This window comes from Leucoraja erinacea, chromosome 15 (genome assembly GCF_028641065.1).
Source record: "Leucoraja erinacea ecotype New England chromosome 15, Leri_hhj_1, whole genome shotgun sequence".
Lineage (NCBI taxonomy): Eukaryota > Metazoa > Chordata > Chondrichthyes > Rajiformes > Rajidae > Leucoraja > Leucoraja erinaceus.
Window position 1 is genome coordinate 32,625,884 of NC_073391.1, and position 71,817 is coordinate 32,697,700.

The window sequence follows — 71,817 nt, forward strand, 5'->3', positions numbered from 1 at the left end:
CTCGACGAGACTTTGCACCTTCCGGGCAGGCACCAGGGTGACACTGTGTGGAGGAGTGTTCACTATGGGACAGACACAGGCTGGAAACAACACACCTTTCCTGCACAAACCTTTGAAATCACATCTTTATTTTCCCCCCTGAAACAAATCCGCAAGATATAAATATTGTACTGTCTCCAGCAAACAATAACAAAATGCCCAACTATTGCCATTATTAGTGCAAATTATGATGGAAAACTAACCTATTGAGACAGAAATTTCAAGCTGTAAATCCACATAAATCTGCACTCTGCAATTGAACCGTAATTCCACATGTATAATACTATCATAAAATAACGTGAACTGGTAACACATGTATTAATATATTAATTTATGTATTAATATGTATTAACATGTGATGCACATGTATAATGCGTTCATAAACTAATGAGTAAACTGGTACTTCATGTATCATACATGTATTCATATATTAATGTATATTAATAAGTATTAGCATGTATTAACGCCACATGTATAATGCACTCATAAAATAACTAGTAAATTGGTTTTAATGTATTTATGTATTAACATGTATTAACATATATTAACATGTATTAATGTGTATTAATTCCACATGTATAATCTATATTACTAAAAGTCTAAGCTTGACCACTTCCTGGACCACTTCTGAATATTGATTTTAGAAAAAAACACTACCTCTTATGACTGTGATTTTTGGCCATCTTACTCAGAGTCCCTCTCCGCTGGGCAGGACAAGAGGATTTTTCCCATCGATGAAAAAATAAAAAAGCTATTAGTGTTTAAAAAATGTTGAGATTCTCTCTCCTGAAGGCCACGCCCCTTCCGGAGGGACTATAAAACCCGGAAATGTTGAGTGCCTCAGTCAGTCTCTGCAAGATGGGGGAGGGAGAGGTCACGACTCTCTGTCTTTAGTGGCCTTGCACCCTGCTTGAAGTGGCATGACACGGCACTTGAATTTGGTGGCCTTGCACCTGCTTGAAGTGGGATGAAACTGCACTTGAATTTGGTGGCATTGCACCCTGCTTGAAATGTAATTTCAAGGAATAGCCGTGAGTCAACAACCAGCCCATCAGCTGTGAGTGAGTGAGCTGCCAGCACAATATGCTTGAGTGACTGAGTCGCCAGCCCAAGAATCCATTCGGCCACAATGTCCATACTAGCCCTCTGGAAACCATTCCCTTCAGCCCGCAATGCCCATGCTAGCGCTCCAGAAAGACCCCCCCCCCTCCACTGGTAACCAATAGTGGAATTGGTAGAGAGGTGGAATATTGCTTTGGGGGACCAGCGCTCCTGTGTGAACATGGGACCCAACGGGTCCCACTTAGTCTAGCATGCTCATAAAATAACTAGTAAACTGGTACCATATACCATGCTTAATACTAATCTATTAAACTCTTTGACTTTGTTATGGTGAAATGGGCTGGATCCTTTGCACAGAACAAAGGGATAACACAAATGAATAACTCAACTTAAGAAGACAAGAAAACAGGAGCCGGCCATTTGACCTCTCAAGCCCAGCCCACCATTATATATGACTGATCTGCCGCAGTTCTCAACTCCAAATTGCCCCTCAGGTTTAGTTTAGAGATGCAGCATCGAAACAGGCCCTTCGGCCCACCGAGTCCATGTCGACAATTGATCACTCATTCACGCTGGTTCCATGTTTTCCCACTTCCACTCCCTACATACTCGGGGCAATTTTACAAAGGGCCAATAACCCCACGTCTTTGGGTTGTGGAAGAAAGCTGGAGTGCCCGGAGGAAACCCACGCTGTCACAGGGAGAACATACAAACTCCACACAGGCAGCATCCAAGGTCAGGGTTGAACCAGCGTATCTGGCAATGTGAGGCAGTGGCCCTACCAGCTGCGCCACCGTGTTGCCTGTATATGGATTTTTTTTAAATTTTATCCCTCTCACCTTAAACCTGTGCCCTCCTTTACCCCCTCTAGGTAAAAGATCATGTGCATTCACCATATCTATCCTCCTCATTGTTTTATACACCTCTGTAGATCACCCCTCATCATCTTGGGAGGACATAGGTTTAAGATTCATAAGGATGTTGCAAGGACCCAAGGACCTGAGCAGGGAGAGGTTGGGCAGGCTAGGACTTAATTCCTGGTAGCGCAGGAGGGTGAGGAGTGATATTATAGAGGTGTACAAGATCGTGAGAGGAATACATAGGGTGATGGCAGTCTTTTTTTCCCCAGAATAGGGGAATCAGGAACTAGAGAACCAGTTGGTCTGGGCATCATGTTCAGTACCAACATTGTGGGCCGAAGGGCCTGTTCCTGTACTGTTCCATATTCACAAGGTTCATGATCTGGAGGGCACAGGTTGTTCAAAATATCATGTTCAGCATGGGTATTGTGGGCCGAAGGGCCTGTTCTTGTGCTGTTCTATGTTCCGTGAGCTACCACTCTCAGTGTGCGTTTGGCCCCGTGAGGAGCTGCTTCCGCCTGCAACGTCCGGACGACAGTCCCGCCTTCCTCCGCACGGCGCGCAGCTCCTCCCGGTGATCCTTGTGGTGCATCTGGACGTATCCCCGAGGCTCACAGAGTATCTGCGTGACAGAGAAACAAGGGTAAAGCCTGTGGATGCATCCAGGCACTATGAAGCAACGCATCAGGCAACTAAACCGTCCTCTTTGCCAGCTGGAGAGCGTTCCTGACCTCCCATCTGCCTCATTAGAGACCCTCGGTCTATCTTTACTTGGACTTAACTGTAATGTTGCACAAAACGTTATTCCCTTCATCCTCTATCTGTACAATGTGAATAACCTGATTGTAATGTTGTATCATCTTTTTGCTGACTGGATAGCATGAAACAAAAAAAACATTCACTGTACATTAGCTTAGTTTAGTTTGTTGTCACGCGTACCGAGGTACAGTGGAAAGTTTATTGTTGCGTGTGAATGACCAGTGATCTTTCGCAAAAATTAATCCTTGGACCACAGATTCAGGAACAGCTTCTTACCCTCTTGAATCAGGCATCTGAGCAGTCCTTCCATAAGCTAGGGTACTGTCCGATTCACCTCTACCCCATTGCGGACATTGGACTTTGGCTGTTGAACTGATGCTACAATGCTGAGAACTATATTCTCTCCTTTGCTCTACCTATTGTACTTGAATTTGACTTGATTGTATGCTGTGCTGCGCTGTTTTATGATTCATATTCCAAGACATGAAGATTAGTGGAATTTAATTTTGGAGATACTGTACAGAGAAATGGACCCTTCGGCCCACCGAGTCTGTACTGACCAGCAATCATCCCCATTCACCAGTTCTATCCTACACACTAGGGACAATTTACAGAAGCCAGCTCACCTAAAACACGCACATCTTTTTGAATGTGGGGGAGGGGGAACCGGAGCACCCGGAGGAAGCTCATGCGGTCATATGGAGAACGTGGAAACTCCATACAGACAGCATCTGAGGTCAGGATCGAACCTGGATCTCTGGTGCTGTATGGAAGCTGCCATACAGGTTACCGAAGGATAGACCAGGGCGGCACTGTGGCTCAGCGGTAGAGTTGCTGTCTTACAGCACCAGAGACCCGGGTTTGATCCTGACTACGGGTGCTGTCTGTACAGAGTTTGCACGTTCTCCCTATGACCGCATAATTTTTCTCCAAGAATTCCGGTTTCCTCCCACATTCCAAAGACATACAGGTTTGTAGGTTAATTGGCTTTAATAGAATTGTAAGTGGTTCCCAGTGTGTAGGATAGTGTAGTGTATGAGGGAATCACTGGTCGGTGTGAACCCGGTGGGTCAAAGGACCTGTCTCTGCACTGTATCTCTGAAGTCTAAGGATATCTGACCTCTCCCTTTTTAAATACCCCATAGGGCCCTAGGTTGACCCTGTTAGTGGGGCATCCAACTGGGTTACCTCAAATTGCTGGAAGAAATGCTTGTAGCCGTCCTTCAGAAGGTAAAGCTCTGGAAAGCAGAGCCTGGGATACACGTTTATATTCCGATCCAGTCGTCTTAGGCTCCGACAGCTGTGGATGTCAAATATTTGGAATATTAAGGGAGGAACAAGTCAATTAAGATATAGATGCATCTTTGTCCAACCCTCCACCAATAAAACACTCCCTCACCTGCGTCTGAACAAGGGACTCAACCCAAAACATCACCTATCCATGTTCTCCACAGATGCTGCCTGACCCGCTGCGTTACTCCCCCACTCTGTGTCTTTTCTTTGTTCTCCTTCACCTGAATCCACCTATCACTTGTCAGGCTCTATGTCGCACCCATTTCGCTTCCATGTTTCTCCCCCTCACTACATTCATACAATCAGTTTAAAGAAGGGTCCCAACCCGTGTGTGTGCTTGTGTGTGTATGTGTGTACGCGTGTGTGTATGTTTGTTTCTATGTGTCTATGTGTGTGTGTGTGTATGTTTGTATGTGTGTGTGTGTGTGTGTGTGTGTGTGTATGTACACTTATGTGTGTGTGTGTGTGTGTGTGTGTGTGTGTGTGTGTGTGTGTGTGTGTGTGTGTGTGTGTGTGTGTGTGTGTGTGTGTGTGTGTGTGTGTGTGTGTGTGTGTGTGTGTGTGTGTGTGTGTGTGTGTGTGTGTGTGTGTGTGTGTGTGTGTGTTGTGTATGTACACTTGTTTTGTGTGTGCGTGTTACGCTTGTGTGTGTATATAGGTGTGTTTGTCTGTGTGTCTAAGTGTGTGTGCATATGTTTGCGTATATCTATGCTTGTCTGTGTGTGCATGCATGAGTTTGTGCAAGTGTGCGTGCGGTGCATGTACATGTGTGCGTGTACATGTACGTGCGTGTTCGCATGTACGTGCGTATGTATGTGTGTATACAGTTTCAGGGGGGATAACTGAGATAAGACTCAGCAAGTCGTGGGGGACAGAGGCCGAGGGGGGAGGGTGTTGAGGGGGATAGAGTGGGGAGAGGGGGGAGAGAGCAGGACGCCTGTGTCACTCACATCCTGGGGGCTCGCTGGGAGGAGAACTCGCAGTGGAAGATGATGACAGAACGCCCCCTCGCCGGCCCGGGCCACAGCGGAGTCGGGAAGAAAGTGTTGACCAGTTGCTCGTCCGTGTACAGGTTCAGCGCTCCCTGCAAACCAGGCACTTCCCGTGAGTAATTACTCAGGGTAGGCAGTTAATCAGCATTAATAAAAATCTTAAACCGCGCATGCGCAGATTGTTCTCCTCTCCGTTAAAATAAAAAATTAAAATAAAGAAAGTAACAATTCAATTTGCTCAAGGCTTCCAAATCGACTTCATTCTAAATTACTGAATATGTGGGGGGTGGAGGGTGACGGCAGGTGGAGAGATGGTGGGAAAAATGGGAGTACACAGGGACAAGTTGAATCAGTTGTGATCTTATTGAATGACAATACTAGTTCAAGGGACCAATTGGGGGGAGAGTTCCATTCACAGCGTGTGGGGAGTCTGGCCAGGGGTAAAATTGCAGGGAGGGCAGGAGCGTTGAGAAGGAGGGGGTCGGGGATCATGCTAGTAACCCACTCACTCACCGCTGCCGCGGCGCTCCGGGCGCAGAGCCACCGCATTGTGGCCGGGGAGGAATGGAGCTCGGGTGGCTGCGAGTGACTGCCGGGACCTCAGCGCCTTCTGCCGGCCCACTCTCCTCTGGCAGTGCTCTCCATCTGAACAGTGAGGGGACCAGCTCAAGAGCAAAGATCATAACGCAGAGCGGGTCAGCGGGCGATGGATAACAGGACAGCGGGTAGTGTCAGCGCGAACAAGGGAATAATTTAGGTTACATGGAGTAAGCTCCACTGCCCGCTGTCCTGTTATCCATCGCCCGCTGACCTGCTATTGAGCCGGTTGCTGGCATGATCCCCGACCCCCTCTTTCTCAACGCTCCTGCCCTCCCCGCAACCTTACCCCTGAACAGACTACCCACACTCTGTCAAAGGAACTCTTCCCCGCCCCCTCCCAGAGGCGCTATCCTTTTACAGCCACTTCCCATCAGCTGCCAGCAATGAGGGATAGACTTGGCTCAATACAGCAACATCGTTCTTGAAGCTGCTGTACTGAGGGATAGCCAGGTCTATCTTTCTTGGCTACCAACCCTCGGCCTCCAAGATGCAGCTACATTTCGTGCCTTATTTTTGGGTAAAAAATAACATCTTCATTGCCGGGATATACGGTATTTAAAAACATTTAGCTCAAAGAAATCTACTTAGCACATTATTGGTACACAAACTCCGTTCTTCTCTCTTTGTTTCTTAACATACTCTTAAGATAATGGCAATCCATGTTTGAATAACCGGCAAGATACGTGCGCTGTGTATGCGCAGTAGGCTGCATGCGCAGTACGCAGTCCAAGCTGCAAAGGCAGAATTTCAGCTGCCTTCAGCTCCCCTTGAAATTGACGTCTTGAAGCAGCGTCGATGGCACGTGGGCTGCACAGACTTTCGCGTATTACATGTACTGTGCATGAAAGGCACGGATAATTATGCCTACTTATGAGATCGATCTCTTAGATAGGCATAATTCTCCCCTGCCTTTACTATTTATATTTAATAATTATCATTTTATATTTTTAGTCAGGGCTGGCAGTGCCTACCTTGCCTACCTACCCTGACAGCAAGTGCCTGCTACAAACAGACAGAGCGGAGACATCCTCCTCTCAGCATGCTGCAAGGAAGTGTCATCTTACCTTATTGCATTGCATTTATATTTGTAAGCTTTATAATAATATATATTATTGCTTTAGTCATTTTTATAAGTTGTCATCAGGCAACTGAACCATCCTTAAACAACTAGAGAGCGGCCCTGACCTCCCATCTACCTAATTGGAGACCTTTGAACTATCTTTAATCGGACATTACTGGACTTGCTCTAAATGTTATTCCCTTCATCCTGTATCTGTACACTGTGGACAGCTCGGTTGTAATCAGGTATAGTCTTTGTGCTGACCAGATAGGTCACAACAAAAAGCTTTTCACTTTACCTCAGTACTAAACTAAACTAAAACATTCATTAGACATAGGTGCATAATTGGGCCTTTCGGCCCATCAAGTCTGTTCCACCATTCTATTATGGCTTATCTATCTTGCCCTCTCAACCCCGTTCTCTTGCCTTTTCCCCCTCAACATTTGACACCCGTACTAATCAAAAACCTGTCAATCACTGCTTTAACAATACCCAAAGACTCGGCCTCTACTGCTGTCTGTAGCAATGTGAATTCCACAGATTCACCACACTCTGACTAAAGGAATTCCTCCTCATCTCCTTTCTAAAGATAGGTTGTTTTATTCTGAGACTGTGCCCTCTGGCCCTAGACTCTCCCACTAGTGGAAACATTTTCTCCACATCCACTCTCTCCGGGCCTTTCACAATTTGGTAAGTTGCAATCTTTAAAAAAAAAAACCCTAATCTTTCTAAACTCCAGCGATTACAGGCCCAGAGCCATCAAATGTTCAAGCATCATACACCTGATAAAATTAATTGCAATGCAATAAACTAAAATTGCAGTAGGATATACCTGCATTCTATAGTTCACACACAAATGCATGAATGCCCACACACACTCAAGCACACATTCACATAGATTATTTTTGTTTACATACACATAGATTAGTTTAGTTTGGAGATACAGCGCAGAAACGGGCCCTTCAGCCCTCCGAGTCCGTGCTGACCAGCCACTCCTACACCCCAGGGACAATTTACAATTTTACCAAAGCCAATTAACCTACAAACCTGGATATCTTTCGAGCGTGGGAGGAAACCGGAGCACCAGGAGAAATCGCACGTGATACCTGTAGTCAGGATTGAGCCCTGACTAGGTTAAACCCCAGGATTGTCAAGAAACAAGGAACTGCAGATGCTGTTTTTTTTTTTAAAGACACAAAGTGCTGGAGTAACTCAGCGGGTTGGGAAGCATCTCTGGGCAACATGGATAGGTGATGTTTTGGAGTCTGAAGAAATGTCCAGACTCAAAACGTCACCTTCCCATGTGGTCTGGAGATTTAGATTATTCTTGGGGGGACAAGTTCCAATGAAACACCCCTCACCTGAGTCTAAATCACCCATTCATGTTCTCCAGAGATGCTGCTTGACCCGTTGAGTTATCCCAGCACTTTCTGTCTTCATTGGTAAACCAGCATCAGCAGTTCCTTGTTTCTACATTCAAAGAGCAGCAATAGGCAGCTCATGTATTGAAAGGGTAGCAAGTGCAGAATAAAACATGTTCTACGCAAGATTCCATCACCTGCACTTCCCTGTGTCTACAGGAACATACCTTAATGTGTCCTCCCTTATATTCATAAGGGTAACGGCAATCCACGATAACGTACTCATCGATAAGGTGATCAAAGTTCTTCATCAGCAATTCAGCTACCTATAAACATATCCTCAGGCAAAAGTTATCGAAAGGAACTGCAGATGCTGCTATATACCAAAGATACACACAAAGTGCAGAGTGCTGGAGTAACCCAGCAGGTCAGGCAGCATCTCCAGAGAAAAAGGATGTGTGATATTTGTGGTCGGGAACCCTTCTTCAGACTGAAAGTAGAGGGGGAGAGGGAACTAGAGATAGGAAAAGGCCAGAACAAAGCAGGGCCAGCAACAAATGACCAGGGAAGGGTGGAGCCCATAATGGCCCATTGTTGGCTGTGGAAGGGGTGGTAACAAAGGGAGACAAAGATGCAAACAGTGGAACGAGGAGCATGACTAGGGTGGGGGAGGAGGGTAGGGGGTGGAGAGAGGGAATGCAAGAGTTATTTGAAATGAGAGATATCAACGTTCAATCTCTGGGTTGTAAGGCTGCTCTTCCTCCAATTTGCATGTGGCCTCACTCTGACAGCGGAGAAGTCCCAGGACAGGAGTTTGGTGTTTAGTTTATTGCCACGTGTACTGAGGAACAGTGAGAAGCTTTTGTTGCGTGCTAACTGTGCTGAGGGTCAGTATGGGAATGGGAAGAGAAGTTAAAATGTTTGGCAACCGTGAGATTGTGTTGGACCGGGCGGACTGAGCTTAAGTGTTCAGTGGAACAATCTGCCAGTCTGCGCTTGGTCTTGCCGATAGGAGTCTACACCTAGAACAGCGGATATAATACAGCTTTTGTGAGCCAATTGTTACAGCAAACAGGAAGGAATTTGTGTTCCCACTGTTCCTTTTCCCACCTTAATGTACAGCCACTCAAATACCCTAAAATAATGTACAGCCACTCAAAGAGATAATCCTGTGGGTATTTTTTATTTTATTTTAGAGATACAGCATGGAAACAGTCCCTTCGGCCCACCGAGTCTGCGCCGACCAGCGATCACCCGTATACTAGTTCCAACCTACACACTAGGGACAATTAACAGAAGCCAATTAACCTACAAACTTGCATGTGGAAGAAACCAGAGCACCCAGGGGAAACAAGGGGAACGTACAAACTCCGCACGGACAGCACTCGAGGTCAGGATCGAACGTGGGTCTTCGGCACTGTGAGGCAGCAACTCTACCCCGTCGCCACTGTGCCGCCTTGAGTCATAGAGTCATACAGCGTGGAAACAGGCTCCTGGGTCCAACTTGCCGACACCGACCAACATGCCTCATTTACACATCCCAACTGCCTGTGTTTGGCCCACTTCCCTCGAGACCTGTCCTATCCATGTACCTGACTAAATGTTATTTAAATGTTGTGGTAGTACCTGCCTCGACTACCTCTTCCGGCTGCTCACCCACCACCCTTTGTGTGAAAAAGGTGGTTCTCTGGCTCCTATGAAATCTTTATCCCCTCACGGGACGGAGACAAGGAAACACTTTTTCTCACAGAGAGTGGAGAGTCTGTGGAATTCTCTGCCTCAGATTCTCTGGATGCTTTCAAGAGAGAGCTAGATAGGGCTCTTAAAAATAGGGGAGTCAGGGGATATGGGGAGAAGGCAGGAACGGGGTACTGACTGGGGATGATCAGCCATGACCACATTGAATGGCGGTGCTGGCTCGAAGGGCCGAATGGCCTACTCCTGCAGCTATTGTCTATTGTCTATTGTCACCATAAACCTATATCCTCTGGTTCTTGATTCCCCCATTCTGGGTAAAATGCTTTTACACTATCAAACCCTCTCATTACTTTATACACTTACTAAGATCACCCCTCATCCTCCTGTGCTCCAAGGAATAGTCCTAGCCTGCCAACCTCTCCCTGTAGCTCAGGCCCACGAGTCTTGGCAATATCCTCGTTAATCTTCTCTGCACCTTTTGCATGGAACACTCACCGTTTGGGCAGCAATGTACTTTAGATCCTGATGCTTGCCCTCCTCCACTGGCAGAAGACAGGCCTAGATCAAGTGGCAAGGAGACACTAGTTAGCCCCCTGTCAGTACTCCCCTCCCCGGCAAATGGTCCTCCCACAAGGACCAGCAACATCACAGTTACAATGTGGCACTTTCCTGTTTCACAGGCACACAATCACACCACACACGCTCCTAGGGCAGGGACAGCATGGGTTAGATACAGAGTGAAGCTCCCTCTACACTGTCCCATCACACACTCCCATGGCAAGGACAGCATGGGTTACATAGAGAACAAACCTTAATTTCCACTTGGAACAGAAGGGAGACGAGAAGGTGAGTAGGGGGGAACAGGAGAGGTAGTGAGAGGGATTGGGAGAAGATGGCTGATGGGTGGGTGTGAGAGGGAAGGGTTTAGTTTAGTTTAGTTTATTGTCACGTGCACCGAGGTACAGTGAAAAGCTTTTTCCCTGCGTGCTACCCAAGTCAGTGGAAAAACTATACACGATTACAATCAAGCCATCCACAGTATACAGATAATGGGGTAATGGGAATAGCATTTAGTGCAAGATAAAGTCCAGTAAAGTATGTAGAAAGGAACTGCATATGTTGGTTTATATCAAAGACAGACACAAAGTGCTGGAGTAACTCAGCAGGTCAGGCTGCATCTCTGGAGAAAAAGGATGGGTGACGTTCTTCAGACTCCGGTAAATCCGATCACAGATAGTCTGAGGGTCGCCAATGAGGTAAATGGGAGGTCAGGACTCGTACCTGAGGGGGATCACAGATGATTTGTTTTTCAGCCGCGTCTGCAATGTCTTCAACTTCAATCTTCTGGGAGGAGAAGAGACGCCGGAAATTGTAAACCTGGAAACGGGATTAGAAATGGGAATGAGAGTAAGAATTTGCTTTTGGGCCAGATCAGCAGATATACCCTCCCCAGATGCTGACTTGCCGCTGGGGAAGAAGTTACACAAGCAACGGGCACTTCCCCGTTACCTCCCTGGCAGAAACTCTTGGCTGGTTACCCGACTACCAGACCAGAAGACATCATAAGATCATAGGAGATAGGAATAGAATTAGGCCATTTGGTCCATCGTCTACTCCGCCATTCAATCGTTGCCATTCTATCTCTCCCTCCTAACCCCATTCTCCTGCTTTCTCTCCTTATGCTCTGACACCTGTACTAATCAAGAATCTATCTATCTTTGCCTTAAATATATCCTCTGACTGCCTCCACAGCCTTCTGTGGCAAAGAATTCCACAGATTCACCGCCCTTTGACTAAAGAAATTCCTCACTATTTCATTCCTAAAAGAATGTCCTTTAATTCTGAGTATAACCTCGAGTCCTAGACTCTCCCACTCGTGGAACCATCTTCTCCACATCCACTCTATCCAAGCCTTTCACAGTTCTGTATGTTTCAATGAGGGTCCCTCTCATTCTTCTGAACTCCAGCGAATATAGGCTTAGTGCCGTCAAAAGCTCAAGAGATAGGAGCAGAATTAGGATATTCAGCCCATCGAGTCTATTCCGCCATTCAATTACGGCTGATCCAATTTTTCATCTCATTCTCCTCAACCCCACTCTCCTCAATGGACTCGATGGGCTGAAGGGCATAATTCTACTCCAAAGTCTTATGGTATTATCATAAACCTTGACTCAGCAGGACAAACAGTATTGTATTTCCTTGTACTATTCAATGATTCACCGATACTTTCTTGTCAAATGTACCTGGGTACAGTGAGGTTCTTTGTTTTGCATACAATCTAGTGAAATCATACTGCAGACCTCACCTAGACAGTACACAAGAGTCGCCACATTTCTGACACTGACAAAGTTACAAAATGTTCATCAAACAATTTTATCATCTGCTTTAACTTTAATCATTGGCCTGGATTCATCGGCCTTCCTAATCAGATTTTTCTACTTTAAAATAAATCCAATTTGGCTTTGCCCACCGCCCTCATAATTAGTCACCTTATCATGCATATTGTGTATGCTGTCATTGCTTTACTGTCGTTATCCGTTAGTGTCTGCAGCCCATTCCCTGTTTGTAGGTAAATTGCTCGTCTGTAAACACTCCCAATTGTGCAGGGAGTGGATGAGAAAATGGGATAACAGAGAACAAGTGTGAATGGGTGATCGATGGCCAGCATGGACTTGGTGGGCTGAAGAGCCCATTTCCATGCTGTATCTATAAACTGAACTAAATCCCAAAAATTTGTGGGTTAGTAGATAAATTGGCCCTTGTGTGTAAGGAGTGGATGAGAAAATGGGATAACATCAAACTAATGTGAACGGGTGATCAATGGTTGGTGTGAACTCGGTGGGCCGATGGCCCTGTTTCCATGCTGTATCTTACAATCAAGTTTATTCAATCAATCTGTCCAGCCTCTCCCTATAAGTCAAGACCGCAAGCCCAGGTAACGTCCTGGTGAATCTCTTCCCGCCCCCTTTCCAACTGAATGACAAGAGGGTGACAGTCACAACGTTTACCCGTCCCGACTCCGGCTCCGGGTTTGTGAGGACTCTGCTTTTCCGTTTTTTCTGTGCTGGGGTTTGAAGTCCATCTTCCAGTTCGCCTCGTTTACTGCCGATGTGAGTTATAGACGACGAGAGAGGAGGCCTTGATTGCTCACAGTCATGATCCTGTTGGGATGAACATAGAAATGTGCTCAGCTCAGTATCAACCCCCCCCCCCCACACAAAGTTTGGTTTGGTTCCGAGATACAGCATGGAAACAGCCCTTTGGCTAACCGAGGCCACACCGACCATCGCTCTCCCGTTCTCACAAGTGATGGGGTGGCACGGTGGCGCAGCGGTAGAGTTGCTGCCTTACAGCGCCAGAGACTTGGGTTCGATCCTGACTACAGGTGCTGTCTGTATGGAGTTTGTACGTTCTTCTTGTGAGCGCGTGGGTTTTCTCCGTGTACTCCAGTTTCCTCCCACACTGTAGAGACGTATAGATTTGTAGGTTAATTGTCTTCAGTAAAATTACAAATGTGTGTGTAGGATGGTGCTTGTGTACGGAGTAATCGCTGGTCAGCATGGTGGGCCGATGAGTTTGTTTCCGTACTGTATCTCTAAAAGTCTAAAGTAAAGTTCTATGTTATCCCACGTTATCCACAACCTACACACAAGGGGGCAATTTACCGGGGGCCAATCAACCAACAAACATTTGGGATGTGGGAGGAAACCAGAGTACCCGGAGGAAACCCATGCGGTGATAGGGAGAGCCTGCAAACTCCACACACAGACAGCATCCAACGTCAGGATCGAACCCTAGGTTTCTGGTGCTGTGAGGCAGTGGGTCCACCAACTGTGCCACTGTGCAGACCTAAGGACTCAACACGGACAGGGACTATTACTTAAAATTTGTGGTGAATAGCATTGTGTAAGGAGACCTTGAAGATTAATGAACAGAAAATTCTGTCATCGAGCATAACCCCAGGTGCTGGATAGGATAGAGTTGATATGGGACAAAGCTCCCTCTACACTGTCCCATCACACACTTCCAGGGCAGGGACAGCATGGGTTAGATATAGAGTGAAGCTCCCTCTATACTGTCCCGTCGCACACTCAACCCACACCCATCACCCAGGGCTGGGAGGGGAAATTCACCCAATGCACTCTGCTGGGGGGGACAGTGCAGGAATCGAGAACGAATAAGAAATGAACCTACGAGAGGGTGAGGGGGGGGGGGGGGGAGGCGAGAATAATGATGAAAGGGGGGGAGGCGAGAGGGGTGAAAGATGGGGGGGGGGGGGGGGGGGGTAGGTAGCTACTTCCATGTGCGGCCCGCAGGCAGTAGATAGGAATGTTCTGTGAACATTTGTGACTTTAACGGCGCCAGACAAGTGGCGACACTTGTGTACTGCCTAGGTGAGTTCTGCTGTATGGTTTTGTCGGGTTGTCTGTATGCAAAACAAAGCATTTCACTGTACCGAGGTACACGTGGCAATAAAGTATCATGGACTCATTGAGACCCGAGGAGGAAATCTAACCACGAGGAAAATTAAAATGAAAAGGTAGAGCGTTCAGACTCACATTTTCCTTTCCCAGTCGACATAAATTTCCTCCTGCGTTCATCTGTATTTTATCCAGAAGCCTCATCTATAGAAAGAAAGCAGAGGATGTTGGATATGAAGTTGAGTTGATTGTCATCTGCACAGGTTCGGTGAGGTACCGTGCAATAGAAATCTTGCTTACAGCAACATCACAGGCACAGGGACTCAGACAACACGGGGCATCGTTTAAAGGGGATGATTGTTTTGTTTTAAATCTTAGTGGGTGGTGGGTGCATGCAACACACTGCCTGAGGTGGTGGCGGAGGCAGATGCGATAGTGGCATTTAATAGACTTTTGGATAGATAGCTGGATATGCAGGAATTGGAGGGATATGGATCACCTGCAGAGTAGTTTAACTTGGCATCGTATTCAGCACAGATATTATGGGCCGAAGGGCCTGTATAGTTCTGTATTGTTGCCTGTGCTGTATTGTACAGTACTCACGTCGCAGCGGCCTCTGCAGTCTGTCTGTCTTTTTATTATTTTCTGTCTCGTTTTAATGTAGTTTTTATTTATTTTTTGACGGGGTATGTGTGTGGGGGTGCGGGGGGTGGGGAAACTTTAAAATCTTTCCCCTGCACGGGAGACCCGACCTTTTCTTTGTCGGGTCTCCGTTGTCGTTGGGGCTGCAACGTGGAGTGGCCTCCGGCAGGAACGACCTGGGGCTCCAGTTGCGGAGCTGCGGACCTACTCACCATCACAGAGCTGGCCGAGACCGGAGCGGTGGTGGCGCACTGCTGTGACCCGACCCCCGGAGATTCGGAGGCTCCAACCGCAGGTCTGGCAGACAGTGACACCGGGAGCCCGCGGGTCCCTGCTGGGAGACCGCTTTTAGGGGCTTCTGCAACAGCGACTTCTCCCGCCCGAGTTGCGGGGTTGAAGATTACCTGGAGCGGGGCCTTACATCATCGCCCCGCGCGGCTTGGAATGGCCGCGGGACTTTGCTAGTGCCGGCCGGGGGCTCCAACAACAAGATCCGGAGCGCGGCCTTGCATCACCCGGCGCGGCATTAATGGCCACGGGACAATTACCATCGCCCGCCGGGGGCTTTGACTCTGACATGAGGGGGAGAGGGGAGTGCAGGGGAGAGATACGTTTTTGCCTTCCATCACAGCGAGGAGGAGATGCGCTGTGATGGATGTCTGTGTAAATTGTGTTGTGTCTTGGGTCTTTTTCTTTTTGTATGTATGACTGCAGAAACAACATTTCATTTGGACCTCAACGAGGTTCAAATGACAAATAAATTTGTATTACATTGTATTGTATTGCATTGTTCTTTAACTGTCAGAAGAAGGGTCTCGACCTGAAGCGTCAACTATCTATTTTTTTCAGAGATGAGGTCTGACCCACTAGTTACTCCAGAACGTTGTGACTATGTTTTTTTTTATTGTACCGCTGCTGGCAAGTTCATTTCACTGCACTTTATGTGCACGTGACGAATAAATCTGACTTGACTTGACTTGACTTGGTATAAACTAGCATCTGCAGGTCCTTTTTATTACTGTGCTCTTCTTTGTTCAATGTGGAAATTATTTGGATCAGAAACTATAGATTAAAGGATTGTGCTTTGCATAGCTTCTGTTCCAAAACTTACTTGCCCTGCTAAGAATGTGATAAATGTGATATATTAATTTGATGCATCAAGTTTTCTAGATTACTGTAGCTGCAGCCTTCTGCCACTAGAGGCTCTGTGGAGCCAATTTCTAAAGGCATCCAGGTACCTTAAACAACAATCAGTGATCAGCAATCTACAGAATTGTTATTGTATCTTACCGGTTTATAAGCTTTTGGTCTTGTGGGAGTCCGGCTACAAGCAAAGAACAATATTAAAAATCAACCTGCTCTCACTATTCGTGTTCATAATTCAGAAGTTATAGGAGCAGAGTTAGGCCATTCAGGCTACTCAGCTATTCAATCATGGCTGATCTATCTTTCCCTCTCAACCACTTTCTCCTGCCTGCTCCCCATAACCCCTGACACCCTGAATAATCCCTGCCTGAAATATCACAAATACTTCCCTGTTCTACCCATCCTTCCCACCACCTTCTTTGAAATGTTAAACCATTTTGTGCACAGTGGCACACTGGTAAGCTGCTGCCTCACAGCACCAGTGACCTGGGTTTGATCCTGAGCCTGGGTGCTGTCTGTGTGGAGTTTGCACGTTCTCCCAGTGACCATGTGGGTTTCCTCCGGGTGCAAAGTTCATAAGTTATGGGAGCATAATTAGGCCTTTTCCTCTCCCACCCCAAAGACATGAGGTTAATTGGCCTCTGTAAATTGCTGCCTAGTGCGTAGGGAGTGGACGCAAAAGTGGGATAACGTTGAACTAGTGTGAACGGGTGATCGATGGTCATCATGGATTCGATGGGCCAAAGGGCCTTTGTCATATTGTATCTTTCAATCCTTCAATCAATTTCTCTTTCCCTATCCTGATACGTGGTATTTGCACCATTCTGCTGTATGGCATCAGTCATAGTGTTTACTGTTGTATCTATCATTACTGTATACGCTATTTACTCTTGGAGCTTCATGTGAACAAGGAATTTCATTGCATCCTTATGTATATATGTATCAACTGATTTGATCTGATCTGACTAATGCCAGCTTCTGTAGGCAGTTAATATCAGCCTTACCAAAGATGCATACATTTAAGATGAATTAACAAAACTAACCATCCCTCCCTTCAGACTCTCGCAAGCATGTAATAAACAGGATGAACTTTTTGGAAACAGGCTCTTCGGCTTACTGAGTCCATGCTGACCAGCGATCACACATTCACACTAGCTCAATCCTAAATTCCAAGGGCAATTTGCAGAGGCCAATTATCCTGCACGTCTGTACGTCTTTGGCATGTGGGAGAAAACTGGAGCACCCAGAGAAAACCCACACGGTCACAGGGAGAACGTTCAAACCCCACACAGATAGAATCTGAGGTCAGGATCAAACCCAGGTGTCTGGCACTGTAAAGCAGCAACTCTACTGCTGTGCCACTGTGCCCGCCCCTATGTATGGATGAAATGCCCCATATCACATAAAACTTAGAACAGGACAGACAAGAACAGGCCCTTCGGCCCTCAATGTCTGTGCTGAACATGATGCCAAGACCAACTCTTACGTGCTTGCACATAATCCATATTCCTCCATTCCCTGCATATCCATGTCCCTATCTAAAAGCCTCTTAAACATCACTATCGTATCTTCCTCCGCCACCATCCCCGGCAGCTGGTTTCAGGCACCCATCACCCTCTATGTAAAAAAAACTTGCCCCGCACATTTAAACTTTACCCCACTCACCTTAAAGCCATGCCCTCCAGAATTTTATATTTCCACCTTGGAAAAACGGCTCTGACTGTCTACCCTATCTATGCCTCTCATAATATTATATACTTCTGTCAAGCTGTACCTGTTGTGTCTTCTCTTTGGCTCCAATCCACATGGTGAGATGGGAGATCGACCTATAAAAGTCACACAATTCATACGAGTAACTAACCTGCTTACAGTCCAGGTTCCTGATTTAGCATTTACTCAGAAGGTCCCTGCCACCTTTAAGACGTCAGAAAGAAATTGCAGAGTTATTTTCTTTGGGACAGTGGGCAATGTTCCTACTTCTCTCAGAAAACTGTGGGTTTGTCAGAATTTTGTGTGAAACTTAAGTTCCACACAAGGGACTTGCATGTATTGTCTACATTCTTCCTTCCAATCCAGTGATGAGTGTGCGTTACTGTGTTTAGGTTTATTATTGTCACGTGTACTGAGGTACAGTCAAAAACAGATCAGATAATACTATGCTTAATACAATACAATCACACCAAACTCCAGTGCAATGGAAAAAATGCCTTGCCAATTTCAATGCCTTGCCAACTTCTTGCCTGGTCAACTTCAATGCCTTGTCAATTTCAATGCCTTGTCAATTTCAATGCCTTACCAATGATAATGTCTTACAAATGTCAATGCCTTGCCAATTTCAATAGTCTCTGCAGTATAACAAGCAGCCTGTGTTCTTAGAGGGACAATCCGCTGTAACAGAAATCTGTAATAAAAAGATCTAAAGAGGTGATAATGAGAGTTTACAGTATTGTGTTTGCCCTCTTTGCCTCCACCCTGGGCAGAATAAGGCCCCATAGCAACAGACTATAGTGGCCAGTTGAGGCAACTTGTACAGACCTGTAGGAGTTTTGTTCTCTGTAGCAACGAGCAAGTCCTCGGGGCTTGGGTTTCCATCGTCAGGAGAGAGCTTCAGTCTGCGTTTGGGGGTGTCGCTGTGGTCAGGAAACAACACAGATTAGCAAGAACTGCAGATGCTGGTTCACAAATAAAAGACACAAAGTGCTAGAACAACTCAACGGTCAGACAGCATCTCTGGTGAACATGGATAGATGATGTTTTGGGTCAGGACTATTCTAAAGGTTGATGGGGTGGGGGTGAGGGGAGGCTGGAAGAGAGGAGGGTAAGAACAATTCTCCCCATATCGCCTGTCTTCAAGAGCCCTATCTAGCTCTCTCTTGAAGCTTCATGAGGACCGAACTCCAGGGCAGAGAATTTCACACTCACAACTCTCTGTGTGAAAAAGTGTTTCCTCATCTCCGTTCTAAATGGCTTACCCCTTATTTTTAACAGTGGCCTCTGGTTCTGGACCCCACCAACATCTGGAACATGTTTCCTGCCTCTAGCATGCCCAAACCCTTAATAAATACATAGATAAGTATCACAAACAAAGGTCATTGCCCAGTCTCTCCCAGACACATTTGTTATCAAGACTCTGTGCATTCACTCTATCTATTCCTCTCATAAGTTTATACACCTGTATTAGATCACCTCTCACCCACCTGCACTCCAAGGAATAAAATCTTGCCCCTCTCACCTTAAATTTATGTATTCCCTCATCCTTACCCTCACTACACCCTGTGGCTACCAAAGCAGGGAGTGGGCTACTTGGCCCGTGATTCCATTGATCTGAAACAGGAACTTGCTCCCCTCTCTCCACAGACGCTGCCCGGCCAGCTGAATCCCTACAACACCAGTTCTTTAATTTTTCAGGCTTCCAGCATCAGCAGTCGCGCTTGCCCTCAGGCATACGGTACCTCTCTCGACACGTCAGTCCGTTGAGGCAGAAGGAGAGGCTGGAAACGGGGGAGAAAGGCAGGTCTGGCGAGAAAGACATCGTCCTGCACCCGCCGCCGCTCTGATGCACCTTAGAAACCCATGCGAGTTTGCAGTCTTTAATATAAAGGACAGGGCATGGAATAATGCAATAAAAAATGCTCGGAGCTGCAGTGTAAACCTCAAGGCTTTGCGGCATAAGAGGATGTGGCGATCCACCCGGTTGCTATTAATCTGTGGTTGGAACAGGCGGTTGCTAGGGACGCCGCTTTGATCAGCTGGGACGCTTCATGCTGCGCCCCGGGCTTGTTGTCACTGGACGTGCGAAAGGGCTCAGCTTTCACGCTAATCCCTGCAAAATCCCTCAAAGCGATGCATTCCCCGCGGGGACGCTGGGACAGAATTTAGACTTTAGTTTGGACTTTAGAGGCACAGAGCGGAAACAGGCCCTTCGGCCCATCGAGTCTGCGGTGAAACCGCGTACACGATCAGTATCCTACTCGTTAGGGACAACTTATAACTTTCACTGAAGCCAATTAACCTACAGGTCCAGACCCCAAATGTCACCCATCTTTTTTTTTCTCCAGAGATGCTGCCTGATCCCCTGAGTTACTCCAGCACTTTGTGGCTATCTTCAGTATCTGCGGTTCCTTTCTGGATTTATCCTCCAAACATTTACATCTTTGGGATGTGGGAGGAAACTGGAGCACACAGAGAAAACCCACACGGTCACAGGGAGAAACATAGAAACATAGAAAATAGATGTAGGAGTAGGCCATTCGGCCCTTCGAGCCTGCACCGCCATTCAATATGATCATGGCTGATCATCCAACTCAGTATCCTGTACCTGCCTTCTCTCCATACCCCCTGATCCCTTTAGCCACAAGGGCCACATCAAACTCCCTCTTAAATATAGCCAATGAACTGGCCTCAACTACCTTCTGTGGCAGAGAATTCCAGAGATTCACCACTCTGTCTTGAAAACATCTAGTGAATTGGCCTCCACTGCCTTCTGTGGCAGATAATACCACAGATTCACAACTTTCTGGGTGAAAAAGGTTTTCCTCACCTCAGTCCTAAATGGCCTATCCCTTATTCTTAAACTGTGACCCCTGGTTCTGGACTCCCCCAACATGGGGAACATTTTTCCAGTATCTAACCTGTCCAATCCCTTAAGAATTTTATATTTCTACAATAATTTCACTTCTCATCCTCCTAAATTCCGGTGAATACAAGCCCAGAATGGGCAAACTCTATATAGGCAGCACCCGTAGTCAGGATTGAAACCGGAACTTTAGCACTGTGAGGCAGCAACTCTACCGCTGCGCCATCCTGCTACCCCTGGTACACAAAACACAATTTACATTATGTTTTCAACACAGTCAAGTCAAGTCGTCAACTTTATTTGTCACATACACATACAAGACGTGCAGTGAAATGAAAGTGTCAATGCCTGCAGAAAGAGGCAATTCTGCCAGTGGAATTACTGTGAAGCAGCAATTTTTGACAAATTCACCATTCGTTCTCGTTAAAACTACCTTTCCGTGAAAATTGTACGAATGAACAGACTTCAGGAAGAAACTGGGCATAAGCAGGATTACTGCAAAGGAATGAGTTTGCATCAGTGGACAGACACAAGGGGGATTAGGAGTTGGGTCGGTGCGGGGGGAGATGGGGTGTGTCTGAGCCCCGCGAGTGTGTGTCCTTTGAGTGCAACGGGAACCAATTTTGCAGGGCCAAAGCGCGGTAACGCAAATGATCCCGGTAAAGCCGGCGGGAGCCCTGGGAAGAGTTCCCACTTCTTTGTAAAGGGAAGAATGCCCTGGAATGTCACAGTTCCGGCGGTGTCTGGTGAAAGGTGGCGGCACAGTGGCACAACGGTAGAGTTGCCGCCTGACAACCTGACTACGGGGTACTGGCTGTACGGAGTTTGTATGTTCTCCCTGTGACCGCGTGGGTTTAATCCGGGTCCACTGTTTCTAAAGACGATTCTAAAGGTGTAGGTTAATTGGCTTTGGTAAAAATTGTAAATTGGATGGACGGCTAGCTCCCAATGATGGGAAAGGTCCTATTGTAATGAAGACCTCCTTTATCTGAAGATCCCATTGAGCAAAGGTCCCATTGATCCCAAGACTTCCTTGATCTGAAGGATGAACAACGTGATTGCCCTGGCCGTCACGTGGGGGTCAGGGGGGCGGGGCTATGCCTGGACAGCATGACATCATCACTGGAAGCTGTCATGACCCCCTGCCGGAAGCAGGAAAGCGGACCGGAAGTTGCTAATAGAACCGGAAGCTGCGCCATCGGTGCGGGCAGTGGAGGGAGGGAGGGAGGGAGACAGTCGGTCGGACCGCTGCTGCTGCTGCCGCCGCTTCGCTGCTCCATGGACGAGACCAGCCCGCTGCGCTCGCCGCTCCAGCCGCCGCCCGACACCTACCTGGCCACGGCGGTCACTGCCAGCCGGGGGGCGGCGGGAGCCGGCGGCGCGGTGCGTGTACCCGCCGCCGCCGCCTCCTCCTCTCCGCCCGGTTCCCCCGGCGGCCGCGGGCACGAGCGCCAGCCGCTGCTGGGCGGGCACTCGCACTGGCACGGGCACGGGCACGGGCACGCGACCGCCGTCCTCAACGAGTTCCCGGACGAGCCCGAGATGGCGGAGGCGCTGCGGCGCGCGGAGCAGGCGCAGGGGTTGGGCGTCCACCCGCAGCGCATCAGCCAGGGCTCCAGCGGCAGCTACTTCATCAGAGACCCACAGGGGGTGAGTACAGGCGGGAGAGAGGGGCTGGGGGCGAGGACAGGGGGGGGAGAGGGGCTGGGGCGAGGGGGGGGGAGAGGGAAGAGGGGGGAGAGAGGGGCCCAGGGGTGTGAAGACGGGGGAGAGAGAGGGGCTGGGGGCGAGGACAGGGGGGGAGAGGGGCCCCAGGGGAGAGAGAGGGGCCCAGGGGGTGAGTAGTGAGGGGGGGGGGGGGGGGGGGGGGGGAAAGGGGGCTGGGGTGAAGACAGGGGGAGAGAGGGGCCCAGGGGGTGAGTACAGGGGGAGAGAGGGGCCCAGGGGGTGAGTACAGGGGGGAGAGAGAGGGGGGGTGAGGACAGGGGGGGGGAGAGGGGCCCAGGGGTGAGTATAAGGGGGGGGGAGGGGGGCTGGGGGTGAAGACAGGGGGGAGAGAGGGGCCCAGGGGGTGAGTATCGGGGGGGGGGAGAGGCTGGGGGTGAAGACAGGGGGAGAGAGGGGGCCCATGGGGGTGAAGACAGGGGGGGGGAGAGAGAGGGGCTGGGGGTGAGGACAGGGGGGGGAGAGGGGCCAGGGGGTGAGTATCGGGGGAGAGAGGGGCCCAGGGGGTGAGTACCGGGGGAGAGAGGGGGGGAGGGGGGTGAGGACCTTGGGGATGAATACAGGGGGGGAAAGGACCCGGGAAAAGTGGGGGTGAGTGGATCCTGGAGGTGAGGACGGGGATAGAGGGGCGCAGTGGGTGAGGACAGGGGGAGAGAGGGGCCCAGGGGGTGAAGACAGGGGGAGAGAGGGGGGCCAGGGGGTGAAGACAGGGGGGGAGAGGGGGCCCAGGGGGTGAAGACAGGGGGGAGAGGGGCCCAGGAGGTGAGGACCCTGGGGATGAATACAGGGGGGGGGGAGGACCCGGGGAAAGTGGGGGTGAGTGGATCCTGGAGGTGAGGACGGGGATAGAGGGGCGCAGTGGGTGAGGACAGGGGGAGAGAGGGGCCCAGGGGGTGAGGGCCCTGGGGGGAGTATAGGGGGGAGAGAGGACCCTGGGGGGTGAGGACCCAGGAGGTGAAGACAGGTGGAGAGAGGACCCAGGGATAGTGTGGGTGAGTGGACCCTGGCGGTGAGTACAGGGGGAGAGAGGACACACAGGGTGAGTACAGGGGGACAGAGAACCTAGGTGTGAGTACAGGGGAGAGGGATGATAACAGAGAGAGAGAGAGGGCAGAGAGGAAATGGGCAGCTACTTCACTAGGGTGTGGGAGAGGAGACGGGGACGGGGGGCAATTTCATAAGTGACACTCGCTGTGAGTACCAGGGAAGAGAGGGAGGAGTGAGAGACGGAAGTGAGGGGGAGAGGTTCAGTTACTTCATCAGAGACCCCCCGGGGGATGTTGGGAGAGTGGGGGAGCGATAGTGGGAACTATTTCATCAGAGACTCCCATGGGATGAGTGGGGACGGGGGAAGAGATGAATAGGAGAGTGGGGGGAGTGTGGCAGCTACTTCCATAGATACCCCCAGAGAAAGGGGAGAGGTTGGGGGCAGGGAGGGAGGACAGTGGCTCCTGAGTTACAAGTAGCTCTGTGTTGCCCCATAAATCAGGGGGTCCTCGTGGTTAATTGTAGTTGCCAGTTTCCAAAGCTGCTCTCTCAAGCAGCCTCCTGCAGTGAATTTGCCTTGGTTCTTAAGAAACAATGGTGTCTGATTACAGTGGGAGGCTTTGTTGCTAAAAGGTTTTGTTTTCAAGGCTGGTCTTCGATTTAATAACATTTATTAAATTGAATATTTTATTGGGATGTATCACCGTGGTTTTGGAACTGCTCCATCCAGGACTGCAATGAATTGCAGATAATTGTGGAAGCAGCCCAGACCATCACACACTTCACGCTGCCTCGGCAAGGCCACCAGCATAATCAAGGACCAGTCTCACTCCGGTCGCTCTCTCTTCTCTCCTCTCCCATCAGGCAGGACGTACAGGAGTTTGAAAATGCACACTTCCAGATTTAGAGACAGTTTCTTCCCGGCTGTTATCAGGCAACTGAACCGTCCTCTCACCAGAGTGGTCCTGACCTACCATCTACTCTATTGGAGACATTCGAACAATAGAAATGAACTTTACTGCAATTTATCTTACACTAAACATTATTCCCTTTATCCAGTATCCGTACTCTGCGGACAGTTTGATTGTAATCATGTATAGTCTTTCTGCTGACTGGCTAGCATGGAACAAAACAGCTTTTCACTCTACCTCGGTGCACATGGCAATAATAACGTAACCTGGAGGTTGTTCTTGTGTGTGGGAGTCCACAGAAAGAGCATTCATAGCATGCGGAGGGGCAGTATATTAGAATTACAGTCACTGCTCAATGAATGAAACTGAATGGAATCTCTGTGCAGTTTATTGCATCTTGACCGTGACTGATTCCCTCAATGAGACCAAAGTAGTCCCTGCATCTGCTTCATTAAGTGAGGCATGGAGCCTGTTAATAAACTGACTTTATGCATTTAGTTTTAGGTTATTATAATCATGTGTACCGAGGTACAGTGAAAAGCTTTGTTTTGCGTGCTACCCAGTCAAAGAAAAGTCTGTCCATGAATACAACCAAGTCATCCACAGTGCCCAGATAAAGGATATAACATTTAGTGCAAGATATAACATTAGAGTCTGATTAAAGATAGTTCAAAAGTCTCCAATGAGATAGATGGGAGGTCAGGACCACTCTCTAGCTGATGATAGGATGGTTCAATTGTCCGACCAGAGCTGGGAAAAACTTCCTGAATCTGAAGTTGTGCGTTTTCATACTTATGTACTTCTTGCCTGATATGAGAGGAGAGAAGAAGGTCTGGGGTGAGACTCATCCTTCATTCTCCTGGTGGCCTTGCCGAGGCAGCGTGTAGAGTAGATGGACTCAATGGAAGGGATGCATTGTTTCAAACGTTCTACGTTCAAGAAAATACACCAGCCTCAAATAAATTCAAAGTTTCAGGGACAGGGGGATGTCAGCTGGTCAATAGAGAGAGGAAAACGGTTAATGACTCGGGTCAAAAACTCTGCATGAGCATGCAAAAGGAAAACAATTTTAATCTAGGTGGCAGAGAGGTGGGGAAGGCAAGTCACAGTACTGAGGCAGAGCATTTGTCCTGAAATATTAACTTTCTCTCTTCACTAAGGGTGTCTGGCCCGAGTATTTTCCCGAGTTTACTGATTTTATTTGAGTTCCAGCATCTGCAATTTTTGTAACTTTTAATACATCTGCCCAATGAGAGGTCTAGGCACTTGTTTTAGATCAAGTCTAGGGTCAAGTGTTTTACTGTCATATGTACTGAAACGGAACAATGAAATTCATACGCAGCAGCACAATAGTTTTGTAAATACATACTCAATAGATAATTTAATAAGCAACCAATGTTCAATTAATAAAAACAAAACAATATCGTGTAAAAACAAAACAAAGCCCACAGTCCTTGGTGCAACCCATGCAGTTTGGAGTTCATAGTTTAGTTAACTGTGCATTGAGGTACAGTGATAAACATTTGTTGTGTGCTAACCAGTCAGCGAAGAGACTATACTTGATTACAATGTAACCATCCACACTGTACAGATACAGAATAAAGGGAATAACAGGGTAAAGTCCAGTAAAGATAGTCCAAGGGTCTTTAATGAGGTAGATCGTAGCTCATGGTCACTCTTCAGTTGATGGCAGGATGTTTCGGTTGCCTGATGGCAGCTGGGAAGAAACTGTTCAATAGTGTTCGTAGTGTTCAGTAGCCTGATGCTTGTTTGGAAGAAGCTGTTCCTGAACCTTGACATTTCAGTTTTCAGACTCCAATACCTACTTGCTGTGGGCAGGGGTGAAATGAGAGCATGGCCGGGATACTGTGGGTCTTACGAATATAAGATCTACTTGAGTTCTCTTGTCCATTTGCAGGGCAATAACTAGTGTAAGAAGTCAGTGAGTTCTAGAGATACATCGTCTCAACAAGTCTGTGCCGACCATCAATCTCCTCGTCCACTAGTTCTATCCTACACACTAGGGACGATTTCCAGAAACCAATTAACTTACAAACCTGCACGTCTTTGGAGTGTGGGCGGAAACCGGTGCACCTGGAAGAAACCCATGCGGTCACGGGGAGAAGGTACATACTCTGTACTGACAGCTCCCGAGGTCAGGATTGAACCTGGGTCTCTGGTGCTGTGAGGCAGCAACTCTACCGCTGTGCCACTGAGTTATCTGCTCCGTATTTACTCCTGTCTGAAAATGATAGAAGCTGATGCACACGAGGCAACTGTGCAAATGTTTAGCTTGTGCCTCATTGTTCTTTGGGTTGCTTTATCTGTGCTAGAATGCTGGAAACCCTGATAAACAAGGATTAAAAATCAAATGCGTGACAACGAGTCACTGCAAAACTAATCTAAACCATGAGCTGCTGAAATAAAATGACTCGTGTAGGAGTAACTCAGTGGGTCAGGCAGCATCTCCGGAGAACATGGATAGGGGAGGTTTCGGGTCGGGACTGTCCTTCCTGAAATGTCACCTATCCATGCTCTCCAGAGATGCTGCTTCACTCGAGTTACATCAGCGTTTTGTGTCCTTCTGTAAACCAGCGTCTACAGTTCATTTTTCTACACTTCTCTTGAATTGTTCCACTCAGGGTGAAAATATCTAGAGACGTGAAGGCACTGTTTTAAGGTGAAAGAGGCAAGGTTTAAAGGGATGAGCGGGGCAAGTCTTTTTTCACAGAGGGTGCTTGATGCCTGGAATGCACCGCCTGGGGTGGTGGTGGAGGCAGATACAATAGTAACATCTCAACGGCTTTTAGATAGGCACCTGGAAGTACAGGAAATGGAGAAATATGGATAATTCCCGGGATGGTGGGACTGTCATACGTTGAAAGAATGGAGCGGCTGGGCTTGTGTACTCTGGAATTTAGAAGGTTGAGAGGGGATCTTATTGAAACGTATAAGATTATTAAGGGATTGGACACGCTAGAGGCAGGAAACGTGTTCCCGATGTTGGGGGGATTCAAGAACCAGGGGCCACAGTTTAAGAATTGGGGGTAGGCCATTTAGAATGGAGATAAGGAAAATCTTTTTCACTCGGAGAGTTGTGAATCTGTGGAATTCTCTGCCTCAGAAGGCAGTGGAGACCAATTCTCTGGATGCTTTCAAGAGAGAGTTGGATAGAGCTCTTAAAGATTGCGGAGTCAGGGGATATGGTGAGAAGGCAGGAACGGGGTACTGATTATGGCCTACTCGTGCACCTATTGTCTTTTGTTTGATGTGCAGACAGGAGATGGTTTAACTTGAAATCATCTTCAGCACAGACCCTGTGGACTGAATGGTGTTGCATTCTTCCATGTGCTATTAGTAGAATCCAACAAAACTGCTCTTGACCTCCCCACCCACAAATTATTGAAAATAAAGTATTATTTTGTTTTGATTAATAGCTCTACCTCAGGCTTAACTTCTTGACTAACATTTTTGGATTGTGGTATAAATTTCCGCAGCCTCCCTCCCCGATGAATTAGTGCCATCGTCATTGTGCTTATTTCCAATTCAGTCTTGCTGTTTGGTTTGACCCTTGAAACTCTCTTCCCTACTTTTGTTGCTTCAAGTATAACACTGGAAGGATTGGATAGCATATTCTTCCATCTTCTACCCTATCAAACATGAAGTTATCCAAAATTCTGCTGTTTCATTCCTAACCTGCATGCATCCAGCAATCCTCAGATCAATTACATGCACAGTGTCCTAAGCAGGTCCTATACATCTACATATCACTTCTCGGCTTCCTATGCTCCAGGGGGAAAAAAAGACCCAGCCTAGTCGACTTCTCCAACTCGAAGCTACCAGTTCCAGTATCATCCTTATCAAATATTTTCATGGCCTTTCCAGTTTAATGACATTCTTTCTGTAGCAAGGCAACCAGAACTGTACACACAACTCCAAATGTGGCATACCAACATCTTGTATAGTTGAAACATGACTCCTGCACTCAATATCTAGATCATAAGGCAAGTATTGCACATACCTACACCACCAACGATGCGGAAAAGATTTACGAGAATGTTGACAGGACTTTAAGGCCTGAGCTATCGGGAACGGTTGAGCAGGCTTGTACTTTATTACCTGGAGCGCAGGGGGATGAGGGGTGATCTTGTCCAGGTGTACAAGATCATGAGAGGAACAGATGGGGTTAATTCACAGTCCTTTACCCAGAATAGGATTATTGAGAACCAGAGGACATAGGTTTAAGGTGAGGGGGGAAAGATTTATTAGGGACCTGAGGGCAAACGTTTTTGCACAAAGGGTGGTGGGTGTATGGAACGAGCTTCCAGAGGAAGCACCATCACAATGTTTAAGATACATTTAGACAGGTACAGTGATAGGATAGGTTTAGAGGGATATGGACCAAACGCAGGTAGGTGAGACCAGTGTAGATGAGCATGTTGGTCAGCGTGGGTAAGTTGGGTCGAAAAGCCTGTTTTCAAGGTATATGACTGCACCCCTTGGCCCCCTCTGTTCTACAACAAATCTCCAAGGCACTTTGCTTTGAGTAATGCGCTCCTTAGCACTAGATTTCTTGGGAATAGGCATGCGTGAGTCACTAAACATAGAACAGTAGAGCACAAGAACAAACCCTTCGGCCCACTTGCATGTGGCAAACATGATGCCTAGACCAGCACTTATTTACCTGCACATAACTTGTATCCCTCCATTCCCTGCAGAGCCATGGGCCTATTCAAAAGGCTTTTTAATGCCACTGATATATCTGCCTCAACCACCACCCTTGTCAGCAGGTTCTAGACACCCACCACCCTCTTTAAAAAAGAAAAAGCCCCACACATCTCCTTTAAACTTTGCCCCTCACCTTAAAGCTACGTCCTCTAGTATTTTTCCATCCGAAGAAAAAGGTTCTGACTGACTATGCTATCTATGACTCATATATTTGACATTCTTCTATCAGGTCACTGTGCAACCACCAGCGATCCAGAGAAAACGATCCAAGTCTGTCCAAACTCTCCCTGTAAATAATGCCCTCAAATCCATGCATCATATCTGGTGAAACTCGTCTCCACCCTCTCCAAAACTTCCAAATCCTGTTATGGGGCGACCAGAACTGCATGCAATACTCCAAATGGGGCCTAACCAAAGTCTTATGAAATGCATCATGACTTCCTGATTCTTATACTCAATACTCCGACCTATGGAAACAAGCATGCCAAATGCTTTAGTGTTACTTTGTATATTTGCAGTGGAGTTCCCCACCACTTTTGATTTCACTTAGTGCAGGACAGTGGTGCAGCGGTAGAGTTGCTACCTCCGCGCTAGAGACACTGGTTCGATTCTGACTATGGGTGTTGTCTGGAAGGAGATTATACATTCTCCATGGGAACATGTGAGTTTGCTCCGGGTGCTCTGGATTCCTCCCACACTCCAAACATGTGTACCAAAGGTGTACAGTTTTGTACATTAATTGTCCCTAGTGTGTGGGATAAAACTAGTGCAAGGGTGATCATTGACTGATCTAGTGGGTTGAAACTAGTGGGGGGGGGGGGGGGGGGGGGGGGAAATGAGGAATGGTGTCCATTGTTGCTGATTGTTCACTATAACTGAGTATGGGATTATTGAGTAATCGAGTATCATTGTATAAGTAGTAGAAACAAGGAACTGCAGATGTATGTTCCGCGAGGAAGTGGCCGGGATGTGGTGCAGACTGGTGGTGGCGTCTGGGGCCTGGTGATGAAGGTCGGACGGTCTGTCCGTTATCACCAAAATCTGTTAGAAAGAAGTCTGTAATAACATGGGTTTACTTTAATGACTTCCTGAGCTTTATTCAAAAGATAGTCACAAAATACTGGAGTAACTCAGCGGGTTGAGCATCATCACTGGAGAAAAGGAATAGGTACCGTTTAGTGTCGAAACCCTTCAGTCCGGGGGGCAGGCCAGGGGCAGGGCGGGCAATAGAGATATGAAAAGGTTCAGAACAAATCAGAGGCGGCACTGATGACCAAGGAATGGTAGAGCCCATAATGGTCTGTTGTTGGCTAAATTAAATTTTGTTTCCAGTGCAGCCCTTTACAAGTTCTCAAATTATAGGAGTAGAATGAGGCCATTCGGCCCATCAAATCCACTCCACCATTCATTCATGGCTGATCTCTGCCTCCTAATCCCATTTTCCAGTCTTCTCCCCATAACCCGTGACACCCATTCTAATCAAGAATTTGTCTATCTCTGCCTTAGAACTATATACTGGTTTGGCCTCCACAACCCTCTGTGGTAATGAGTTCCACAGATTAACTACCCTCTGACTAAAGAAGTTCCACCTCGCCTCCTTTCTAAAAGAGCGCCCATTAATTCTGAGGCTATGGCCCCCGGTCCGAGACTCTCCCACCAGTGGAACCATCCTTTCCACATTCACTCTATGCCTCTATCTTCCTCAGGCAAGGTTTATTACTCTGGCTGAAAGATTCTGCTGTAATGATGAGCCTCTTCATGCAAGTTTATTCTTGTTATTTGCATACCACCATTTCATGAAGAATGGCTTTTCCCAAGAGTGCCATATGCTCTCACTTCTGCACACAAGCTGTGACCAGGGTTAATGCGTGGTTCCCAGTAGTAAGATGAGAACAAATGTAGATGAGAATACTGTCTAATACTGTCTCTGCCTTCAGCTGTCTGAGGAGGAGAAACGCCCTGAGCAAAGGAGACGATGGCCAGAAGGTTAAGCAGAGATTAATAGACTCTTGGTTAATATGGGCATCAGAAGTTACAGGGAGAAGGCAGGAGAATGAGGTCAAGAGGGAAAAATAGATCAGCCATGATTGAATGGTGAAGCTGACGATGGGCCAAATGGCGTAATTCTGTTCCCATAACTTAAGAACTTTTGAATGCTCAGAATAAAAGGACACATCTTCAAAATGGAGATGAAGAGGAATTTATTTTTTGGCCAGAGGGTGGTGAATCTGGAATTCATTGCCACAGGCACTGTGGAGGCTGTCATTAGGCATTTTTAAATCGGAGATTGATTGGTTGTTGATTAGTCAGGGTGTCAAAGGTTACGGGGAGAAGGCAGGAGAATGGGGTCTAATGGGGTTTCCATGTTGTATCCCTAAACACTCTGTCTATTGTCGGGAAAGATACCACCAGTCCTTCTATTGGACTCTTAGTTGGCTTTTTTCACATACAAAAACTATAAAACCCAAGTAAACATTTTCTGCACTCTATCTTCCCCTTAGCTCTACATATTGTATGTGAGTTTGACAGATGTATTTATGTATAGTATATCTGATTGGATAGCATTGAAAACAAAGCGTTTCACTGTACGTGACAAGAATAAACCTAAACCATATGTTTCCATTGTCACCGAGTGTGATCGGGTGATCGATGGTCGGCGTGGGCTCAGTCGACTGAAAGGCCTGTCCCATACTGTATTTTCCAATCAATCACCGGGAAAATGTAGTTGGAGAATGGTCTCGGAGTAAAGGCTGGAGCTCAGTAGCAGGGCGATAGACACAAAATGCTAGTCTCAACCTGAAAATTCACCTATTCCTTATCTCCAGAGATGTTGCCTAACTCACTGAGTTACTCCAGCATTTTGTGTCTATCTTCGGTGTAAGATCTGCAGTTCCTTCCTACACAGCCAGTAACAGGGTGGTCGTGTTTAAAATAAAATGAGTGTGTGAATGAAAGGGTTTGTGACTCAGTGTGAAGAAGGGCCTCGACCCGAAGTGTCACCTGTCCATGTTGAGAGGCGTGCTCCGGAGATGCTGCCTGACCCGCTGAGTTACTCCAGCATTTTGTATCTTTTGTGTAATTTGATTTCATTTTATTGAACGAGCCATCTTGCCAAGCTATCTTGTGGTCGGTGCATATCTGGCTTAATGGGTTGAGGCTGGGCTTGGTTTCACAGCTGATTGCTGTTTGGTGCACTGGGTTCCCTTGTCTCTGCCAAGAAGTGGATTCCTGAATGTGCAAGTCATTGTTAGTGCTGGCGAGGCAAGAATGCCCCCTCATTACATTTTATTTAAATTTATTTTTTGCAATTAACCCTAAGTGGGATCAAAGTTATGCATTGAAATTTTTTTTTGGCATGGTTTATTATTGCCGCATTGCATAAATGCATTGAGAAACCTTGTTTTGTGTACGAAGGAACTGCAGATGCTGGTTTACACCGAAGATAGACCCAAGGTGCTGAAGTAACTCAGTGGGTCAGACAGCAGCTCTGAATGAAAAGGGTGGGTGATGTTTTGGTTCTGAACTCGTATGAAGAAGTGTCCCGAACCGAAACGTCACCCACCCATCCTTTTTCTCCAGAGATGCTCCTAACCCGCTGAGTTACTCCAGAACTTTGTGCCCTATCTCCTTCAGATGGATATATGCCAGAGGGGGTAGTTGAGGCAGGTATTGTAACAGCATTTAAAATACATTTGGATTGGTACATGGATAGGAGAGGTTTCGAGGGATATTGGCCAAACGTGGGCAGCTGGGACTAGAGTAGATAGGACATCGTGGGCAAGTTGAACCAAAGGGCCTGTTTCTGTGCTGTGTGACTATATGATGTGCATATTTATGCTAATTCTTTTGTAGTATTTGGAATGTGGGAGGATACTGGAGCACCCGGAGGAAACGCATGCGGTCATGGAGGGAACATACAAACTCCATACCAGACGTGTTCATACAGATCAGGATCAAACCTGGGTCTCAGGCGCTGTAAGGCAGCAACTCTACCGTGGCATCACCATGCCTAGGTTTAGAGGGATATGGGCCAAATGCAGGTAGCTGCGACTAGAGTAGATGGGACATCTTGGTCGGTGTAGACGTGTTGAGCTGAAGGCCGTGTTTCTGTGCTGTATGACTATGACATTCATATTTGGTCTAATCCTTTTGCACTGAATCAATTATTAATATCGGCTCATTGAAAACACCGTGTAGAAAGATTGTCACTTGTAGTTTCTTGATCTGTTCAAATACTGGGAACATTTCTGACAGGGCTGTTTTCTCTCTACCTACAGAAGATCATAGGTGTTTTTAAACCTAAAAACGAGGAGCCATACGGACACCTGAACCCCAAGTGGACCAAATGGCTGCAGAAACTGTGCTGTCCGTGTTGTTTTGGCAGAGACTGTCTCGTTCTCAATCAGGGTTATCTCTCAGAGGCTGGGGCAAGCTTGGTGGACCAGAAACTGGGGCTGAATATCGTACCAAGGACTAAGGTAGGTCTTTGCATTGTGTGCATGTACTCTTTGCTGTTTTAACCTTATTTTCCCTCTGTCCTCAAAGAGACCTACAGCGTGCAAACTGGCCCTTCAGAGCAACTTGCCCATGCCATCTAACGTGTCCCATCCACACTGGTCCCACCTGCCTGCGCTTGGCCTACATCCCTCTAAACCTATCCACGTACCTGTTTCTTAAACGTTGCGAAAGCACCTGCCTCAACTACCTTCTCCAGCAGCTTGTTCCATACACCCACAACCCCATGTGTAAAAAAAGTTACCCTTCGGGTTCCTATTAAATCTTTCCGTCCTCACACTAAAACTATGTCCTCTAATTCTCAATTCCCCAACTCTGTGGGTTTACCCTATCTATTCCTCTCATTACTTTGTACACCTGTCTAAGATCATCCCTCATCCACCTGCACTCCAAGTCCTAGCCTGCTCAACCTCTCTCTATAGCTCAAGCCCTCTAGACCTGGTAACACTTCTCTGAACCCTTTCAAGCTTTTTGACAACATCGTGTATGGTAATATCTGATGTGAGCCCCCAGCCCATTCAACAGCGCCATTCCTTTCCTCCATTTGTCGCCATCTTGAAGCCAATTTTCCATGACTTTGTTGAAAGGTGGTGTGGAGAAAAGAGGACAAATGTTCCCAAAAACCACACTGAGCGCGGATTGAAAATTGAGGTCACCTACTGCTTCTAACGCCCGTTCTCCCTTTCTCCAGGTAGTACATTTAGCAAGCGAAACTTTCAACTACAGTGCGATTGACAGAGTGAAATCCCGGGGTAAGAAACTGGCTCTCGAGAAAGTGCCAAAAGTAGGGCAACGGTTTCATCGGGTAGGCCTACCACCCAAGGTACAAACCTCTGATTACTGCTGATATTTTACCTTCCCGGTTGTTGTTTACGCTTTCTGCAATCAAACAACACGATTATTTTGTTTTAACTTTTCACACACGTTACCTCTGAAAGCAGATTGTCACGTTTATGCGATAAGAAGGAACTGCAGCTGCTGGTTTATACCAAAGGTAGATTTATTGAAAGATAGATAAACCTAAGGGCGCACAGTGGCATAGCGGTAGAATTGCTGCCTCACAGCGCCAGAGACCTTCGTTCGATCCTGACTATGGGAGCCGTCTGTACAGAGTTTGTACGGTCTCCCCATGACTACGTTGGGTTTCTCCGGGTGCTCTAATTTCCTCCCATATCTCCAAAGACATACAGGTTTGCAGGTTAATTGCTTTGGTAGAAATTGTAAGTTATCCATAGTAGGTGTAGGATAGTGTAAGTGTACGGGGATCACTGGTCCTGTGCTGTACAGTTCTAGGCACCAGGTATGATGGGGTACAGGTACAATGAAAATCGTGCCACAGCGGCATCATAGGGATAGATATTCAGACAACACAAAAACCTAAACTACACATTATTCATAAATTACACAAATTCTGCAAGATTGTTTTTAAAAAAAAAGGCAGACTGCAAAAAGCAAACGTCAGTGCAAAGCACATAATTTCAATAAAAGTCGACTGGAAAGACAATGGTGTTCTACAAACCCCATTTCCAACTGATTTGATGCCATGATTGCAAGTACATCAAACATTGATATTTAACTTTTTTATTCTAACGTTTTCCAGTTCAGCAACCTGCAAATCAGCTATTCTAGCTAACTGTGTATTTTTAACTGTTTGCTATGCCATTAACAGTCATGTTTCCATTTCCCCATCCTCTTCCTCGCATCTCCCAAATAACTTTCTCAAAACGTATCTCTTTAACCGGGAGGAAACAAGAGAATCAACCTATTCTAGCATACTGATCAGTTCCTACTTTTTTTTCTATCAATTTCCACTTTAAAAACACCCAATGACTTGGCCTCCACAATGACTTGCAAATAATTCCACAGATTCTGTTCTGTTGTTTTGCACAATCCCGCAGGCATTGCCACTTTCATTTCACTGTACATCTTGTATGTTAACTTGACTTGTGATTCACCACCCTCTACTCCACTATTCAATCTTGGCTGATCTATTTTTTAATCTCAACCCCATTCTCTTGCCTTTACCCCGTAACCTTAGACGCCCTTCCTAATCAAGAATGACTTGTCTTCCACAGCCATCTGGGGCAATGAATTCCATAGATCCGCCACCCTCTAGCTAAAAAGAAAATTCCTCTACATCTCCATTTTGAACGTGTATCCTTTTATTCTGAGCATTCTGAATTTACAATGCATTTCTAATTGTTTTTGCTGTGCTATTAACAGACATGTTTCCATTTCCACACCCTCTATCCCTCGCCTCTCCAAAATAACCTTGAAGCCATTTTCTTTAGCCCACTTAAGGTGGGGAAATTACTACTGGCCAGCAACTGCTGCTGATCGTTTGGAAATATTTTCCCAGCTCCCAGGGTGGTGCAGCGGTAGAGTTGCTGCTGTACAGCACCAGAGACCCATGTTTGATCCTGACTATGGGTGCTGTCTGGACAGAGTTTTTACGTTCTTTGTCTGTGACAGTGTGGGTTTTCTATGGGCGCTCCGGTTTCCTCCCACATCCCAAAGAGGTGCAGGTTTGTAGGTTAATTGGCTTTGGGTGATTGCTGGTCTGTGCTGACTCGGTGGGCCGAAGTTCCTGTTTCTGCGCTATATCTCTAAACTAAACTTCTAACGTTAACTTGAAGTGAAACAAGTTTCCCCAATTCTTTTCTACATAGGTTGGTTCCTTCCAGCTGTTTGTTGAAGGCTATAGAGATGCGGATTACTGGTTACGCAGGTTTGAGGCAGAGCCTTTACCCGACAAGACCAACCAGCAGCTGCAGATGCAGTTCGAGAGGCTGGTAGTCCTGGACTACATCATCAGAAACACAGGTCTGTCCTTTTTCCATTGCTACAACTCTGTGATTACCTCGAAGATAGACCCAAAATGTTGGAGTACCACAGCAGGACAGGCAGTATTTCTGGAGAGAAGGAATGGGTGGCGTTTTGGGTCAAGACCCTTCTTCAGACTGATTACCTCTTTCGATTTAGATTTATTATTGTCATCAAAGTTTGGGCTAGTTTAGAGATATAACGTGGAATTCGGCCCTTCAGCTTACCGAGTTTGCGCCGACCAGCGATCGCCCACACACAAGTTCTATCTGACACGCATGGGGCAATTTACAGGAGCCGAATAACCTACAAACCTACGCACAGAAGGCATCCAAGATCAGGATGGAACCCGGGTCTATGGCAGCAACTCAGCAGGTCAGCCAGCTCCTCTGGAGAACATGGATAGGTGACATTTCGGGTTGGGACCCATCTTCAGATTGATTGTAGTGGGAGTTTATAGGTTTAGTTCAGAGATATAGTGTGGAAACAGGCCCTTCGGCCCATATACTAGTTCTACGCTACACACTAGGGGCAATTTACAGAAGGACACTGGATGGCTCGATTGTAATTATGTATTGTCTTTCCGCGGACTTGTTAGCATGCAACAAAAGCTTTTTATTGTACCTTGGTACACGTGACAATAAACTAAACTATCCAGATTCCAGTTGTTTCATTCACACTGAATGAACTGAATAATGGCTCCTTCCCAAAGAAGGAAATTCTCCGAGATGTTAATATTTAAAGATGATAAGCAAATTATAAACTGGCTATGCCTGGTGGGAAGGAGAATACATCGACTTTATCACAGCGATCTCTTTTTCTTTACAGATCGAGGTAATGATAACTGGCTGATTAAATACGACTGCCCTATGGATGGAGCCAGCACGAAGGTGAGTTGGGTTTTATTTTGTCTTCAAAGTTAAAACCCGGTCTTTTTGCATGCTGTACATAAAACTTAACAATAGAAGAAGCATTCAACTCGCTTATCAATACATCGTTTACACCTTTAAAAAGGATATGAGGAGGAATTTCTTTAGTCAGAGGGTGGTGAATCTGTGGAATACATTGCCTCAGACAGCTGTGGAGGCCAATTTTGAGGCGGAAATTCTTGATTGGATCGGGTGTCGGGGGTTATGGGGAGAAGGCAGGGAAATGGGGCTGAGAGGCAACGATAGTTAAGCCATGATTGAATGGCGGAGTAGACGATGGGCTGAATGGCCTCATTCTGCTCTGAGAACTTATGAACTCCTCTTAATCCTTTGATCAGTACGGAAATAGGCCCTTCAGCCCAACTCGTCCGTGCCGATCAAGATGCCCCATCCAAGCTAGACCCGTCAGCAGCTAGAGAGCAGTCATGATACCATCTACCTCATTGGAAACCTTCGCAGCAGAAGTGGCTTTTCACATGACAATATACTGAACTACCCAGAAAACTAAAACATGTATGTCAGTTGCTTGTTAATGCAAAATGCTACGGGTGACCATTCCTTCTTTCCAGAGTCGCTGCCTGTCCCGCTCCAGGTTTAAACAGAGCGCTGTCAGTTTAACGCGTGGGAATTTAAACGAAGAGCTGTCTGCTACAGCGCTATGGGTTCTAAAAATAGCACTACCAGCTGGAGCGCCATGGGCTTTACACATAGCGCTATGGCCACAGCGCTGTGGGTCACAGACTGTTCAGGAAAATTCTCGTATAACAATGAGTCTTAGGAATTCTCTTTCTCAGTGAAAGTTGAACCTTTGATTATTTTTCAGGCAGTGGTAGAATTCTGGATAAGCCTAGTGGTGAAAGGTTACCAGTGGGATTGCAGTTACATTGGGATTTGCCTTGATTTTACAGAATGGTGGATGGGCTCAAGAGGGAGAGAGGGAGGGGTGGAGAGAAGGAGAGGAGAGGGAGAAAGAGGGAGGGAATACGAGATGGAGGGAGGAAAAATGGAAGGAGAGAGGGAGGGTGAGAAAGAGGGATGGAGGGAGGGAGAGGGAGGCTTCCAAAATGGCTTCTACATCATCATCTGGTGCTAAAAGCAGGAAGCAGCCGTTCAAACAGCAGTATTTATAGAGATGGCAATGAATGTAAAGTACGTAGAAGACGTGTCAATTCGTTGCAAAGTTATGCATTCTTGTACTCTTACATGGGTATGACTACACATAAAACTTTTTTTCCAACAAAATGGCACCATGTAAAAATACTGATTTCCTCAGCAAAATACTGATTTTCAGGTACTAGAATACAGAAATGCTCTGTCAAAGATTTGCAGCTCTGTTTATGTGCAGGCATATAAGCAATGGTCTTGCGTCATTTACGGCACAGGCATTATCGGCCGAAGGGTGCTGTTTAGTTTAGAGATACAGACTGGAAACTGGCCCTTTGGCCCACAAAGTCTGTGCTGACCAGCTCTATCTGTCTGTGAACTCAGCCCGTTGGTTGAACTCAAACCTACACGTCGTTGGAATGTGGGAGGAAACCGGAGCACCCGGAGAAAACCCGCAGGGAGAAGGTGCAAAACTCCGTACAGGCAGCACCCATAGTCAGGATTGAACCCTCCAGTGTTGTAAGGCAGCAACTCTACTGCTGTGACACTGTGCCACCCTATACTGTTCTATGAGCATGTTTCACCTCTGATCGGGATCTCCAGCCTTGGAGGTGATCACAATTGTCAGCTCAGTGCCACCAGCCTGAATAGAGTAACAGGTTTATTTAAAAAGCTATGATAAACACACAGTTTTGGAGTAACTCAGTGGGTCAGGCAGCATCTCTGGTGAAACATAATAGGTGATGATTCGGATTGAGACTTTTCTTCTGACTGATAGTCCGGGGAGAGGGAAACTAGAGGTGGTTCGAACTTCTAAATACCTTTAGTTTCCCTCTTCCCCCAACTCTCAGTTTGAAGAAGGGCCTCGACCCGAAACGTCACCTATTCATTTTCTCCAGAGATGCTCCCTGACCTGCTGATTTACTCCAGCACTTTGTGTGTAATCTTTGGTGTAAGCCAGCATCTGCAGTTCCTTCCTACATAATAAAAGTGGTGCCCCTCTTATTGTGTAACATATTTAAAGGGACATTTGAAAGTGGGCTAAACTTTTGACATTTCTAAAGCATCTGTTGTGTGTTTCCTTCCAGGACCCTGACTGGGTGGTGGTGAAGGATCCTATAATAAAGATTGCAGCCATAGACAACGGATTGGCATTCCCTCTGAAGCACCCAGACTCGTGGCGGGCATGTGAGTAAAACCCAGCTGAAACAGAATAATATCAGCCGTATTAATGTGGGGAGTTTCATTTTGAACTTGAGTTGATTTTGGATAGTTGCACCGGCTTTGACGTCTGTGGTTAACTGAAGCAAAAAACCTATGGAAGAAGTTGAACGGTATTGATGTAACCCTGAAATTAGTGTCGGTCATTTGATCAGAAGTGAGGTGTTAATTTTTCATGTATTAAGTTATTGAAAGGGGCAGTACAGTGGCGCAGCGGAAGAGTTGTTGCCTCACAGCACCAGAGACCCAGGTTCGATCCAGACTACAGGTGCTGTCGCTCTCATGAACTTATGAACTCCTCTTAATCCAAGGCCATTGCTCATATTTTATGTATGGAGTTTGTACGTTCTTCCTGTGACCGTGTGGGTTATTCCTGGGTGCTCCTTTTTCCTCTCGCATTCCAAGGACGTGCAGATTTGTGGGTTAATTGGCTTCTGTAAATTGTCTTCTATCCTAATGTGAATAGAACAAGTGTATTGGTGCTCGTTGGTTGGTGCGGACTTGAAGGGCTGTTTTCACGCTGTATCCCTATACTTTCATGCATTTGTTTTTGAATTCTGATTACATTGCCAGTGTAATTATGAAGGCCATTGCTCATATTTTATGTAAATGTACGACTTGTCCGTGGTAGCGTGAGGTGTAAATGGAGTAATTGGAAGAGAGTTTGGTTTGTGTGATGCATCCACAATTCTCTGCAATTTCTTTTGCTCTTGATGGAGCTGTTCCCAAACCGTGCTGCGATGCATCCCGATAACATGCTTCTACGGCACATCTGTAGAGGTTGGTGTGAGTTGTGTAAGAGAACATTGGTAAGACGTGAAGGCTAAGGAAGATGTACTTTTATCCTTAGATCCTTTCTACTGGGCCTGGTTACCTCAAGCAAAGACACCATTTTCGCAGGAAATTAAGGACCTTGTTCTTCCGAAGATTTCAGATCCAAACTTCATCAAAGATCTCGAAGAGGATCTTTATGAGCTCTTCAAGGTTAATAGCTATTCCTTACTAAAGCAAATCTGTATTTTACCTGTGTGGTGGCAAGGGCAATGCTTAGGTTAGCAGTGACTACTCGCAATAGAGTGAATGCACATGGTTTATTCTATTTAGTGGTAAGATGGGGAAGCTGGGTTCAATTCTGACTACAGGTGCTGATTGTGCAGAGCTTATACATGGGTAGGTGACGTTTTGTGTCCGGACCATTCATCCACTTCAATCACATGTGCTTTAATGTTCATTTCCTCCATATTTCTCCCTGTGGCCGCCTGGATTTTTACCGGGTGCTCCGGTTTCCTCTCGCCTCCCAAAGAAGCGTTGTTTTTTTTTAGGTTAATTGGCTTCAGTAAAATTGTACAATTGTCCCAAGTGTGTAAGATAGTGCTGGTGTACTGCATGGACTCAGTGGGCCAAAGGGTTTGTTTCTACGCTGTATCTCCAAAGTAATATAAAACAAAAGTGTCATTTTGTGAACAGCCAGCAGGTCCTTGTTTCTACTGCTAGTTTTAGATGATTCTCTATAGAGTCTGTGGTTTATGAATTCATGTCAGTAGGATTCCACGGCAATAAGTTTAGTTTTTGTTCTGCTGGGTGCAGGGTGTGAGGGGTTTGTACTAATTTAAAATGTCATTTCTTTTTGCAGAAAGATCCAGGTTTTGATCGAGGACAGTTCCACAAGCAAATATCTGTCATGAGAGGGCAGGTGAGGCACTGGTTGAATGTTCTTGGATTGTTTATACAGGTCCACTTGGTAACTCCTATAATCTGGACAAAATTCAGATAGCGCACTTGAAATCCCCCCTGGTAGGCCCCCGAACGTATGGCACCTGGCCTGGTTGAGGCGGCCGATCCAGTTTAATTTAGTTTAGTTTGTTTAATTTAGTTTATTGTCTGACGTGTACCGAAGTACAGTGAAAAGCTTTTTTTGTTGCATCCCATCCAATCAGCAGAAAGACTATACATGATTAAAATCAGGCCGTCCACAGAGTACAGATACAGGATTAAGGGAATTACATTTAGTGGAAGATAAAGTCCGATTAAAGGTAGACACAAAATGCTGGAGTAACTCAGCGGGACAGGCAGCATCTCTGGAGAGATGGAATGGGTGACGTTTCTGGTCGAGGCTCTTCTTCAGACACACAATGGTCTGAGTGTCTCCAATGAGGTAGCTCAGGACTGCTCTAGTTTGTGAGAGGATGGTTCAGTTGCCTGATAACAGCGGTGAATAAACTGTCTCTGAATCTGGAGGTGTACGGTTTTACACTTCTGCACCTTCTTGCCTGATGGGTGAGGGGCGAAGAGGGGGTGAGACTGGTCCTTGATTATTCAGGTTCGTAATCCAACTCACGGAACTACCTGAAATTTTAACATATTGTGTAAAAATATTATATAAATCATACCTGAAACTCGTCAAGAACAAAACCGGCACATTTTGTTTAAATATGACAAATTTCCAATTTTCTGAGTAGTAATTGTCCAGTCAATGCACCTTTGACATTGAGGTCGGACACAAATTAACCAATACCGCGCTTTGTTTTATGGCCGCTAGGCAGCAAGGACTCTGGAATCATGGCTGCCTCATTAGATCAATAGCAATAGCAAGGTTTCCAAGGATAAAGGTAATGCTAACCTTGCTGATCATTTTGTTTTTCCATTAATTTATCTTTATGAAGTTATGATGTGAACTGTTAAATAAAAATGATAAATAACAAATGTACAGCTAGGGTTAGGATTGGGGTCGGGATTGGGGTCAGGGTCGGTCAGTCAGGCTTGTCGGTAGGCTGATGGATGCTGCGAGGAGCCGGTCGGGCAGTTGGTAAGCCAGTGAGTGCTGCGAGGGGTCGGTCGGGTTGTCGGCTGGCCGGTGTTGCAGTGAGTGAGCGGGCGGACTGACGGAGCCGGCGCTATGAGCGTGCTAAAGGTGGCCCGGGCGGAGTGCTGCTCCCCGCCATCATCACCACGACGATCCAGAAGGGCATGTTGGCCGAGGTGGACGTGCTGCGGTCCACATGTACGGAGCCCGCAGCCGGTCCCAAAGCGGCTCCAGCTCCAGCGTGTGCAGCTCTGGAAGGGGGGGGGCGAGTTAGGGTTAGTATTTTTCTCTCAGTGGAAGATGCCTTGGCCTTTGCGCAGCCTGGCACTGCCCCAGTCCCACTATGGCCGTGACCCACACTCTGCACACTGGCAGTCAGTGGGGTTCCGTAAACGGGGGAACCCACAGGAACTGCCCTCACCCATTAATTAGGCTGGTTCAGGAGCTGGACCTCTGCGGCAGTCTCATTCAAATAACACACACAATTATATTAATTATATTATTTTTATATAATATAATTATACATAATTATATATGATTACAGTCATATTCACGTCATTATATATATATATATATATATATATATGTGTGTGTATATATATGTATGTATATATATATATATATATGTGTGTGTGTGTATATATATATATATATATGTGTGTGTGTGTGTGTATATATATATATATATATATATATATACACACACACACACACACACACCACACACACACACACACAACACCACACATATATGTGTACTGTATTTTTAAATTACACGGATCTCATTTTCTAATTACATGTGCAATCTTTTTCTAATTAATGGCACTGGCACGACGAGTTATGACTTCTCAATTATATTTTATCTAAATCTGTGCAAAATTTCATATAGTTCCGAGACATGGGTCACAAAAGTTTATTTCTAGATATTTTTGATGCTCGGCCCACAGCCTAATGGCCCATGCTGCGATTTATCCCATTAAAATGCTTTCTGCGGCTCATTTGTGTTTTAAAAAAAATGTGATTTATCTCTGCTATTGTACGCAGTCTGATGTGACGTTTGTTTTCTCCCCTACTCCTTCTTCCTCCTCCCCATCCCGATCCCAAGATCTTGAACCTCACACAGGCTTTGAAGGATGGGAAGTCGCCACTGCTACTCATCCACATCCCGCCGGTCATCGTCGAGACGACTCGGAGCCACCATCGGAGCAACGACTTGTACACACAGAGCTTCCAGAGCAGGAAACCCTTCTTCACGTGGTGGTAGCGTGGCCGCAGAGAGGGAGAGCCATCCTGCGAACATAGTGATTGAAGGTCCTGACCGTTCTCGTCTCCTTCACCCTCAGTGGGTTTGTGTCACTACTTGCAGAGCGAGAGGGGCCCGCTTTGTGCGTTGCCCCGTGTATGACCATTGCACAAGATGTCACTACGTCCCTACAAAATGGTGTACGTGGGGGAATTCTTCTGGATTTGCACTTAATTCAAGTACCCTTCCCCGAATGGTTCCATCATTCCTCTACACCCACTGGAATTGATGCTGCTGCTTCTATTGAGCTAATTTGTGATGCTTTAGGCGCAGTCTCTCTCCGCTGTCTTAACTCTCTCCTATTTACTGAGCCCCGGAACTGCAGTTTGGTTTGCACTATTAATGGTTTTGGTTCAAATTGCAACCAGGCGCACTTCACGGTGAATGTATGGCCGTGCTGAAAATGGAACAATCTGCTATGTTCATCGTCCTTCCCAATCCACCTGGCAGCGCGTTCCTGCTTTGAAAAGATATCAAGAGATCTGCGGTTACCAGAAGCAATCGTGCCATCGTGCTTTGAACAAAAATCTGTGAGGAGGGACGTGACTTAATGTTCGTTCGATTGGGATGGGTCGCCGCGGAGAGGAGAAAGGGCATGATAATTACTCCCATCCGCTCACCACAGCCTTGCCGCAGTCTGAATACCCTGGCGGGATCGAAACCTTCCTCGCTGCAGACTTCATCCTCTAACCTACGGCATGAGTCTGCACTTCTGTAGATAACTCCCCTCCCTCTCCTGCTCTCCTCCCTGACCTCCTGCTCCCCTACATTACACCTGTTTAAGTAGGGGAAGGAAGGGGTGTGCATGTGAAATGGCATTCAGTCTACATAGTTCGATTGATCATGAACAAGAAATAACTGCAATCAGAAGCCAATATAGCATGTATACAAACATGCATGTATATATATCTATATTAAAAAAAACAAGCCAAAAATAATTGTTAATGCAAACATTTTGCACCAGGGTCTTGTAGCTGCCTGCTATTTCCAGTGCACCACCTCTTGGCATTATTGGTTTTAATCTTGCTGTGACTCAAGTATGCTCAGCAGATTCATGTTCAGGTTGCTAATATTCCACTTTGCTGATCTTTCTGCCTTTATTTCCTCTCCCAAACAAAGTTATTTCTCTGGAGCAGTGATGGCAGAGTGAAAGGAGGTGGTGCTGGTCTTTGAAACGGTCTGCTTCCTTGGTTCCCAGTTGTCAGACTGAGGAGAGGAGTGTCTTTCCTCTTGATTCCCCATGCTTCCTGCCTTCACATATGGTACAGTGGGGAAAGCAAGCTGTTGGGTCAGAGGGCAAGGGGACTGTGTTGAGAGGCAGGTGATGTCCCATTTAGGTCATGTATTCCCCTTGGAATGGGCAACTTGCTTCATCTCTGAAATTGGGCACATACGCAGCAAGGTTTAAAGATTCTCTCTGATTTGCTGCATTATGATCACCCACATAATGAGAGGAGGTAACAGCCTCTGATTCGTTCTTTTTATTAAAATGGTTAATATGAGAAATAAGCTGCTTGAAATACAAACTCGGACCTTTAGAGCCAGATTCCTGATTAGATCGAGCAATTGGCTGATTTACAAATGGATCTACTTAAAAATTGAATGGATGGCCCTCATCTCTCCTGTGGTGAATCTGATGTTCTCTGATTCCAGGCATGCAGAAACTACCTTGTAGCTCTTAACTTTGTCATCCCCTGACTAAGAGACAGCAGAATTAAAATGGTGTCCAAGTTATCCTTTGGTACGTTCAAGATTGAAACGCAAGCGTGCAGTAAAATAATAATTGCTTCAGTAGCTGTAATGCCCAGACTGGGTTGCGTCTGCTTCTAACACTAAATCCTGCGGTTTTTTAGACCCTGCTCCTAATTATTATTGGAGTAGAGGGAGGGTTGAGGTGTGCAACACGCTTTGTAAATTTGTACTGATGGTGAGCCATCATCGAGGCTGTTCAACATTTGAAAGGTTCTAACGTCCTCTGAAGTTTTATTTAACAATCGTTTACAGAAGCGAGGTGGTCTCGGATGTGAAAGGAGTCAACGTGCTCCGACATCACAGCTATAGATCCTGGTGTCTTGCTCAATTACTAAAACATGGTGCAACAATAGCTTGGCTTGAGTGAGTGGGATCACAATACAACTTTACATATCAGCAAATATCTCTCCATCCATCTTCGTCACCAGAAACCTTTGCAAGAATTGCAGATGCTACTTACAAAAAGCGACACAAAGTATCGGAGTAACGCAGCGGGTCAGGCAGCATCTCTGGCGAACATGGATAGGTGTTGTTTCGGGTGGGAATTCTTCATTGAAGACCCTTTCAGACCCAAAACGTCACCAATTCATATTATCCAGATATGCTGCCTGATGTGCTGCGTTACTCCAGCACTTTGTCTCTTTTTTTGTAAACCATCATCTGCAGTCTCCTCCATCTTTGAATTAGATACTTTTGACGATCCTTTGGCATAGAAACCCCCTTCCCCATTCTTTTTATTCATCTTATGTCTTTTAACATTTTTTCCAAAATCTTGTGTAAAAAAACAGATGCTGGTTTACAAAACAAAGACAAAGTGCTGGAGTAACTCAGCGGGTCAGGCAACATCTCTGGAGGACACGGATAAGTCTAAAGACGGGTCGATCTGAGGAGCGGCATAGCGGTAGAGATGCTACCTCACAGTGCCAGTATATGAACCTGAAACGCCACCTACTCACGTTCTACAGAGATGCTGCCTGACCTGCCGAGTTACTTGCTTTGTGACTTCCTTTGCATCCATTTTGTGTCAACAGCGAGTAAAACTTTATGGAATGCGGTCAGTCCTACCTTGAGTACACGTGGGTACTTTTAAGGAAGGAAAGCTATTTAGTTGATAAATGTGACTTTATGTTGGTGTTACAAGCTTGTCTGCCACTCTCTCCCAACTCTGAGGTGGAAGAGAACTTAGGTTTGTTTTTTTAGGGAGGAGATGGGATATCTAAAATGAGCACGTAATGCTCCTGGGTCCTGCTACGTCCCGCCATCTTATTTTGACTTATTTTGAAACTTAATTTAATAATAAAATGGGAGAATTGGGCAGTAAAGTAAGAACGGCTAGTTGCTACCACAACAAACGTGCTGAGATTCAGGAACGGCAGTGGAGAATTCAAGTTGCCTATTTGCAACTGAACATTATTTTCCCACGGCCCGGTCGGTCACTCCTCTTGCCGGTAAAGGTTGTGAACTTCGCCAAGTTCATCTACTATCATCTCGAATGTCCAAGATTTTGCCTTGTTTATTAATACATTTTTAAGCAGAGGTTAATTAATACCCCGAGCTAAATCTGACCATAGCCTCATCTACTCGGTATGTGTTCTGGCCAAGTCGGCTGTTCATTCACCAGGTGAATTTATTTTGCACTGGGGCTAAGTTATCAACAAAACGTCACTGAATTAATAGGCTTTAATTTATTTCCTTACACAATCATTTAATGTGTATAAAGTGTACAACAGTAGCTTTAACCTGGGTTGATTTTGTTGAGCTACGCAAGTGATGGAATGGTGGTGGTGTGTTGTTTGGGGTATCCTTTACACTTTGCTTACTGTTTTCTTGCAGCGTTCGGTGCCAAGTGGAGCTAGTTAGCTATTGTGAAGAATAATTATCTGGCTTCTATCTACACATTGGGCAAAGGTTAAGTGTACAACTTTTGATTCATTCCTGGGGGGAGGTATTTGAAACGTGAATGGAAAATCCTCAAAGTAAGCTGCACAGTTTTGAATCCCGTAGAGGTTAATTTAGAGCATTGTAAATGGATAGCTGTTAAGTTGGTCAGCACACTTACTGTGTTCTTTTGTGAATTAAACCAACTGATCATTTGTACTTTAATGTATTCCCTCAGCTGTGATCGGAGAGAGACGATTCCAGAACCCCGACAACACATTTTGTAGGAAGGAACTACAGGTGCTGAATTATATCGAAGATAGACACATGCTGCAGTGGGTGAGGCAGCATCTCTGGAGACTAGGAATAGGTGATGTTTTTCAGGTCAGAACCCTTCTTCAACATCACCTACTCCATTCCTCCAGAGATGCTGCCTGACCCGTTGAGCTACTCCAGCATTTTGTGTCTCTCTACTGACAACACATCATCACATTTGTTAGAAAATATACTGGCTATTCTTTTTGGTTTCCCAGGGTGCACATTAATGCATTGACAGAAGCAATCTCTGCATCTGTCAATCCCTGAAGTAATTTTTTGTGGCACAGTGCAATAGTTCTGATTCGAGGAACTCGATTGGAAGGTGCCTGTGTAATACTGTCGATGACTGAATAAAATAAAACTTCAAATATTCTACGATCTGGTCCAGTTAGGACTGATTTTAAAACGATTACCCCATGGGTTTTGTTTCTGGCAATAGCTGAAGTCGCAGCCTTATTTAATATTTGTGTGTGTGTGTTTGTTTGGGGGGGGCAGTAAAGAGTAGAAAATAAAGTTAGGAAAACTTTTGCGTGATTTTTACCTTTAATTTTGTAATGGAATCTTGTGGTTTTAATCTAATCATGGCTGGTGTAATGGGAGAGGTGTTAGCGTGTGCATACATTTCTGCTCCTTGTTAGCCCCTTTGCAAGGAGATGTATGTATTTGATCTTTGGTACAATACTCTCCTGGAGTGTAACTTGTCAACGTGCTGCTTTTAACTGCAAGCTGGTTGCTTGGATAAACCTTGCGGTACTGCGTACTGCGCTATGGGGGGGGGGGTGGGGTGGGGGGGGGGGGGGGGGGGGGGGGGGGGGGGGGGGAGAACAACATGTAGTGGGCAGTAGCTTGCACTGCATTTTGTCTCATCGGTTTACACAACCTCTGATTTATATTGTGTAGGGAGGAACTGCAGATGCTGGTTTAAACCAAAGACACAAAAAGTAAGTCAGTGGGTCAGGCAACATCTCTGGAGAAAAGGAATGGGTGACGTTTCGGGTCGAGGAGGGTCTCAACCTGAAACGTCACCTATTCCTTTTCTCTGGACATGCTGCCTTGCCTGCTGAGTTGCTACAGATTTTTGTGTCTGTCTTTGGTTTATATTCCTCTTCTCCCACCCACGCCCCATCGCCGCCTTTTCTTTCGTAGCCGAGGAGATTGTGCACACGTTTCAAGGGCTCCGTGGCACCAGCCTCTACCAAAGGCTTCTATAGGATTCCCCAGATGCCTCCTCACCTCTCCAGCCCAATATGCTAAAAAAAAATCCTACTTGAATCTGTTTCCAGGCAAGAAAACCAGATTTTAAAATGGCAGATTTTATGATGTACCAATCATTTGCACGTTAATAAACCAAATCGTAGTGCTACTGTGTGTGTGCTCTGAACACGTCCTTGATTTGATTTATCATCTGCCTCTTTTTGCTCGCCCATGGATCTCTACACCAGTTGCAATTAAGAGGCTGGCATCCATTTTAACCCCTTTAAGTCTATCTAAACATATCCATTTGATTGTCTTAGTTCTGTTCTGCAACGTTCTAGACTCTCCTTCCCTCTACCTTCCAAGTGCAGGACTACTGCTGATTTTCCTGCAACTGATGGTCTGCCCCAACCCCCCCCCCCCCCCCCCCCCCCCACCCCCCCCCTTTAAACCAGACACAAATCCTCCCCGAAAATGAGCTTGGGTCGGGTGAGGCGACCGATCTCTACCTCATCTTGACCTTCTGCGGCCGGTCGACAGTTAAATTTGACCCCGGCAGCCGGGGCTCTGGAACTCCAGCCGGGCCTGAGCCAGCAAATCCATTCCCACAGCCAATCTCTGCAGCCCAAGAACCAAGGGTGCCGGAAAATCGATGGCCGATCTGTAGTGTGCATTCAAACTGGCTGCTCAAATATTTATCTAATTCCTGCAAAAGTTCTATGCACTTCCTTCAGAGAGCCCATGCTGATTTACTGCCTTTTGCCGAGCGAAATAGTTTACGGTAGATTAACAGCAGGAAAGGGGTATTCCCAAACAAGCAACCATTTGATCTATGCATTGGCAGCGTGTTGATTTTACTTGGACATTTATGTTGGGACAGCAGTCATGAGTTGCGGCTGTATTGACTTTATTCCACATTTGACATCTGAAGTGGACTTAACTGTTCCATGGTCACTTCATGTTGCATTCTTGCCCCTGCTGTGTGTTGCAGTTTTACATCTTGCACAATATTAATACGAAAAGGTACTTTTCCCAAAATCCATGCTTGAATATCAAAAAAGCAAGATGTAGAAACGAGGGCGACGCTGTGTCGCAGCAGTGGAGCACCAGAGATCCTGGTTCGATCCTGACCTCGGGATCTGTCTGTATGTGGAGTTTGCACATTCTCCCTTTGTACGCTCTGGTTTCCTCCCACTTTCCAAAGACATATGGATTTGTAGGTTAATTGGCTCTCTGTAGATCCTCCCCAGTAGAACTAGTGTAAAGTACGAGATCGCTGGTCGGCATGGACTCGGTGGGCCAAAGGGTCTGTTTTCACGCTGTATCTCTAAGGTTAACTGCAGATGCAAATCTTGAAAAATATCAAATGTGTTTGTGGAGGGTTTAAATCTTGATATCTCTCTAGTAACGGGGGAGGTGGGGGGGGGAGGAGAGTATTGAAGAAGTGAATCCTGTCATTGCTTTGTCTCCCCATCATGCCCAGATTGGTCTCTTTCATGCTTAATTTTGACACAATGAATGCTGCGTGAATACTGTGATAAAGAGTGGTGCGGTGGAGGGAGGGGGGGGATTACCTGGTAATTTTAAGACTCAACATTTTGGGGTTGGATTGAAGAGTCCTTGTAGTAATACAACTCCGGTTAAGTTATCCATGGAACTACAAACTTTATCATAGTGCGCACTGGTCAAGAACTCTTATGCAAGTTACTAGGCCACGGCCCTCAGTGGTTGTACAAAGTGGCAGAAACCATGATTATAGATACTGGTTTAGGATTTTTGCCTTAAGTCATAGATCTTGTTTAAGTCTGGCAATTTAAATTACATTATCTAATGAGTGTATGATACACTGGTGGTGTGACCCTACTGTAAGGGGAAGTCTGTGAATGTGGGACTCTGTAGATGACTTCTAATGCCATCAATCTTTAGCTGCTACTCTTTGTCAACCCATCAGTAGATCATACACAACTTCTTCACTTTGGAGGTCCTGAATTCACAGAGGGAGGTAGAACTTCATCTGAAAGAGGTTGGTCGAGATCTGGCCTCAACATCACTGCCCATCATTTAGTGAGGAGATTTAGAAACGGCTGCTTGTCCAAAACGCATGAATAGTTAATGTTCGAAGGGACTGCAGATGCAGATTTACTCCAAGATGGGCACAAAATGCTGGAGTACGTTCAGTGGGTCATGTTGCATCTCTGGACAAAAGCATGAGGTAACGATGAGGACTCGGTGGGCCAAAGGGCCTGTTTCTGCGCTGTATCTCTAAACTAAACTAAAAATTACCTATCCATGTTCTCCAGGGATGCTGCTTGACCCGCTGAGTTACTCCAGCATTTTGTGTCAATGCCTGAATAGTTAGCTCTCCTTCGATCAGTGTTGCTTTTACCTCCGATCAGAGTGCTTGAGTTGTGAGCAGCAACTCAAAATAAAACCCCACAATATTTGGCAATTTAAAGACAGACATTTACTACGCTTCAGGTTGTTGTGTTGGCAACACCAGCAAGGCTTGTGAAGCATGGTGTAACATTATCAGACACTATTGAATCATTTACTTTCGATCAGAGGAATTGTTGATCACTAACATTTCTGCCAGTTTAAACTGTTTTTGCTTGGACGCTGATTCTATTATGTACTGTTCTGATAAAACACTGTATATTCTGTAATGTATTTAAATATATATATATCTATAAAACAAGAACCAAATAATCAATTTCTGCAAGTATAAATCTGCCAAACTACTGTTTAGCATTTGATAAATTTTCTAACATGTTTCAGCCTTGTGTTTATATTATTTGAAACATTAAAGATGTAATTTGGGAGTTGGGGTATAGTTTAGCGATGCAGCGTGGAAACGGGTCCATCGAGTCACCGCCGAATGTCGATCACCCATTCTCACTATTTCTATATTATTCCACTTTCTTATCCACTCTGTCTGTTTGCTGATCAAATAGCATGCAACAAAAAAGCCTTTTAACTGTACCCCGGTACACGTGATTAATAATAACAAACACTCCCTACACACTAGGGGCAATTCACAGAGGACCATTTTAATCCAAAAATCCGCACGTTTGGGACATGGAAGGAAATCGGAGCACCTGGAGGAAACCCATGCTGACACGGAACACGTGCAAACTCCACACACAGACAGCACACAAGGTCAGGATCGAACCCGGGCCTCTGGCGCTGTGAGGCAGCAACTCTATTGCTGCACCACTGTGCTGCCCTCGATTGAGTAACAGAGAAAAGAATAAGTGGGATAACAGTCTGAAGAAGGGTCTTGACCCCCGAAACGTGGCCTATTTCCTTAGTCTGAAGAAGGGTCTCGACCCGAAACATCGCCTATTTCCTTCGCTCCATAGATGCTGCCTCACTCGCTGAGTTTCTCCAGTGTTTAGTGTACCTAAGTGGGATGACAGAGTCGCTCACAAGTCATAAGTCAAGCAACTTTGGTCGTTGCATTGCGGTAGGTTATACTGGGCTATTTATCCATCTAGGTTTCATAGATAACTAGATGTGGGTAATGAAGGAGTTTAATGCAATGAATTGTTTAAAGAGTAGGTGTACTCAGAGATATCTATACAAATGAAAAGTGAATGTAGATATACATGGATAATGGGAGCACGAGAAGTCAATGAAAGTTAAATTGGGAGGTATACACTAGGCAATGTTTTAGTTAAGTTTATTTAGTTTATTATTGTCATGTGTACCAAGGCACAGTGGAAAAACCTGCGTTGTGTGCTGTCCAGTCAGTAAAAGGACAGTATAGATACGGGATAAAGGGAATAACGTTTAGTACAGATAAAGTCCAATTGAAGATAGTTTGAAAGTCTCCAATGAGGTAAATGGGAGGTCAGGACCACTCTCTAGTTAGTGATAGGATAGTATAGATGCCTGATAACAGCAGGGGAGAAACTGTCCCTGTATCTGGAAGTGCATTTTCACACTTCTGTACCTCTAGCCAGAGGGGAGAAGTGGGAGTGGCCGGGGTGTGACTCGTCCGTGATTAATTCCACACAGTCAGATCATTTATGACCAGGAGCTTGACGTACTAAATTTAAAAAGTCAAATACCTAGAGAAGGGGAATCAAGAACCAGGTTTACGGTGAGAAGGGAAAGATTTAATTGGAACCTGAGGGGCAATCTACACTCGTGGAGGGTGGTGGGTATATGGAATAAGTTGCCAGAGGATGTAATTGAGGCAGGTACTATAACATTTGAATGGGTACATGGATAGGATAGGTTTAGACCATAATATATAGGAGCAGAATTAGACCATTCAGCCCATCGAGACCCCTCTGCCATTTGACCATGACTGATCTATTTTTTCTCTCTCAACCCCATTCTCCCCGTAACCTTACTAATCAAGAATCTATCGATCTCTGCTTTAAATATACCCAATGACTTGGCCTCCGCAGCCATCTGTGGAAATGAACTCCACAGATTCACCACCCTTCCTCATCAATGCCATTCTGTTGGCACATCTTCTTATTCTGAGGTTCTGCCCTCTAGTTCTATACTTCTGCTACTGGAAAGGGAGAGGGGTATGGGCCAAACATGGGCAGGTGGCTCTAGTTAGATGGGGCAACTTGGTCGATGTGGGCAAGTTGGACCAAAAGGCCTGTTTCTGTGCTATGTCCGAGTGGTGAAGTAATGCAGCATCTCTGGGGGACAAGGATGGGTGATATTTTCGGTGGGGACCCTTGGTATATTGTCACATGTGTCATGGTACAGTGAAAAGTGTATTTTGCATGCTTTCCAATAAGATAATACTATTCATGGATAAAATCAAACCGAACCCAAGTACAACAGGTAGAGCAAAGGGGAAGATACAGATGCAGAATATAGTTCTCAGAAATGTAGCGCATCAGTTCCAGAGACCAAGTCCAATGTCTGCAATGGGGTGGAGGTAAATCGACAGTACCCCAGCTTATGGAAGGACCGTTCAGAACCCTGATAACAGTGGGGAAGAAGCTGTTTCTGTGTCTGGTGATGTACACTTTCAAGCTTCTGTATCTTCTTCTTGATGGGACCAGGGAGGTGAAGAAATGACCGGGACAAAAGAAGTATTTGATTATGTTGGCTGCTTTTTGCTAATGCAGTGAGATGTGTAGATGGAGTCGATGGTGGGGAGAATGGTCTGTGTGGTGGATTGGGCTACATCTACAATTCTGCAATTTATTGTGGTCTTGAGCAGAGCTGTTCCCAAACCAACCTGTGATGCAACCCGACAGTATGGGGTTCTATGGTGCATCTGTAAGAGGGTGAATATTTTTTCTTATCAGTGAAGCAACCACAACAACTCATTATTTGCACATCTAAAACCGTGGGGTGTTGCTGAAATATGGTGCGGCTTTCCTAAGAAAAAGAAGGCTGTATAAGTGAGAGGATTCAGAACATGGGCGGCCCAGTGACGTAGCAGTAGAATTGCTGCCTCACTGCGCCAGAGACCCGGGTTTGATCCTGACTATGGGTTCTTGGCTGAATGGAGTTTGTACTTTCTCCCCGTGACCTGCATGAGTTTTCTTCGGGAGCATCAGTTTCCTCCTGCAGTCCTATCAAATTGGCTTTGATAAAATTGTAAATTGTCCCTAGAGTGTGTAGGGTAGTGTTGGTGTGCGGGGATCGCTGGTCGACGTGGACTTGTTGGGCTGAAGGACCTGGCAGTGCTGTACCTCTAAACTGAACTAAACGCAATTTTGCTTGAAATATGATGGTGGCTATTTCCTACTACACGTTCTTTCATGCCTGACCCTCGTATCAATTGATTACCTTGGTATTGAAAACAATATCCATCTATCTTGCAAGTACCCAGCACTTGTACGTCCTTCTGAATTCCAAAGATTTACGATGCCTTTAAATAATTGTTTCTCTCAATCTTTGCGACAGGCTTTTACAGCCAAGTAAAACAGCATCTTATCTCTATCTGGCAATCTCACGTTTGTCAATGAAATTATTAATGTAAACTCCAGGGAATGCAAGCCAAGTGTTTTCAATCCGCATCATACCACAACTGAGCCAAAGCATCTTCCTGCATCCCTGTCAGAGAATAAATTATTCCCAAGACAAAGAGATTAAAAAAAATGCTGTCACACCACAGCAGTTATTGTAAGGAAAAAAGGAACTGCAGATGCCAGTTTACAAAAAAAAAAGAAGATAAAGTGCTGGAGGAACTTCGTGGGTCAGGCAGCATTTCTGGAGAACATGAATAGGTCTGAAGAAGGGCCAATCTGAGGGCCAGCACAGTGGCTCAGCGGTAGAGCTGATGTCTCAGCATCAGAGACCCAGGTTTGATCTTGACTGCAGGTGCTATCAGTGTGGAGTTTGCACGTTCTCCTTGTGACCGCGTGGGTTTCCTCTGGGTGCTCCGGTTTCTTCCCACACTCCAAACACGTGTGGGTTTGTAGGTTAATTGGCTTCTGGAAATTGTCCCTAGTGTGTAGGGTAGAACTAGTGTAAGGGTGATTGTTGGTCGGCACAGACACTATAGGCCGAAGGGCCTGTTTCCTAACTGTATATCTAAACTAACCTGAAGGCCCTGATCTAAAATATCAATTTAGACTTTAGAGGTACAGCATGGAAATGGACCATTTGGCTCACCGAGTCTGCACAGACCAGCGATCACCCCGTACACTGCTACTATCCTACACACCAGGGACAATTTATAATTTTTTTACCGAAGCCAATGAACTTACAAGCCTGTACATCATTGGAGAGTAGGAGGAAACCAGCGCACCCGGAGGAAATCCATGCGGTTACAGGGAGAACGAACAAACTGCACAGACAGCGCTCATAGTCGGGATCCAACCTGACGCTGTGGGTCAGCAACATTTTCGCTGCGAGATACTGCCTGACCCGCTGAGTTACTCGTTTTTTTTAATTTCCCAATCTTGACCATCTGCATCCTTATTTTATAACGGGTACATGGATAGGACTGGTTTAGAGGGACATGGGCCAAACTCAGGCAAGTGGGACGAGTGTAGATGCGGTTTGGTCAGTGAGGGCAAGTTGGGCCGAAGGGCCTGTTTCCACACTGTAAGACTCTGACTCTACACACTTTTCACTGTACCTTAGAACACGTGACCATAGTAAACCTAAACCTCTTTATCTAAATGGGAGTTGTTGTACCATTGATGGCTTGGCCACTTGAGCCAGTATGGGAGCGAGGCTGCTGAAAGCCTTCTTGTTAAATATCGACAGCTTTCCCATTCTTTATTATACACCTCCCACTTGCTGTGCCCTCTATTGTCAACTGTAGCAGCACGATTGGCATTGTTCACCATACAACTCTCCGCTTGTTAAGTCTCTGTCAAAGCCTACCGCTGAGTTCTTCCCCTGTCCTTGTAATCCTCTCAGCCGAATCTCAATTTTCTCTACGACTGATTGTTCTGCCTAGCGTGGCCTTGGAGTGTTTTATTAAACGAAAGGTGTTGCTTGAAGGCTTCTCGTTCAATAAAAAAAAAATCACTGAAAGCCTGAATGTTATCCAGTCCAACAAAACCGCTATTATCCCAATCCCACAACCTTGGGACCTATGAACTATTTTTAATCAGACTTCACAGGGCTGTGTCTTGCACGAGACCAGTCTCACCCAGTCACTCCCTCTTCTCCCCTCTCCCATCAGACAAGAGGTACAGAAGTGTGAAAACGCACGCCTCCAGATTCAGCTGTTAGGCAACTGAACCGTCTTCTCATCAACTATAGAGAGGTCATGAGTTACTGTCTATCTAACTCATTGGAGACAATCGGACTACTTTTAATCGGACTATACAGACTTTATCTTGCACTTAATATTATTCCCTTTATCCTGCATCTCAAGAGTGCTTTATTGTCATGTGTCCCAGATAAAACAATGAAATATGTACACACAAACAAACACACAATAGTAGTGCAATAATAATAATAATAGTCTATTGTAGTTCAGAGCTTATTTGAGGTTGTAGTGTTTAATAGCCTGATGGCTGTACGGAAGAAGCTGTTCCCAGACATTACAGTTTTCGGGCTCCTGTACCTTCTTCCTGATGGAGGGGTGAAATGAGTGTGTGGCCAGGATGGTGTGAGTCTCTGATGATGCTGACTGCCTTTTTGAGGCCTTTCGATGGTGGGGAGGTCAGAGCCGATGATGTACAGGGAAATGGTCACAACCTTTTACAGTATTTTCTGCTCCCGGGTGTTCGTTGATGAACCAGGCCACGATACAACCAGTCAATGTGCTCTCCACTGTACACCTGTAAAAGTTCAAGAGAATCCTCTCTGAAATACTGAATCTCCGAAATCTTCTCAGGAAGTAGAGGCGTTGATGTGCTTTATTTATAATTGCATCAGTGTGCTGGGTCCAGGAAAGATCTTCGGAAATATGCACGCCCTGGAATTTGAAGTTTTTAAACTATCTCCACCATCGTCCTGTTGATACAAGCAGGATTATGAGTCCTCATCCTTCATCTTCCAAAGTCCACAATCAGTTCATTGGTTTTGCTGATATTGAGAGCCAGGTTATTGTGCTGGCACCATTTGGTCAATCGGTCGATCTCACTTCTATAATCTTAACTCATCACCATCTGTAATTCGTCCAACAACAATGGTATCATCTGCAAACTTAAAGATGGAGTTCGCACTGTGTCTGTCTACACAGTCATGAGTATAGAGTGAGTAGAGCAGGGGGCTGAGCATGCAGCCTTGAGGTGCTCCTGGCCTGATTGCTAATGAGGATGAAGTATTTCTGCCAATTCAAACACATTGTGGTCTGTGGATGAGGAAGTCGAGGATCCAATTGCAGAAGGATGCGCAGCGACCCAGTTCCGTGAGCTTGGTAACCAGCTTAGAGGGGATGATGGCATTGAACGCCGAGCTGTAGTCTATAAACAACAGCCTGACTTAAATGTTTTTATTGTCCAAGTGGTCCAGTGCGGAGTGGAGAGCCAGTGAGATCACATCGTCCATTGACCTGTTGTGACGGTAGGCGAACTGTAGTGGGTCGAGGTTCTTGTTGAGGTATGAGTTGATATGCACATAACCAACGTCTCAAAGCACTTCATCACCACAGACGTTAGTGGCACTGGTCGATAGTCATTGAGGCACGTCACCTTACTCTTCTTGGGCACCGGTATTATTGATGCCCTTTTAAAGCATCTGTGGATGACTTGATTGTAATCATGTATAGTCTTTCTGCTGACTGGACAATAGGCAACAATCAAGCTTTTCACAATAAAAGTGCATGAAGAAAACTTCAGTGAGACACAGCGAACTGCAGCTGGTGGAATCGTGAGCAAAACACAAGGTGCTGATGAAACTCAGTGGGTTGCACAGCTGGTAGAGCTGCTGCCTCAGCACCAGAGACCTGGGTTCGATCCTGGCCTTGGGCTGTGTGTGGAATTGGCATGTTCTATAATGGACCAGACAATGTTCACCAATCTCCTTTGTTCCTGGGTGTTTGAGTTGCTGAATCGATCCATGACACAACAGCCTGCATATTCTCAACTGTACACCTGTAGAGGTTTGACAGTGTTTGACCACAATCCTGAGAAAGGCATTTAATTTCTTAGTAAGAGGAATTTGTCATTCCAGTCCCAGTGTGTCATGTCCATCTCTAGCTCTAGAATAAATTTACATTTAAAAATAAGCAAAGGTTAACGTGACTGTAGGTTTGAATTAGCCAGATGCGAGATGGTTCTTCAGTTCAATGCATGACCACCAGGTGGCAGGTTTCCATTCAGGATAAGCACAGCCACATGGAATTCTACATTTAGGACAGTACAGGAACAGGGCCTTCGGCCCACAATGTCTGTGCCGAACATTCATAGCAAAAGGATTTCATAGCAAAAGGATTTGAGTATAGGAGCAGGGAGGTTCTACTGCAGTTGTACAGGGTCTTGGTGAGACCACACCTGGAGTATTGCGTACAGTTTTGGTCTCCAAATCTGAGGAAGGACATTATTGCCATAGAGGGAGTGCAGAGAAGGTTCACCAGACTGATTCCTGGGATGTCAGGACTGTCTTATGAAGAAAGACTGGATAGATTTGGTTTATACTCTCTAGAATTTAGGAGATTGAGAGGGGATCTTATAGAAACTTACAAAATTCTTAAGGGGTTGGACAGGCTAGATGCAGGAAGATTGCTCCCGATGTTGGGGAAGTCCAGGACAAGGGGGAAATCCTTTAAAACCGAGATGAAAGAACTTTTTTCACACAGAGCGTGGTGAATCTCTGGAACTCTCTGCCACAGAGGGTAGTCGAGGCCAGTTCATTGGCTATATTTAAGTGGGAGTTAGATGTGGCCCTTGTGGCTAAGGGGATCAGAGGGTATGGAGAGAAGGCAGGTACGGGATACTGAGTTGGATGATCAGCCATGATCATATTGAATGGCGGTGCAGGCTCGAAGGGCCGATGGCCTACTCCTGCACCTAATTTCTATGTTTCTATGATGCCAAGACCAACTCTTATCTGCCTGCACCTAATACATATCCCTCCCTTCCCTGCATATCCATGTACCTATCGAAAAATCTCATAAACGACACTGTTACATTACATCTGCCACGACCACCATCCCATATAACCATATAACAATTCCAGCACGGAAACAGGCCATCTCGGCCCTACAAGTCCGTGCCGAACAATTATTTTCCCCTAGTCCCATCTACCTGCACTCATACCATAACCCTCCATTCCTTTCCCATCCATATAACTATCCAATTTATTTTTAAATGATAAAATCGAACCTGCCTCCACCACTTCCACTGGAAGCTCATTCCACACAGCTACCACTCTCTGAGTAAAGACGTTCCCCCTCATGTTACCCCTAAACTTCTGCCCCTTAATTCTGAAGTCATGTCCTCTTGTTTGAATCTTCCCTACTCTCAATGGGAAAAGCTTGTCCACGTCAACTCTGTCTATCCCTCTCGTCATTTTAAAGACCTCTATCAAGTCCCCCCTTAACCTTCTGCGCTCCAAAGAATAAAGACCTAACGTATTCAACCTTTCTCTGTAACTTAGTTGCTGAAACCCAGGCAACATTCTAGTAAATCTCCTCTGTACTCTCTCTATTTTGTTGACATCCTTCCTATAATTGGGCGACCAAAATTGTACACCATACTCCAGAATTGGTCTCACCAATGCAGCACGTTCCAGGCACCCACCACCCTCTGTGTAAATAACTAACACTAGGGGCAATTTACAGAGAACCGATTAACCTACTAACCTGAAGGTACACAAAAAAGCTGGAGAAACTCAGCGGGTGCAGCAGCATCTATGAAGCGAAGGAAAAAGGCAACGTTTCGGGCCCGAAACGTTGCCTTTTTCCTTCGCTCCATAGATGCTGCTGCATCCGCTGAGTTTCTCCAGCTTTTTTGTGTACCTTCGATTTTCCAGCATCTGCAGTTCCTTCTTAAACAACCTACACACACCTGTACGTCTTTGGGATGTGGGCTGAAACTGGAGCACCCGGAGAAAACCCACGTGATCACTGGGAGAATGCAAACCAAAGATCTCAGTCCGCTTTAAGATCTTTGATGTAAACTCCGCACAGACAGTACCCGAGTACAGGATTGAACGCGGGTCTCTGGCACTGTGTGAGGCAGCATATCTAGCTTTGCGGCGCTGTGTGGCCCTTGGAACTGGTGGTGATTGACCCATGCTTGGCAATACACTTGTGGAAGGTGGTCAGGCTTTGGGGAAGTGGGGCGCTGGTTACTGACCCGGCGATCCTTGGTCTCTCGCCTGCTCCAGCAGCCATGCTGCAAATCAAAAGCTAAACTGAAGTTGTAACATTAAAATACGTCAGGACATAAATCAGGGGAAAGGCACGGTGGTGCAACGGGGAGAGCTGCACCAGAAACCCAGCTTTTCAATCTTGACCTCGGGTGCTGCCGGTACACAGTTTGCACGTTCTCCCCGTGACCGCGTGGGTTTCCTCCGGGTGCTCTGGTTTCCTCCCACATCCCAAAGCCGTGCGGGTTTGCAGGGTAATTGGCCCTCTGCCAACAGCCCCATAGTGTGAAGGAAGCGGATGGGTATGTGGAATAACATAAAACTAGTGTGAACGGGGGTGATTGATGGTCGGCGTGGACCCGGTGGGCTGAAGGGCCTGTTTCCTGTATGACAATATGTTGCAAACACTCAGCGGGTCAGGCAGCATCTTTGGAGAGAATCATAGGGCCATGATGTCATAGTCATACAGCATGAATACAGGCCCTTCTGCCCAACTCATCCATGCCAAGCTGCCCCGTCTAAGCTTGTTCAATTTGGCCCATACCCCTCTAAACATTTCCTATCCATATACCTGTGCAGTTGCCATAATACTATCTCCCTTCACTGCCTCCTCTGTTAGCTCGATCCACATACCCATCACCCTCTGTGCAAGAAAGTTTCCCCTCTGCTCCTTAATTCCCCTACACACTGGGAAAAAGAGAATAGAACATCGCAAATTGAACAGCACAGCACAAGAACAGGCCCTTCGGCCCATAGCTGTGCCGAATATGCCATGACCAACTCTTATCTGTCTCCACACATTCCATATCCCTCCATTCCCTGCATATCCATGTGCCTATCTTAAAGTCTCTTCAGTGTATCTGCCTCCTGCAGCAGGTTCCAGGCACCACCATAAATACTTGCCCAGCATATTGCCTCTCACACCTTAAAAGCTATTCCTGATCTGATCTCATTTTCCCATCCTGGGGAAAATATTCGGGTTGTTTATCTCCACGCCTCTGGGCATTCACCCTATCGATCTCCCTCCTGATTTTAAACAAGGGGGATAAATTATTAAATAATTGTAATTGGCTTTAGAGGAGGAAAATGCATTTTTTCTTGCAACATAAATGTTCCCGCTATTCTTAACACACGCACATGCACTCTCACACACACTATACACATACACATACCATACACACATACAAAAACACGCATACACACACACAGACAGACACACACAAACTCGCACAGACATAAACACACGCACACACACATATATAGATTCACACACACACTGACATAAATACATACACATTTACACACTCACACACACACACACACACGTGTATACTCACGCACCCACACACCCACACGTGTATACTCACGCACTCTTTCACACACACACACACTCACACAGACTGCAGAGAGGAAGAGAGCTGCCAGCTACCTCCCCCCCTCCCCACGGACACCCTCCACTCCCAGTGACAATAAATCATAAACAGTAATTAGCTACGCTGCAATCTTGGGAATTATTTCCTGCATGGATTACTCTTGCAACAGAAACGAGAAGGAAGGTGTTAGACTTTTCTAAAGAGCAGGTCTGCGTGTTTGTGTGTGTTTTGATTTTTTAATTATCAAGAAACAGAACGGATGATGGAGAAAGATTGAAACAAAAACCTTCTGCAGACTAATTCTTCCTTTCACCCACGTGCACACTCCCTCCCCTTCCCCTTGAATGCAGGTTAAATCGCACACAGAGGTACACACACACACAGGCACACATACAGTATACACAGGCACACACACACACACACACAGGCACACACACACGGACACACACAGAGGCTCACACACACAGAGGTACATAAGCGCACAGAGGCACAGGGACACACATACACAGAGGCATACACACAGAGGCACACACAGGCACACACACACACACACAGTGGCAAACACATACACACAGGCACACACACACACACACACAGATGCACACAGACAGGTACGCAGGCACACATACAGGCAAACACACACACACACACAGTGGCGCACACGCACACCGGGCTCATGCAGCAGAATAATTGTGTTCACGACGTATTCTCTGCCTGCAACCTGCTGTTAGAGCGGAGAGGGAGGGGAGGGGTGGGGGGGGGGGGGGGGGGGGGGGGGGAGGGAAGGGGTGGGGAGGGTGTGGGCTGGAGGGGGGTGTGATTGGCGGCGAAGCTCCTTGTGTAGAGATGGGCCGGCGGGGGGTGGGGGGGGGTTGTGTTTCGGTGGGCGGGGTGGGGGGGGTGGGTGCGGTGGGCGGGGTGGATTCTGCTATATGTGGTCAGATTGATGGCTATGTGTGTGTGAGAGAGAGAGTGAGAGGCGCTTTTTTTTTTTATTGTACAAGCCGTCAGATGCAGCTTGTAACCTGGTGCGTGTGAGTGAGTGAGTGAGTGAGTGTGTGTGTGTGTGTGTGTGAGTGTGTGAGTGTGTGACAGAGAGCGGGGCAACAGAGGATTCTCGGCATTCAGCCGCGGTGATCGGTAGAGACCTGGATCTCGGCGGTTCCATTGTGTGTGACCCTCACGGCGCGGTTGTAGCGAGAGGATCCCAAGGAAAGGTTGCGCTACCCGACCATGATCTGAAGGAGGGGAAAGACTGAAGGATCGCCGGGTCCCCCCCCCTGCCCGTCCCCGGCCACTCGATCACCATGGAGCCTTGTCGGCTGTTGCCCGACATGTTCAGGACTGGGATCTTGGTGCTGGCAGCCTGTGGGCTCGGTGTAAGTTCCTGCCCGGCTCTCTGCAACTGTGTGGGCACCACCGTGGACTGTCACGGGCTCGGACTCCGAACCATTCCCAAGAACATTCCTAGGAACGCGGAGAGACTGTGAGTATGAAGTCACCGCCTTTCTCCATGGAGCTGGGCTATCGGGAGAGGAGGCTCGGGCAGGCTAGCACTTTATCCCTCGGAGAGCAGGAGAGCAGGATACTGGGGTGGAGGGGGTGGGGAACACACGACGACATCTTATAGAATCACAGAGACACCCAGGCCCTTGGAGAAGAAGGGTCCCGACCCGAAATATTCCCAATCCGGACATGCTGCCCGACCAGCCGAGTTACTCCAGCACTTTGTGTCTTTTTTTCTTGTTTGTTTTTGGTAAACCAGCAACAGCGGTTCAGAAGTTCATGTCATATGAGCAGAATTATGCCATTCGGTCCATCAAGTCTGCCCAAGCCATTCAATCGTGAATGATCTATCTTTCCCTCTCAACCCCATTCTCCTGCCTTCTCCACATAACCCCATGACACCCGCACTAATCAAGAACCTAATCACGGTTCATTGAGACTCCCTTCGGCCCAACTCATCCATGCTGACTAGCAATTCCCATCTGCCACTAGTCCCACCTGCCTGCGCTTGATCCATATCCCTCTAAACCTGTCCTATCCATGTACCTGTCCAAATGTCTTTCAAATGCTGTTATAGTACCTGCCTCGACTACCTCCTCTGGCAGCTTGTTCCATGCACCCACCACCCTCTGTGTGGAAAAAGTTACCCCTCCGGTTCCTATTAAGTCTCGCCCCTCTCATCTTAAACCTACGCCCTCTGATTTCTGTTTCCCCGAACCGTATAGATGTGTATAAAACCACGAGGGGCATATATAGGATGAATGCTCAGTCTTTTACCCAGAGTAGGACAATCAAGAACCAGAGGACACGGGTTTAAGGTGAACAGGGGGAAGATTTAAAATGAACCCGAGGGGCAACCTTTCCACACAGAGGGTGGATGTTGTATGGAACGAGGTGGGTGAGGGGGGCGAAAGGGAATGGAGGGGGTGGTGGTGCCGTATTTGTAGATGGGCGTTCGCACAGTAATAATCCCACATTTCTAAACCTTTTGCACGTGTCTAACACCCACCGCTCAATGTTCAACGCGCTTCACTTGGAGTAGTTTAGAGAGACACATGGAAGTGCAGATGCTGGAATCTTGAGCAAAACACCAAGTGCTGGAGCAACTCAGCGGGTCGGGCAGCATCTGTGGAGGGAATGGACAGACCACGTTTCGGGTCGGGACCCTTCTTCAGACTGACTGTAGCAGAGGGGATGGAGAAAGTTGGAAAGGAGAGGTGGGGACGGGAGATACGAGGAACTGCAGATGCCGGCTTACTAAAAAAAAACGCGCTGGAGTAACCCAGTGGGTCAGGCAGCATCTGTGGAGGGAATAGGCAGACGGCTTTTCGGGGCAATGCCTTTTTCACCGGAGATGCTGCCCGGCCCGCTGAGTTACTCCAGCACGTTGTGTACATCTTTGGCTTAAACCAGCATCTACAGTTCTTCGTTTCGACCTTTCTCCAAGACTGGCCCTAAGTGTGACCCTTCACAGATGGTGACTGACCCGCAGGGGAGTGGGAAACGCCCTGGAGATGTCCACTTTACACAGCAAGACTCCATACCGTCGGGTGGCACAGCGGTAGAGTTGCTGCCTCGCAGCGCCAGAGACCCGGGTTCGGTGCTGAGTGCTGTCTGTACGGAGTTTGTTCGTTCTCCATGTGACCGCGTGGGTTTTCTCCGGGTGCTCCGGTTTCCTGCCACACTCCACAGCTGTACATGGTTGTAGGTTAATTGGCTTCGCTGATCTCTGTGGGTAGAAGGGCCTGTTTCCGCGCTGTATCACCAAACTAAACTAAGGTGTGTATATATATGTATATATAACTAATGTAAATATATATATATATGGTGTGTATATATATATATATATATATATATATACACACACCACGCTATAATCATGTGCAGCCTCTGTTGAAACCGGGTTACTGGCGTTCATGGGATCTTTCTGCTCGTTGGATAGCAGCGAAAGTATTTCGAAAGGGAATTTATTTTCGCCCGGCGGAGCTTTGAGGTTGGCAAGGTTTTAAATTGAGAAATAAAGTGAGTGTTGTAACGTTGCTACAGTCGGCAGGATGGACGGCAGGAGGGTGTTGGGTTGAGAGGAGGGTTGGGTACAAGTCCAATCCCACCACGGCCCGGTTGTAACACGGGCGAGAGGGTCGCGGGTCCAGGGATTGGGAGGTCGCCGCCAGTCTTGACTTCCCGCACCGGCCAGGCCGGCCCAATCATACCGGGGAAAAGTCCTCCTCCCTCACAACGACGCGGCCGAGGCTCGGGTTTCTTGCAGTTCAATGTTGGGATAGCCGACGTGTGGCTCAGGTCCCAGAGCGGCCGCTGGTATTCACCCTTGAGGGGTGAGAGGAGGGAGACGGGGCGGGCGGACGGGGGACCAACACAGTCTCTGGACTATTGGCGACGGGACACCCCGGGTGGGTCAGCGCCCCGAGTATCTAGCGAATGGTTAACACAGCGCTCTAACTCCAGCATTTTGTATCTATCTTCGGTTTAAACCGGCATCTGGCCACTCTACCCATTCCCAGGGATGTTATTCTACATATAAATCGCTGAATCCCTGCATTAGTACCCTGCCTGTGTAACCCCATTCCCAGAGGCGGAAACATCCACATTGGCTGTAAATTGTCCCCCGCGTGTGGGTAAAGTGTAAAACATGTACAGATTTCCCAGGGACACGAGGGCCTGAGCTATAGAGAGAGTTTGGGCAGTACATTATTCCCTGGAGCGCTGGAGGATGAGGTGTGAGTTTACAGAGGATTATAAAACTACATAGAATGAATGTACCGAGTTTTTTTACCCGGAGTAGGGGAATCAAAACCCAGAGGATTAAGTTTAAAGTGTAAGAGAAAATATGAATACAAAGATGTAATAGATGTAAAAGTCTGAAGAAGGGTCTCAACCCGAACCGTCACCCATTCCTTCTCTCCAGAGATGCTGCCTCGCCCGCTGAGTTACTCCAACATTTTGTGTCTACCTTAGATGTAATAAGAACCTGAAGGGTAACTTTTTTCAAACAGAGGATGGTGGCTATATGGAACGAGCTGCCAGAGGAGGTAGCTGAGGCAGGTGCTTTAACAACATTTAAACGATAACAGGACAGATAGGAAAGATTTGTAGGGATATGGGACATATGCGGGCAGGTAGAGCTAGTGTAGATGAGGCATGTATGTGTAGGGCCCAGATCCAGACAGTACTTGGCCAATGTCCATTGGTTCTTGATTTCCCCTACTCTGGGCAAGAGACTCTGTGTGTCTACCCTATCTATTCCTTTCATGATTCTATACACCTCTATAAGATCACGCCTCATCCTCCTGTGCTCCAAGGAATAGAATCATAGCTTGCTCAATCTCTCCCTCGAGTCCTAGCAACATCCTTGTAAATCTTCTCTGTATCCTTTCCAACTTGACAACATCTTTCCTCTAACAAGGTACCTACTGTACTTGAAGAAGGGTTTTGGCCCAAAACATTGCCTATTTCCTTCGCTCCACATAGAAGCTGCTGCACCCGCTGAGTTTCTCCAGCATTTTTTTGTCTACCTTCGATTTTCCAGCATCTGCAGTTCCTTCTTAAACACCTACTGTACTTGAGTTTGACTTGATTGTATTTATGTATAGTATTAGCTGGTCTGGTTGGATAGCCTGCAATACATACAAAGCTTTTCACTGTACCTCATTACACAGGACAGTAATAAACCACAACCTGAAGTGTGAAGTAGTGTTCTGACCCAAAACGTCACCTATCCATGAATCCAGGGACCAGCTGAGCCGCTGCCGGACCCGCTGAGTTACTCCAGCACTTTGTTTCTTTCTTTGGTATAAACCAGCATCTTGTGTTACTTTTTATCGGCATGGCCAAATTAGGTCTGTTTCCAAGTTGTATGACTAAATCATTCTATGATAAAATCTAGGTGGGGAAGTGTGTGGAAAATTTACAAAATAAAATGGGATTAATGTAAGATGAGTGGAGTTTAGTTTAGAAATACAGCATGGAAACAGGCCCTTCGGCCCATCGAATCTGTGCCGACCAGTGATCCCGTACACTGACGCCATCCTACACACACTAGGGACAATTTACAATTTATACCAAGCAAATAAACCTACAAAGCTGTATGTCTTTGGAGTGTGGGTTTTCTTGTCGAGAGCACACACACAAGATTAGAAGTTGTTCATAGAAACATAGAAACATAGACAATAGGTGCAGGAGGAGGCCATTCGGCCCTTCGAGCCAGCACCGCCATTCATTGTGATCATGGCTGATCGGCCCCAATCAGAGCCGGAGCTCGGCATCTGTCTTGTTGCTTCTTGTGTGCGGTGGTGGAAAGATTTGTGGAAACAGGGCCGCGACGTGAATGCTCTTTCCTTGACCCTGGAGTGTGGGTGGAAACCAAAGATCCCGGAGTGCACCCACGCAGGTGACAGGGAGAATGTATAAACTCCCTACAGACAAGCACCCGTAGTCAGGATCAGACCGTGGTGTTGTGAGGCACCAACTCTACAGCCGTGCCACCCTCGAGTGTAAGTGGGCGGTTGGTGGTCAGCATGCACTTGGTGGGCCGAAGGGCCTGTTTCTGTGATGTGCCTCTGTATGATTCAGAAATGGATTGGCAGAGTTAAGTTAATGTGGCTTCATCTGTTTCCTTTCACAGGGAGCTCAACGGGAATAATATCTCACGGATTAGCAAAAGTGACTTTGCGGGACTGAGACACATCAGGGTTCTGTGAGTATCACAGCGTCAAGAGAGAAAGCAACACACATTAACACATGTGAACAACACACATTAAGTGACTTTTGAATAGGGACATGGATATGCAGGGAATGGATTACATGCAGGCAGGTGAGAGTTGGTCTTGGCATCATGTTCGGGCTGAAGTCATTAGACTCTAGACTTTAGAGATACTGTGCGGAAACAGGCCCTTCGGTCTAACCGAGTCCATGCCAACCAGCCAACTCAGTGGGCCAAAGGGCCTGTTTTGAGCTGTATTTTTCAATCAATCTAAAAAAACATCTCTGTAAACCCTGGGGCGTTACTTGTTTCCTAATGTACTAAGATAGAAGAATTGTACCATTGGGTAGTTAAATAGAAGGGTTTTGCTTCTGAACCTTGTCTCACTTAGTTAGGCTACAAAGCATGTGACCATCCCTGACCATGCTGTAAATGAGACAATTTTGGTTGTGTTGGGCAGTGGACAAATGTGAAGCAACTAGCATTGTTCTCTGGAGCGTGTGAAAGGGCGGTGTAGAGGGGGCTTCACTCTGTATCTAACCAGTGCTGCCCCTGCCCTGGGAGTAGGTGATTGCCTCGTTTATATGGATCTTTGCTTTGTTTGGACAGGTACATGGATAGGAAAGGTTTAGGGATACGGGCCAGCCAGGAGCAGGAGTGACCTGTGTAAATGGGGCAGCTTGGTCGGCATTAACAAGTTGGGCCGAAGGGCCTGTCTCCATGCTGTATGGCTGTATGACTCTATAATTCATGCATTATGAATAGTTTTGGGATGGGAACATTCCGTCCATAAACCGATAGCTTTAATTTCCGAAGCAGGTGAAGCGTTGGTTTGGGTTGTGTGTGTGTGTAGTTCCCTCCAAGTAATTTAAAGGCAAAACTCTTTTTGCCTAATGCCTGGTAATATTGTGCGTGACTGCACCAGGGGTAAGTGGCCAAATCAAGTTGACCCTGACATGCATATTCCATGCTTTTCTCTCCCAACAGGCAACTCATGGAAAATCATATCAGTTCCATCGAGCGTGGAGCCTTCGAGGACATGAAGGAGTTAGAACGATTGTAAGTGCAAGACTTATTTTTACAGCATTTTCACACGCAATAGATTAATATCAGCATAATGAATTAATAGCATGGTCATGTTAATTGCTACTGATGCTATTATTAATAGCTATTAATGTCAGTAATGCTAGTATTAATAGCTATTAATGTCAGTAATGCTAGTATTAATAGCTATTAATATTGCTATTATTAATAGCTGATGCTAGTAATGCTGTTATTAATAGCTATTAATGCTATTATTAAATCTGTAATTAATAATTTAATCCATCTACTTGTGTTGCCACTTTCAGGGAGCTATGGGCTTGGACCCCAAGATTCCTCTCAATGCCCTGACCTATGAAGGCAAACAGACCTTCATGTCAAATAAGCCTTCTTTATCAATCTATCTACTAGTGTTGCCATTTTCAGGGATGCATGGACTTGAACCCCAACATCATTAGGAGAGAAAGATTTAATAGGAACCTGAGGGTGGTGGGTGTATGGAATGTGCTGCTGGAGGAGGTGGTGGTTGTGGCAGGTACTAATCACACGTTTTAATGAAACAGTTAGACAGGTACATGGATAGGGTAGGCTTGGAGGGATACGGGCCAAATGCAGGTAGTTGCGACTAGTGTAAACGGGGCAATTTGGTCGGTGTAGGTAAGTTGGGCCGAAGGGCCTGTTTCCACAATGTATGACTCTATGACTATCACTGTTCATTAATGCTGGTAAGTGGCTGCCATTAACTGCCAGGGGTGGTGGTGGAGCAGGGGCGATAGTGGCATTTGAGGTTTTTGTATAGGCACGTGGATATACAGGGAATGGAGGGATATGGATCGCGTGCAAGCAGGGGAGATTAGTTCAACCTGGCGTCATGTACAGCATGGACATTGTGGGCCGAAGGGCCTTTCTCCATGCTGTATCGTTTTATGCTCTATGTTCTATGTCCCTGCAACGGAACAGTGAATACATTGCCATGGAATAAAGATAACTCAAACAAGATAACTCCAGATGGGGACAAGGGCCTTTGCTATCCATGCACGTGACCCCAGCAGGACTCCACGTCAGTGTGCTCGGGTAGACGGATTTGGCAAGAAGGCCGTAACTATGCACAATTGTACCCTGACGCTTATAGCTGAGTGTCTCTCTCTCTCTCTCTATCTCCCTGTACAGGCGTCTGAATCGAAACCAGCTGCAGATCTTGCCAGAGCTGCTCTTTCAGAAGAACCCCACTCTGCACAGACTGTGAGTAACAACCTGTTTGTATGTTCTGCTGAATGTTGGCAATGTACGGCAGCATAGAGTATGGTATGTGTCAGATGATGATGCGAGGTGGGACCATGATCCCCGCTCCCAATGCCAAGGGCGGCACAGTGGCGCAGTGGTAGAGGCGCTGCCTGACAGCGTCAGGGACCCGGTTCCGATCCTGACTATGGGTGCTGTCTGTACGGAGTTTGTACGTTCTCCCTGTGATCATGTGGGTTTTCTCCAGGTGTTCCAGTTTCTTCCCACATTCTGATGACGTGCTGGTCACCCCAGCCACTCCCTCTTCACCCCTTCTCCCATCAGGCGAGAGGTACAGAAGTGTGAAAACGCAATCCTCCAGATTCAGGGACAGTTTCATCCCAACTGTGATCCCAACAGTTTCATCCCGTCTGAAATGGCGGCATGGTGGCACAGCGGTAGAGTTGCTGCCTTACTGTGACGTATATCCGATCCTGACTACGGGCGCTGTCTGTACACAGCTAGTACATTCTCCCCGTAACCTGCGTGGGGTTTTCTCAGAGATCTTTGGTTTCCTCCCACACTCCAAAGACGTACAGGTTTGTGGGTTAAATGGCTCGGGGATAAATGTAAATTGTCCCTAGTGTGTGTAGGATGGTGTTACTGTGTGGGGATCGCTGGGCGGTGCGGACACGGTGGGCCAAAGTCCGAGGAAGGGTTACGACCAAAACGTCACCTATTCATTCTCTCCAGTGATGCTGCCTGACCCGCTGAGTTACTCCAGCATTTTGTGTCTATCTTAAACCAACAACTGCAGTTCCTTCCTACATACTAATGCTATAGTACTCTGTAAATGCACCAGTCCCAGTCTTATTTACAACATTAGCTTTACGAGAAAGTGATCATTTTTCCCATGGTATGTGTCTTTGTTGACTTAACAGCCCAATATGTTTCTCATTATAACCTGTGGACCTGTGTGATTCACTGAAGATGTTGTTATGTTAACAGCAGAGTGTGAATCCTATAATTAGGCTGCACAGTCCCCTCTCCCCCTCACACCAATCATTCCCTGAGGCTACAAAGTACACTGGGCCTGTCACAAAGGATTCTTTGGTATAATATATACCTATCCACAGCTGTCTGAATAGTTGGAATGTTCCACAGGGAACAGATGGCTGGGACTGAGTTACAGGAGCTTTAAGGGGGGCACAGTGGTGCAGCGGTAGAATTGCTGCCCCATAGCGCTAGGGACCCGGGTTCGATCCTGACCACGGGTGCTGTCGTACAGAGTTTGTACATTCTCCCTGTGAGGGGGAGAAGATTAGACTTTATTGCCTTCCATTACAGTGAGGAAAGTGGGAATCCACTGTGGTGGATGTTTATGTTAACTGTTATGTAGTTGTGCGTCTTGTTGCTTTTTTATTATAGCTGCACGGTAATTTGCATATCACTGTACTATTCTGTGTACAGTGATTGCTACTATAATTGGTGACAATAAAAGACCTTTGAAACCGTTGAAACGTTTGAAACCTTTGACCACGTGGGTTTTCTCCGGG

General features: G+C 46.5%; 3 protein-coding genes across 3 annotated transcripts in view; 2 read left to right on the forward strand and 1 right to left on the reverse strand.

The window, feature by feature from the left end:
- Window positions 1-684: 684 nt before the first annotated feature.
- cdc25d (cell division cycle 25 homolog d) lies at window positions 685-19,875 on the reverse strand. Its single transcript, XM_055647061.1, has 12 exons — window positions 19,386-19,875; window positions 18,469-18,563; window positions 17,708-17,759; window positions 16,078-16,111; window positions 14,284-14,349; window positions 12,733-12,885; window positions 11,006-11,101; window positions 10,220-10,282; window positions 8,254-8,352; window positions 4,964-5,097; window positions 3,909-4,020; window positions 685-2,583 (listed from the first exon to the last, which is right to left on the reverse strand). The coding sequence occupies exons 1-12, from the start codon at window positions 19,601-19,603 to the stop codon at window positions 2,443-2,445; spliced, it is 1,263 nt and encodes a 420-aa protein (XP_055503036.1). The 5' UTR covers window positions 19,604-19,875; the 3' UTR covers window positions 685-2,442.
- A 1,878-nt stretch (window positions 19,876-21,753) lies between these two features.
- pi4k2a (phosphatidylinositol 4-kinase type 2 alpha) lies at window positions 21,754-46,097 on the forward strand. Its single transcript, XM_055647062.1, has 9 exons — window positions 21,754-22,159; window positions 33,138-33,338; window positions 34,067-34,198; window positions 36,045-36,198; window positions 37,027-37,088; window positions 39,320-39,419; window positions 40,303-40,436; window positions 41,086-41,145; window positions 43,361-46,097. Exons 1-9 carry the CDS (start codon window positions 21,788-21,790, stop codon window positions 43,517-43,519), a joined length of 1,374 nt encoding a protein of 457 aa, XP_055503037.1. The 5' UTR covers window positions 21,754-21,787; the 3' UTR covers window positions 43,520-46,097.
- Window positions 46,098-62,695: 16,598 nt separating this feature from the next.
- The window catches only part of slit1a (slit homolog 1a (Drosophila)), a 104,146-nt gene continuing 95,024 nt past the window's right edge, over window positions 62,696-71,817 (forward strand). Inside the window, 4 exon segments of the mRNA XM_055647065.1 lie at window positions 62,696-63,259; window positions 67,922-67,993; window positions 68,987-69,058; window positions 70,211-70,282. Coding sequence (XP_055503040.1) covers window positions 63,081-63,259; window positions 67,922-67,993; window positions 68,987-69,058; window positions 70,211-70,282 — 395 coding nt within the window. The 5' untranslated portion in view covers window positions 62,696-63,080.

What these genes read in the sequence shown, in the direction of transcription:
- pi4k2a (XM_055647062.1), top strand. Translation starts at nt 21,788, where the DNA reads ATGGACGAGACCAGCCCGCTGCGCTCGCCGCTCCAGCCGCCGCCCGAC. An exon ending in CCCAGACTCGTGGCGGGCAT is followed by an intron (nt 39,420 to 40,302) that starts GTGAGTAAAACC and finishes TTTTATCCTTAG; the next exon opens with ATCCTTTCTACTGGGCCTGG. An exon ending in TATCTGTCATGAGAGGGCAG is followed by an intron (nt 41,146 to 43,360) that starts GTGAGGCACTGG and finishes CCCGATCCCAAG; the next exon opens with ATCTTGAACCTCACACAGGC.
- cdc25d (XM_055647061.1), bottom strand. Translation starts at nt 19,603, where the DNA reads ATGCCGCAAAGCCTTGAGGTTTACACTGCAGCTCCGAGCATTTTTTAT. An exon ending in AGAGAACAAAACTCCTACAG is followed by an intron (nt 17,760 to 18,468) that starts GTCTGTACAAGT and finishes TGACTTTTATAG; the next exon opens with GTCGATCTCCCATCTCACCA. An exon ending in GTCGACTGGGAAAGGAAAAT is followed by an intron (nt 12,886 to 14,283) that starts GTGAGTCTGAAC and finishes TCATCCCAACAG; the next exon opens with GATCATGACTGTGAGCAATC.